General features: G+C 40.3%; 2 protein-coding genes across 2 annotated transcripts in view; one reads left to right on the top strand and one right to left on the bottom strand.

Annotated features, from left to right (window-relative positions):
* srrm2 (serine/arginine repetitive matrix 2) overlaps nucleotides 1–11,472 on the bottom strand; it is a 22,661-nt gene extending 11,189 nt beyond the window's left edge. Inside the window, exons 1-10 of the mRNA XM_079564364.1 lie at nucleotides 11,264–11,472; nucleotides 8,966–9,211; nucleotides 7,278–7,373; nucleotides 7,021–7,206; nucleotides 6,222–6,305; nucleotides 4,339–4,407; nucleotides 4,236–4,259; nucleotides 3,985–4,098; nucleotides 3,724–3,850; nucleotides 1,117–2,698 (exon numbers count right to left, since the gene is read on the bottom strand). Coding sequence (XP_079420490.1) covers nucleotides 1,117–2,698; nucleotides 3,724–3,850; nucleotides 3,985–4,098; nucleotides 4,236–4,259; nucleotides 4,339–4,407; nucleotides 6,222–6,305; nucleotides 7,021–7,206; nucleotides 7,278–7,373; nucleotides 8,966–9,207 — 2,524 coding nt within the window. The 5' untranslated portion in view covers nucleotides 9,208–9,211; nucleotides 11,264–11,472. The remainder of the gene's footprint in view (nucleotides 1–1,116; nucleotides 2,699–3,723; nucleotides 3,851–3,984; nucleotides 4,099–4,235; nucleotides 4,260–4,338; nucleotides 4,408–6,221; nucleotides 6,306–7,020; nucleotides 7,207–7,277; nucleotides 7,374–8,965; nucleotides 9,212–11,263) is intronic.
* A 4,358-nt stretch (nucleotides 11,473–15,830) lies between these two features.
* Nucleotides 15,831–38,011, top strand: arl6ip1 (ARL6 interacting reticulophagy regulator 1). The gene is made up of 6 exons (XM_079564608.1): nucleotides 15,831–15,991; nucleotides 20,756–20,889; nucleotides 23,579–23,698; nucleotides 30,128–30,245; nucleotides 32,694–32,778; nucleotides 37,310–38,011. The coding sequence occupies exons 1-6, from the start codon at nucleotides 15,956–15,958 to the stop codon at nucleotides 37,426–37,428; spliced, it is 612 nt and encodes a 203-aa protein (XP_079420734.1). The 5' UTR covers nucleotides 15,831–15,955; the 3' UTR covers nucleotides 37,429–38,011.
* The last annotated feature ends 34,078 nt before the right edge of the window (nucleotides 38,012–72,089 follow it).

Raw genomic sequence — 72,089 nt, 5'->3', positions numbered from 1 at the left:
AATACAAAAGAGTGCAGTTTTATTGATGAAAATCTATATCGTTTATATCTTGCTTTTTCGATTTTAATATTTTGAATGTTCGTATCTTGATATCGACACGATAACGATATATCTTTCAGCCTGAGTCTGAACTTCTAAAAAAAATATATTTTGCATATATTTAAATGATCAATGGCAAAAGATTTTGCGCCGCGTTCACATGGAGCTCGTTTTCCCGAGATGTGACATCATATCATCTCATAAGCTAAACGGTAATTATCACGTAAATTTACTTTTCGCTAGCACTGATGTCGGCCATTTCACTCGGTCACTCCGAGGATGACGACAGCTCACACTAAACTCACCTCAACAGGGAAAAACGTGGACCACAAGAACGCAGCATTAATGAACTGATCTGACTAATATTTATGTCCATAATAGTTTTTAAGGATCAGGCCACCGTTTTTCCACACTGATATATGTTCTTACCTGAGCTTAGACGAGTTCATTTGTACCTGTCTGGTCTTCACGTGTGCCCTCAGTCACGTAAACACAGCACAGACGGCGTTAGCATTTAGCCTCCTCTCCTATCCAGTATCTTCACTTTACTGCACGGATGTCAACGTACTTCTACAATAGAGTTCCCTTTTTATCCGCTTAGAAAACCCACATTGTTTAACCCCTTAACTCCCACCTGAACAGAGCACATTTTCTCCAGTTTGGCTTTACCCCAGTCCAAAAGCTTCTGGAAAAAAGCTGTGAAAAGAGCAACAAAACTGAGACGAAAAAAAATATGGAAATGTGACAAAAAAGTGACAAAAAATTGGTGGAAGAGCTTGGTAGCTTCTATCTTGACCTGGTTTGGAGCTATAGAGGAGAGGAGGCTAAATGCTAACGCCGTCTGTGCTATGTTTACGTGATTGAGGGCACGCGTGAAGACCAGACACGTACACATGAACTCGTCTAAGCTCAGGTAAGAACATATCTCAGTATGGAAAAACTGTGGCCTGTTCCTTTAAGTTCAGCAAACCTCTCCACATTCTCCATCACAGCAGGTCATGTGACAACTGAAACTTGATCTACATTATAACATAAATGAAGAGTTAAGGGCCTGGACCAAACTGTGAAGACTTTTACCTTCATCTTCAGACGAGGAGCTCGACGACGACGACGACGAGGAAGAAGAGGAGGACGACGAGGAGCTGTCGCTGTCGCTGCTGCTGCTGCTCTCAGGCTTCTTCTCGCTCGGTTTCCTTTTGGGACTCTCTCCTCTTTTGTCCCTCCTCTTCTCCGCCTCCGCCTCCCTCCTCTTCTCCGCGTCCCTCGTCTCTCTGGCCTTTTCGTCCCGCGCCGGTTCTTTCGGATGTCTGTCCGACGGCGCTCGCACGTCTCTGGACCTGGGCGCCTCTCGCTCTTCGTTCCTCTGCGGCTGCGACCTCACCGCCTCCGCCTCTCTCCTCACCGGCTCCGCCTCCCTCCTCCCTGTGTCCCTTTGTTTCTCCGCTGGCGAATCGTGCCTAGCCTTTCTGCCTCCTTCCCTCTCTCCACTTCGCCCGGACCTTTGCCTCGTCGGGGCAGCTGAGGCGACGGCAGGAGGCGGAGGAGGCGGAGGAGGAGACTGAGACGAGCTGGAATCCCGTCTGGCTTTGTTGTGAGCGACTTTCTCGTTTCTCGCTTTCCTGTCCGCGCTCCTGGACCTCCTTTCTTGGGACGGGGAAGGAGACTTCTTGCGGTCCTGCTCTCTGCTCGCTCTCGTCGGGGCTTCTCGCCTGGTTTGGTTCGCGGGAGGAGGAGGAGGAGGAGGAGGGGGAGGGGATGGAGATGAGGAGGACGACGACGACGACGAGGATGATGAATCCCGCCTGGTTTTCTGAGGAGCTTTATCTTTCTGCTTCCCCAAATCTCTCCTATCGCCGCTTCTCGATCTCCTCCCCCTGACCGCTTGAACCTTCGCCGCCTCCGCACCTTTACTCCTCACCCTGTCCTCGCTCCACCTGCTCCGCGGCGGCTCCGGCCTGGCTTGAGGCGCAGGCGAAGGCGAACGCGAGGACGACGACGACGATGAGTCTTGCCGGGATCTTTGGGGAGGAGCGCTTTGCTTGGGCTTCTCCACATCCCTCCTCTCCTGCTCCCGGGGCCTCCTTCCTCGCTCCTCGTCTCTGGCTTTCACCCCCTCCCTGCCCTCCGCCCGTCTCGCCTCCGGTCTGGCCTGAGGAGGAGGGGGCGGAGGTGGGGACGGCGATGACGAGGAGTCGTGCCTGTTCCTTTGCGGGACGTTTTGCTTCGCCTTCTCCCTGCTCCTCGACCTCCTGTTGGCGTCTGCGCCTCGGCCGGCTGCGTTCTTCCCCGCCTCGTGCCGATCCCGCTCCAGGCTTTTGGATCTGGGCCGCTCCCCGCCCCTCGATCCTCCTCGTCGATCCGTCTCTTGCTTGGCTTTGTCTCCGCTCCTGCCCCCCGCCCTCTCGGCGCTCCGGGACCTCCTCCTCTCGTGCTCCCGGCCCCTCGACCCCTCGCGCCTCTGCTCGTCCTGTCTCCGTTTGTCGGCCTCCCGGCTCCGCGACCTCCTGCCGCGCTCCTCCTCGCGCCGCTTCTCGTTCTCGCGGGGCTTGCTCCTCGATCGCCTGCCTCGCTCTCGCTCTTTCTGCGGGGCGGGGGACGGGGAGGAGTCGTCCTGGCGGCGCTGAGGCGGGGCCTTTTCGCGCTCGGCGTTCGCTCGCTTCTGGACAAATGAGAACGTTTGTTAGTAATTTATACCAAAACCAGACTAAAAACAAAGGGAGCTTAACATCTTAAAGGGGGGGTATTATGCAAAATCGACTTTTTCAAGCTTTACATCATGTTATTATGTCACTCCCTCATTAAAAACATGCCTGAAGTGTTGCCTTGGCACATTCACGTATTTTTGAGTAATCTGTAAAAACTCTGATGGCGGCCATTTTAGGGATAGGTTTGCCTGAGTCCTCCTAGGAACGCCCCCACCTCCTGGAGACGCCTCCGAGCTTTCGTCACCAGCCGAGTGACCAACCACTGCTCCTCAGCAGAACCCCCTCCCCACTGATGCCACAGACAGGGTGTGGAGGGGGCGTGTCTGAAAGGGTCAGAGGTTCTTAAAGAGACAGAGGCCTATTTCAAGACATTCACTACAGCCATTTTGAGAGAGCAATTTTATACAAGGCAGTTATTCTAATTTACTGCATTTACAGACCAACAGAAGGTTTGGTCATCATTGTAGTGTGATATAGACTGGTGCTATGTGATTGAAAAAAGCACAATACCCCCTCTTTAAGAAAGAAATGACATAAATCTACTTGAATTAACAGAATAAATCTAAGGTTTGAGTAGATTTGGTCTGGTCTTAGAGAAGATAAAACCTCTAGTAGTAGATATTCTCTTTTTTATTCTTGTTCCACTGGCGTTAGCATTTGTATCTTGGATTAGTTCAAACCGACTCAAATTCAACATAGAAGAACTTTAATTCAAGCAATTTTAAGTCATTTATCTAATTTAAGATGGTCATTTTTCCAGTGTTGTGCTTTGCTTTGGGTTAATAATCAGCGGCTTCGGCCCTCGGTCTATTTACAACAAAGAAAATCGTCCCTCCGCCAAGAACACTTGCCTACCCTTGTTGTGCAGTGTCATGGGGTGTTCTGAAAGTATGGAAAAACGGTGGCCTGTTTCCTTTAAGGGAAATGGAAACGAAAGGGCCGACAGGGTGAGGATGTCAGCGAGCTCTTTGGTAGTTACCTTTTCGGCGAGTTGCAGCGGGGGGCTGCGCTCCTCTCGCTGCCTTCGCTCTGGAGACCGGCCTTTTCTGTCGCTCTCCTTCCTCTTCACTTCCTGAAGTGGGCGGGACTTTGGAGCAGGGGACTCGCTGTTTAAAACAAACGTATTGGTACAAGCTCAGACTCCACAAACAAAACTTACACAAACACAAATCAGTTCTGGCCATGAACAGGATAGTCTGGAGGATTTAAACAAGTGGAAAAAAGGTTAGAGGAGGTTTACCTGCGCTCGGAGCTGGAGGACACGCTTTTCTGCCGCGCCGCCTTAGATTTAGGAGGAGGACTCTCGCTCTTCTTCTTCTTCTTCTTTGACACTTTCTGCTTTTCATCTGAGGAGCTACACAAGAAACACAGGCTTTTCAAAACCACCAGACACAAAGCTCATCCTTCTATTACCAAACCATTACTGTCAATAATGTTTATTTATAATATCAGATCCAGACACTTCCAAGCACAAAGACGGTCTAAACTCACCTGTCGTCTTCTTCAGATGAATCTCTGAAAGAGACAAATCAAAATGGCGGTTAATGCCCGACAGGAGGGAATGAGGAGTTGCTACAAAGAGCTTTATTTTTACCGTTTCTTCTTCTTCTTTTTGGCTTTTTTCTTGTCTTTGCTCTGAGACGGAGAGGACTCGTCTTCTGAACTGTGGGAAACGGTGCAAAGATATTAAATAAACAGACTCTTGTTTTGATGCTGTGACTGAATGAACTGTAAATGATCAAAACTATAAAATGTCTTGTTCTGGACTCTTGTAATTAGTGGCTAAACTGAATATGTAGCTTAACAATAAGGTTATTTCAAAAGTGTGTGTTAAGTTGGGCTGACACTGAGCAATTTTCACCACAATCTTGGTGAAAGGTGAAACAAATATGGTTAAAAAGTGCATTCATTTCTGTTTTTCATCTTAAAGCTGCTCTAAGCGATCTCGTTTTGCCAGGAGCACCGATAAATTACCAATAACCGTCTCTAGATGGGCCACCTCGTGCGCCACACTCGCATACAGGAGAAGACCAGCTCTGCACCTGCACCTCCCTCGCCCGTTTATTATTATAGATCCCTAAATGGAATTATGATGTTCTAAATGCGAAATGTTCTAAATGGGAAATCTTTGTATAACTTAACGCTGCTTTAAACTTCTCCACAGCTTTATCCCTGACCTCTCTGGTGCTCCTTGACCTTCATGATGTTGTTTAGTGACCAACACACTCCGACCACAGCTCTGAGGGCCTAAAAGAACAGCTGTAATTATACTGAGAGTAGATTACACACAGGTGGCCTCTATTTAACCGTTAGGCCAAGGTGTGAACATTCTGGAGTCATGAGGAATTTAATGCACTCAGAAAATGCTGTATGAATACTTTTCACTTTTCAATTTTTTGAAAAATAACAGAATCATGTATCATTTTGCTTTCACTTCACAGTTGTCTGTTACTTGTGTGTGAACGTTCAGTAAAAAAATAAAATCTTTATGTTTAGGGTTGTAAACATGACAAAATGTGCAAAAGTTCAAGGTGTATGAATACTTTCGAGAGGCACTGTGTGTGGATGAATGGGTTTCACGCAAGATTAATGAGATTTCCGTAGTTCATTGAATTCAATCAGAGCAGCGTGTGGTCTGAACAGTTAACCCTGTGGAGGGGAGTGAGGGGCGACGGGGGAGAGCCAGGTGAGGGGAGGGGGGCGGAGCAGAGTTCACTACGGACACCTACTGATGAGAACATTTCAAAAAGACATATCCCTTTAATAGTTTGCTCAACCGTTTGGTAGAGCAAACTTTATTGAATCATGTGTTGTTTCTAATTCTGTCTGTCCCTGCCATTTTCTCAGTGTGTAATACTCAAAATATCCAGTTTAGATGAGGGTTGGACTAGTTTGGACTGGTTTATGCTTCTTTTGACAATTTTTAGACTGGCTTAGACCAGGTATAGACTGGATTATACTGGTTTAGACCAATTTTAGACTGATTTAGATCAGGTTTGGACCGGGAAAAGGTTTGGGGCAGCTTTAAACCATGAAACTAATATATGACAGACCCACTACATGCAAAGTGAGATATGTACAGCCTTTATTTGTTATAATTTTGATGATTATGGCTCAGCTTGTAAAAACCCCAAACTAAAAATCTCAGAAAAGTAGAATATTTTGAAAATAGACAAAGCTATAATCATCAAAATTATAACAAAGGCTTCCAAACAGGAGGAATATCCCGCTGTAGAAAGTTTTAAACACTGAGGCACCAGGCTTTACAGTTGTTTAGATCGTGTCTAAAGTGCAATGCGTTCTAATGGAAAACTAGCTTGTTTTGCCGCCCGTATATGGAGGCACTGCAGCAATGGCGGCCCAGGCTTTGCAGTCATAAAGCCGTGCAGGCAGTGGCCATTGATTCAGACTCAGAGTGAGTTGATGTCATCACAGCGTCAGCCCAGCTTCACTGTAATCATTTGAGCCGTTTATTACCTGTCTTGTTTCTTGTTTTTCTTTTTCTTCTTCCGACTTTTCTTTTTTGGAGGAGCGTCTGAGTCGTCTGAATCTTCAACCAATCTGAAATCAAACACACACAGATCTTTGAGCACAGGAGCTTATCCTGTATATAGAGCTTTAACCCCTTAACTCCCACCTGAACCGAGCACATTTTCTATCCAAAAACTTCTGGGAAAAAAGGTGTGAAAATAGCAACAAAACTGAGACGAAAACAAGGGTGAAAATGTGAAAAAAGTGAGAAAAAATGTACAAAAAATGTTAAAAAACCGACAAAAATGTACAAAAAATTGACAAAAAAGTGATATGAATTTCACACAAAAAAGGGATTAATTTGACGAAAAAGTGACAAAAAAGTGACAAAAAATGGTCAAAAAAATGACAAAAATGTATAAAAAATTGACAAGTGAGAAAAATTTTACGAAAAATTTAGAAAAAGTGACAAAAAAGTGATAAGAATTTGACAAAAAAAAAGCGAATAATTTGACAAAAACTGACAAAAAAGTGACAAAAAAATGGACAAAAAAAACCCCAAAAATTTGACGAAAAAGTGACAAAAAAGTCACGAAAGTTTGACAAAAATGAGATGACTGCCCAACAAAAAAAATTGATGATGTGAGGAAAAAGATCAATTTAGTTTTGTAGATCTTAGCTTTCAAATGAGGTGTTACACTGGCCTACAGGATTTGGGTAAAGCTGAACTGGAGAAAATGCTCTCGGTTCAGGCGGGAGTTAAGAGGTTAAATAATGTCTCTAAAAAGATGAAACTTTTACTCACATGTATTTCTGCTGCTGCTGCTTCTCTCGCTCCAGTTTTTCCTGCTCCCTCTTCTCCTTCTCCTTCTCCTTGCGGTCGGCGTGGAACGAGGACCCGTCCACGTAGTCCTTGGAGATCCCGAAGGCGGCGCGGAGCCGGTCGTTCTTCTGCTGATTGGCGGCCGCCAGAGCGTGGGTCTCGGTCACCCTGGTGAATAAAGCTCAGGTTTAAATCGGCTCCTTCACTCGTCCACTGGAGCTCGACGGTTTCGTACTCACGTTGGTTTCTCGCTGGGTTTCGGGGCCGGCTCTTCCTTTTCCTGGAGCATCATTCGGAAACTGTTCACTTTCTCCTCGATCTCCTCGGCCGAGTACCTGAGATTACAAACATTAACGTGATGTCTCAGGTCAGTAAAGGCGAGACGCTGCAGATCAATAGGGAAAAATAAATACATGGAGAGATATCAGTTTGGAACTTTTGGTGTGGATTACTGACATGAATGTGAAGGAAAATGTTTTGCAAATGTTATATAATTTAACGCTTTCATATAAAAAAAATAATATAATACAATAAAAATATAAAAATAAGGCAATTATGCATACAAATTTACAAAATTGTAGCGCTGGGCGAGATTTATTTGATAACAATCTCGATCTACGATTCAATTTTTTTCCAAATCTGCAAAGGCAAACTTACTCTAACTGAAAAGACGCTGTGCAACAAAACAATAAAACAACAAATCCTGAGGTAACTCTTAGTTGAACATGTAAACAGTAACACCCGTCACCATAAAAAATATTGTAGTATTTAAAACATTCTTTTCAAGGAAATGAGCCTCTCAACAACAGCAGGATTGACGCAAACTCGTGACAGGTGACAATAACCCCCCACACACTAAAGACCCCCCCACACTAAAGACCCCCCCCCCACACACACACTAAAGACCCCCCCACACTAAAGATCCTCTCCGTTGGGGCACTACTTGCTGGAAGGGCCAGGTATTTTCTTTCCAGACAGAGTTTGGTTAAGTTGGGCAGATGCGGCTCCCACCAGTGTCAGGTTCCACAACTGTTTGGGCTGGGACCCCAAAAAAAGACACGTAAACAACTCGGGACCCCCATTGTATAAAGTTATTATGTTGCATGCTACGTAAGGGAAGAAAAAACATTTTAATATCAAGTTTAAACAGTTTGTTTGAAGCATTTGAATGGTTTTCACAAAGTATATGCTGTTATACACTCAAAAATATACTAAAAACAGGAGCAATTTTCTTTTCATTACATCTTGAAATCATCTGGGGACCCCCACCCAAGGCCTCCCGACCCCCACTTTGGGAAGCACTGCTATACTGACAGGTGAGACAGTGATGCAGCTGCTGCTTTCTTAAAGACGACAGATTAAGTTTTCTTCTTAGGTGGGCTCTGCTCTTCTTTGCATATTCGTACAGCAGGACAGAGAGCTCAAAAACAGAAACAAAACAAAAAACGTAAAAGAGCTTCTATCTTTAGATCCAAGTTTTGATTCTTTTGGTCCAGGGACAGCATGAAGGTAAAAAAAAAAAAAGCATGAAGGGAAGTGAAGTGACGAATGACCACCCAATTTCTTCTCATTTTTGCTCCAACATTTTTTCGTGTTCTCAATTCTTCCCCCCAATTCTTGCTCATTGTTTTATTACCAATATTTCTCCCAATTTTCACACATTTCTCGACATTTGAGAAAGATATTTTCTTATCAGTTCAGTTTCGGCTTTGAAAACCAAGTATCGTTAAAGCACCGGTATCTAAAAAATGTAACGTACCCAGCCCTAGACGTGACAGCGGTTTACTGTAGGCCTTAACTTCTTGCGATCAGTGTTATGGGCTTTTATAAACAGTGGTAATCTTTACATTCCTAATAAGGACAGGATAAAACCAAATATCTCAAATAGATCTGATGTTCATTGTAATAAAGTCCAGTGTGGTCTCACCCCTGCTCCTCCATCATGTCCTGAAGCTCGGCACATTTCACCTCCAGCTGCCGCTTGCGCTGGTGTTCCAGGATGTCGGCGTTGGGCTGGCGGTTCAGCTGACTCTCCAGGCGCTCGCGGTCTTTGTCGTCCAGGACGCGATCCTCCCGCGGCCGCTTGGCCCGGAGGGTGGACAGGTTCCTCTGGACGTAGCCATTGGTTCCACTGCCGCGAGGGGTCGTCAGGCCAATCCCATTGTACATCGCTCTGCAGGAAACACAGGAGGATCGGATTAGAGTGGAAGTAGTTTTTATATTCTCAACAAAGAGACACAGATTTAGCTTTCTACAAATTAATTACAGGATTTACTTGTATTTTATTTGACCCCACGGAGATTGATGATATTAATCTCTTAAAGGAACTAGGGCTGCAACTAACGATTATTTTGTAGTCGCTTAATCTATTGACTATTTTTAAGATTAATCGCTTGGCTGTGAATGGTGTAGGAAATTTAAAAAAAAAAAAATTCATCCCATAACGCTACAGTGGCGCCGCTTGTGGACATGTTGATGGAGTAAACTTAAAGGAGCTATCCTTGATTTTTGGAATAAAATTTGTTTTGTCCTTTAGTATATGGTGAAAGCAGACATTTATCCCAAAAACACTGGTTTTAAAGCCTTTAAAACAGTCATAAAACGTCATTTTTTACAGTTAAGTGACAGTTTTCCTCTCTGAAAGTTGTGAAAACCAGTTTAAACTCAGTCCCTGTGACGAATTTCGATGTTGTAAATGCATTAGGAAAGTTTGAGATGAGTTTGGACCAGAAAATAACAATTAGAAATTTGAGCGACCCTGTTTCTTTGTACAATCAGGTATAGCCCCTTTAAAGTGAATGTTTGCTGGAAGCTCTTAGTGCTAATTCTGCTTCTGATTGGATGAGACACAGACAGATATTCATGAAATTTACAATGTACAAAACCCTACAGACCCTACTATTAAAAACAAAGCAGGTTTTCATCATAAACACTACATTTTCATGTAATTTTTTGCTCTATTTGAGTGTGTGTGAACCAGAAAACGATGAATCGATTACTGAAATAGTTGTCGACTATTTCAATAATCGATTAGTCGTTGATTAATCGATTCGTTGTTTCAACCCTAAAAGGAACAGGCCACCGTGTTTCCATACTGAGATATGTTCTTACCTGAGTTTAGACGAGTTGATGTGTACCTGTCTGGTCTTTGCGTGTGCGCTCAGTCACGCACAATGACCAAAGATGTTGTTAGCATTTGGCCTCTCCCAATGTATTCCTATGGCTCCAAACGGGGGCGAAGCGACTAAAGCTCTTCCACAGGCACAAAGACCAGACAGGTACGCATCAACTCGTCTAAGCTCAGGTAAGAACATATCTCAGTATGGAAAAACGGTGGCCTGTTCCTTTAACCGAGTGCATTTTCTCCAGTTCAGCCTTACCCAAATCTAAAACGGTTACAGCCAGTGTGAAACCTCATTTGAAAGCTAAGACCTGCAAAACTCCTCTAAACAAATGTTTTTCTTCGCATTATTGCCACATTGTCACTTTTTTTCATTGCTTTTTTGTTACTCTTTTGTGACTTTTTCATTGATATTTTATTTTTCTTCGCTTTTTTGTTACGTTTTCATTACATCTTCATAGATTTTTCCTCACGTTTGTGTCGCTCAGCCTCGTTTTTGTTGCCATTTTGACACTATTTCGAAGAAGCTTTCAGATTTGGGTAATGCCAAACCATTACACCGTGACAGCACATTGTCAATTCAAGCTCCCAAGACCAGATCAGATCAATTTTAACAGTATTCTTTGCTATTTTGGGAAAGCGTGATATGGAAACTTGGGATGAAGGCGTTGAGCTGAAGAAGCCTCATGCAGCAGATCGTGACTAGTTCGTGAGATAAAAACCAAAATGTGTAATCACAGTTTGAACGAAAGGACTCAAAGGTGATGACGTTTATAAACTACAAATCCCTGAGAGTGTAGAACGAAAAACACGGGCATTCTGAATTCACACACATTTCCTAAGGCTCATGATAGTTTTCAATAAGATTCAATCAAAGCATTAACACGTGTTTTCAATGGAATCGGATGTTTGTAAATCAAAAAACTAAACAGATAAATCTACAAAAACAACATGTACATCGACACCACACAACACCAGTTTCTTCTTTTATCACAGGGATTTATTTTTGGGAGATTGGGCCTCGCCGGGACCAAAATACGCTGAGAACAATCCGCTCACTAGCTAGTTAGCACGTTAGCAGGCAGTCACGTACAGGATACGCACCAGTATTTCCTCCGCGGAGAGAGGAAGACCGGAAGAGACTTCTGGAAAGCGATCCCGGCGGTGACTCTCGCTGTGGATTCACCCAGATGCGGTTTGGTTCAACAAAGCTACTTCTTATTTGATTTATCTAAAGTTAGCGGTTAGCCGTTAGCTCATGGGCTGCTGCTCCAGCACAGGCAGCGGAACGACGCAGCAACGTGAGGACGCAGGTCACGTGACGGGCTGACGCGTTTCCCGGTGCGTTTAGGTGTCAAACGTGCGCTGTAATTTGTAAAATGCCACACACCAAAAAATAATATCATCTTAATATTATAAACAATCTGAAATAAACTGCTGTAAAGAAGAAAAAAAGAAAAATAAATAAAATAAAATCAAAAGGCATGCACTGTAATTTGTAAAATGCCAAAAAAAAAATAAAGAATAAAAAATCTTAATAATTGTCATCTTTATATTATAAACACATCTTTATATTATAAACAATCTGAAATAAACTGCTGTAAAGAATGAAAAAAATAAAAATAAAAAATAAAAAAAATGCACTGTAATTTGTAAAATGCCACCAAAAAATATATATATCATCTTAATATTATAAACAATCTGAAATAAACTGCTGTAAAGAATAAAAAAAATAAAAAAAATAAAATAAAAAAAATGCACTGTAATTTGTAAAATGCCACCAAAAAATATATATATCATCTTAATATTATAAACAATCTGAAATAAACTGCTGTAAAGAAGAAAAAAATAAAAAGAAAATAAAAAACATGCACTGTAATTTGTAAAATGCCAAAAAAATAAAGAATAAAAAATCTTAATAATTATTATCTTTATACTATAAACAATCTGAAATAAACTGCTGTAAGAATAAAAAATAAAATTAAAAAAATGCACTGTAATTTGTAAAAGGCCCCCCCAAAAAAATCTTAATAATTATCATCTTAATATTATAAACAATCTGAAGTAAACTGCTGTAAAGAAGAAAAAAAGAAAGAAAAATAAAATAAAATAAAATAAAAAAACATGCACTGTAATTTGTAAAATGCCAACAAAATAAAGAATTAAAAAATCTTAATAATTATCATCTTTATATTATAAACAATCTGAAATAAACTGCTGTAAAGAATTAAAAAAAAAAAAAAAAAAACATGCACTGTAATTTGTAAAATGCCAAAAAATAAAGATTTCTTTTTTTTAAATAATTATCATCTTTATATTATAAACAATCAATGAACAACAATGAAATAAACAAAGCAAAAACATGGAAAAAAAAAAGCAGACATTTGTATCTGTCTCATTATAAGGCCTTTTTTATTGACAGTGAACCAGCAGGATCGTTATTGTCGTTTTTGTTTTGGTGACAGTTTTAGTTTGCTCCTCGAAATATTCAATAATTTATTCATTTTTTAACCTCTAAACCCCCGCCTTAACCGAGAGCATTTTCTCCAGTTCGGCTTTGAAAGGCCTACAGAACTGATCCTAACTTTTTTTGTTGTGTTGTCGCTCTGTTTGTCGCCTTTTTTGTTACTTTTCCATCACTTTTTTGTGGTCTTTTTCCCCCCAATTTTTGTAACTTTGTTGTCGCTATTTTGACGCTTTTTATGGTCACGTTTTCATCCTCATTTATGTCTCGTTTTTGCCACTTTGGCGCTTTTTTCAGGAAGCTTTTAGATTTGGGTAATGCCTGGATACCTGGATAATAACTGGAGAAAATGTTCTTGTGAAGGTGGAGGTTAAGGCTTATAAATGTGTTGGGATCATACAAGATACTGTTTTGTTTATACTTGAAAAACTGAATTTTTAGTATTGATTTTTTTTATTTAGTCATCTCTTTTAAAGCCACACCGCGTAAAATTTTAGGACTTTATGAATTTTATTTTATGACAGATATTTTCATCATTGAAAAATACCTCATAAATGCACAAACAAACATGTGCCTTTACTGTGAGCGGCTCAGCTCTCCTAAGACATGACAGTAACTTCACCAGGAGTGGGTACGTCTCCAGCTCGTCTCCATGGAGATGTTGACCAAAGTCAGCAGAATTTGAGATTTAAAGGAACAGGCCACCATTTTTACGTACTGAAATGTGTTACCTGAGCTTAGACGAGTTGATGCGTACCTGTCTGGTCTTTGTGCCAGTGGAAGAGTTTGGTCGCTTCTAACTTCACCCCCGTTTGGAGCTATAGGAAGATCCTGGGAGAGGCCACATGCTAACAACATCTTTGGTCATTTTGCGTGACTGAGGGCACGTACAAAGACCAGATAGTTACGTAGCAACTCGTATAAGCTCAGGTAAGAACATATCTCAGTATGGAAAAACGGGCTAGGTCCTCATCCAAATCCACTCTTTGATTACCCACTGCAAAAATAGCATTTTCTGTGTCAAGCTATGAACTATTCAGTAACGATTAGTCACTTTCTGGTTCACACAGACTCAAATAGAGCAAAAATTGCATGAAAATGTAGTATTTTTGTTGAAAACCTACTTTGTTTTTATAGTAAGTGTATGTAGTGTTTTGTACATTGTAAATTTCATGAAGATCTGTCTGTGTCTCATCCAATCAGAAGCAGAATTAGCACCAAGAGCCTCCAACAAACACATACTTTACGTTTACTCCATCAACACGTCCTCAAGCGGAGCCACTTTAGCTTCATGTGAGAAAAAAATAGAAGAAAAAAAATCCTACACCATTCACAGCCAAGCGACTAATCGATTAATCATAAAAATAGTCGATGGATTAATCGATTGCAAAATAATCATTAGTTGCAGCCCCAATGGCAACAGTGTAGTCCAAAATGCTACGCAGTGTATGAGAGGCCGTTTAGGAAAAAACACATTTGTGAAAAAACACAACGAACAGCATAGGTTTACACATTAGATGGCGCACATGTACAGTACATTGGTCGTTTTTTTTACTTTCCAAATTCGCGTCATTGACAATGTAATTTTATTTTATTTAACTTTATTTAACTTGAAAATGCCTGATTTTTTTTAATCATTTCCCCCCCACATTGAAACCAATCAAAATGTGCGTGCAACCGGAAGTTGATTAATGTGACTGGAAGGCAACTGTTGTTTTTTTTAATGTTTAATTTAAAACTTTTTCATTTTGTTTTTGCTGGGGGGAGAAAACATAGGTGAGTTGTTCAACCAATCAATCATCAACCAATCAGCTTTACCCCGCCCTTGCCTCGGTACTACCCGAGGATAGTGGGCTGGTGCCATAGACTGTATAATCTTAATACATCTGTGATTGGATGATGAGTGTCCACTGTGAACCAACTCACCTTCAAAAGGCTTCGTAGGAGGAGATCGAGAAGTAAGTTTCACAGATGACTCAGGACCATTACTATGAATGGGGCTGAATAGGTAATCATCTATCTCTAATTATTATATCTACAGTTGCCATTCATCATCCAATCAGAGATGTATTAAGATTAGGGTTAGTTAAGGTTAGTGCCTGGGGCGTTGACCAACTCACCTACAAATTTGTTTTTTTTCCCAGCAGAAACAGGTACCTTCCGAAAAAAAAAAAAAGAAAAAAAAAAAGGTACCTTCCGGTCAATATCGGTTGCACATTTTGAGTTGAACTGTTTTTGGTATATTTTTGTTTTTTGTTTCAATGTGGGGAAAAAAAGTAAAAAAAATAAAAAATCAATGAAAAAAGTAAGCTACATGTTCAATGTGAAAAAAAAAGAACTCTGACATGAATTTTAAAAGTAAAAAACAAACAAACAGCCTTTATTTTCAATGTGTAAAAGACCAACTTTTCAATGTATACATTTTTTTTTAATTTGAACGGCAGATTGAATGTACATTTGCTCCATTATTGTGTAGGCCGGTGGTTCTCAACCTTTTGGAGCCGCGACCCCCATTATAACAGGTAAAGGGGTTCGTGACCCCCGCCCGGGTCACACCGTGAGAAATAGGCCTACATAATTCTTAAAAAGCAAAGAAAAAAAACAAATGGCTGAAAAAAAATTCATCAAACTACAAACAAATAATGGCACTCGGGTAAAATTGCGAACACATACTACAATAAAACATTAGATTATGAAAATTAAAATATGTATATTTTATCTAAATGATCTGGCGACCCCCCAAATTTGTCTCGCGACCCCCTTAGGGGTCCCGACCCCAAGGTTGAGAATCACTGGTGTAGGCAGTGTATTTGAATGTGTTTCAACCAAGACCAATATACAAGTGCGCCGTCTAATGTGTAAACCTATGGTTTTCATTGTGTTATTTTCACATTTGTAATGTGTTTTTTCCTAGACGGCCTAAGGTATGTCACAATTATAAGATTTTAGATCAGAATAACAATGCACAGACACATGTTATTGATTATTTTAATTATTATAATTATTATTGTTATTATTATTGTTATTATTATTGTTATTATTATTGTTATTATTATTATTATTATTATCTTTAACAACTTAAATTGATTGAACACCTTTTTTTTTCCATTTTCTTTTTTTTTTTAAACAAAGAAAAAAAAAATGCGACGCTGTATTACAGTACGACTCCATTTCCCAAAATGCTTTGCGCGGATTTTTGGGATAAAAACATCCGCCCCGAGCCCGACCGTTAGTGACGCCGAGGCAGCAGCAACGGCCAGCGCAGCTCCGGGCTCCACTTCTGACACAAAAAAATATATAAAAATAAACCGACCGTGTGAGAAACGTTCACCATGACTGAAGTCGACAACAAGAGCGCCAACATTCTGGTGAGTGCGGACCCGCTTTTAATCACCCGAAACGCCGCAGAAGCCTGTGACGGTGTGGGCGTGTGTGCGATCTGCGGACATTACGCTGCTAATAATCGCTTTTATCCGAATCCCGGCGTTGAACCAGTTTGGTGAGACTCGGTTAGCTCGTCCAAAGGCCACGGGGAGACGGTACGATCATGTAATCTCCCCGGCCGCTTCTCCTTATATCCTGCTGAAGTGCTGGGTGGTTAGCACGTCTAGCACGGTGGTGTTAGCTTACATAAAACGACCTTTACAGTCGGTTTTCTGTCGAGTTTGGCCTCTGACCTTGTTAATACGCTGGTATTTTAACACAAAACGCACTGGATCACGTTGTTTTGTGTTTTTATCAATGCGTTCGTTGTTGGGCAGTTGTTATCTGGAGAAGAAGAACATTACCCATCCATAACTTTACCTACAGATCAGGCTTTGTGTCATACAGCTTTGGTATGATATTATTATTACTCATCTGGTCACAGTGACTGGGGTGATGTGTTCAACTAAGACAAAAGTGCACATTACATTTTTTTTTGGTGGGATGAGGCTTGAGGAATGTGTTAATCCTATTTTGTACACCAGTAAAGGGAAAAGGGGGGGATTATACATTTAAGAAGAGGAAAATTCCCCCCTGACTTTATCGTCATGACCCATTGGTAGATTAACCCCTTAACTCCCACCGGAACCGAGCACATTTTCTCCAGTTTGGCTTTGCCCCAGTCCAAAAGCTTCTGGAAAAAAAAAGCTGTGAAAATAGCAACAAAACTGAGACGAAAACAATGATGGAAATGTGACAAAAAAAGTGACGAATAATTGATGAAAAAGTGGCAATAATGTCACAAAAATGTCACAAGAAATTGATGAAAAAATTGACGGAAAAATGGCAAAAATGTGATCAAAAAAATGACAAATGTAGCCACAAAAATGACCAAAATTTGATTAAAAAATTGACGAAAAGAATTTGACAAAAATGTCCAAATATGTGATAAAAAATGGACGAAAAAATGACAAAAAAGTAAAAAAATAAAATAATGAGTTGAATACCCAACAAAAAAATTATGGCAAAAAAATCTGATGACTTGAGGAAAAAGATCCACTCTGTTCAGGCGGGGGATTAATTTCACGTTATGGAAATTCTACCCCTTGTATGTTCTCTTTTTCTTTGCCCAACAATGAATAGAGTTCGGGAGTGTGATGTCATATCGCTAAGCATTATGGGATGAGCAGCAATTGTAAACTAATGGAGATTTTAAATGCTAAAATACTGGAGTTATTGTTCATATTAAAACACTTATTAAAACATGTATTTACCCACAGTAACTCAGCAACAGAGTTGTTCCACGGCTTTTTTCTCCAGTTTTTATACTGTTTTTAGCTAATGTTAGTCAGTGGAAATGTACGCTAACAGCGGCAAAGATGGCGGATCTCCGTGGTAGGTGTTATTTAATTGCTTATCATTATGTTTGAAGCCAAATCTTGAATAAAACTAAAGGAACAGGCCACCGTTTTTCCATACTGAGATATGTTTTTACCTGAGCTTAAACGAGTTGATGTGTACCTGTCTGGTCTTGTGGAAGATCTTGGTCGCTTCTAACATCACTCCGTTTGGAGCCATAGGAATATACTGGGAGGGGCCAAATGCTAGCCACATCTTTGGTCTTTTTGCGTGACTGAGCGCACACACAAAGACCAGACAGGTACACATCAACTCTTCTAAGCTCAGGTAAGAACATATCTCAGTCTGGAAAAACGGTGAACTATTCCTTTAATAAGAACAATTACTCCAGTATTTTAACTTTTAAAATCTCCGTTCGTTTACAGTAGGTGGCGTTCACGATTTAGAATGTGATGATGTCATAATGTCAGACAGAGGGCGGGGCCAATACAACTCTGTGGGACAAATGCCGTTTTTGTAAGAAATCTCAAACGAAAATTGACAAATGTTTTTCCTCTTTAGTATTTGATCGTGATTGGATTCACAAACCTGTGATATTATTTTTTTCTGTCTGAAAGTCAGTTCTATTGGACAACATCACAGTCATGTTTTCGCATATTGTCACCACTTTTTAACGGTTTTCTGAGAAAATAATTGGGCATTAGTTCTTATGTGCTGACAGAGGAGATAATGAACTTTGACAGTTTTTGTTTCATGTGGATTCCTCCAGTAATGACTGAGATGTGAGCCAAAAAACAAAGAGTTACCGTCAGTTGCTCCACCTCAATTTTAAACGATGGGCTCTTTACAATGTTGTGATGTCACGTGAACACAACCAATTGCTGCTAATCCCATAATGCTTAGCGATATGACATCACATTCCCGAAATCTATTGCACATTATGGAAATTCTACCCCTTGTTCTCAACGATCAATAATAACGAACCCCATGTCAAACCAGGGAATCATTTTTGCTTATCATTATGTTTGAAGCCAAATCTGGAATAAAACTATATTAACTTGTTCCTGTGGTTTGGTCTAATCCAGAACAGCCTTTTTTTTTTAAGAGGATTAAGTTGTTCAAGGGCCACCAGTAAAAAAATACCCAAATGGCTTAAAGCGACATGATTTAATTGTCGGGTTTATAACTCATCATGTCACAGAAGCGCAAAACCACTGATGCATCACATGAACAGAAGTGTCTGTATTTGAAGAATCAGCAAGAACATGAACGGTTTTGTTTTGGAAACCCCCCCCCACCGCGAGGGGCACCTGACTCTAACTGTACACTGTGAATCAGAGAGGCAAGTTTTTCTTAACGGAGGGCCACATTTTATTTATTGTAAAGTAACCGAGGGCCGAAGTAAAGCACTGCACTGGAAATATTACCGTCTTAAATGAGATAAAAGACCTAAAATTGCTTGAATAAAGGTTCTTTATGTTGAATTTGAGTCTGTTTGAACTAATCTAAGATAAAGATACAAACGCTAATGCCAATGGAACAAGCATGAAACGCACTTTGAAATCAGACAAAGTAACTTTTACTTTGAATTCAGATTATATTGTATAATTTCAAGTGAAAAACAAATCTACTCAAAGCTTTGATTGAATCTGTCATTTCTTCCTTAAAATTATTATTGTTTTTCCAGTGAACTTTCTACAAAGTCCAAGAGTTTTTCCTCACATTTATTATACATTTTTGTCACATTTTTGTTGAGTTTTTCTCTTTGTTTTTTTTTTCAATTTTTGGTCACTTGGTTGATTGAATTTTTGCCAAATATTTGTTCAGTTTTTGTCACATTTTTGTTGCGTTTTCATCCTCGTTTTTCTTCTCATTTTTTTGTGGCTGTTTTGGTGCTTTTTTTCCCAAGAAGCTTTTTGATTAGGGTAAAGCCAAACTGGAGAAAATGGGATCCGTTCAGGTGGGAGTTAAGAGGTTAAAGTACCGGTATGGGGGAAATGTAACAGTACCCAGTAGGGGGGAGGAGCCCCTGGGTACCTCATGAGTCGATACGACACATACTTTACGATAACGGTAATCGCACGATACGGAAATACTGTGATGATCTATATATTGTACAAAAATAACCTACAATACATCACGTAAAGAAAAAAACATGCTATTTTTAACCTTTTTAACATGTTAACGTGGCTGTGAAAACTGCCTCATTAATATGCATGATGTCATCAAAAGTATTGATATTGGAATAAAATCTGTATCATATCGTCCTGCAAAATATCGCGATATATCAGGAAATCGATATTTTGTCACACTCTTAAAATTAACATTATTGTTCTGTTTTCTGGTTCTGGATAACAAATATTTTAGTTTGGGTCTTGGAAAATAAAGTATCACTCAGGCATCGGAATCGTAAACCAAGTATCGTTAAAGTACTGATCTAGGGAAACAAAATGTAATGGTACCCAGCCCTAGCTAGGTATACACATCCTGCTCAATTTCTGTATATAAATGCTCTGCTTTTGTATGTAAAAGTTGTGTATATTTTTCCCCAGTAAAAACTGAGTGAAACATGAACAAAAAAGTTGGTTTATTAACCTCTTAACTCCCGCCTGAACCGAGAGCATTTTCTCCAGTTCAGCTTTACCCAAATCCTGTAGGCCAGTGTAACACCTCATTTGAAAGCTAAGACCTACAAAGCTAAATTGATCTTTTTCCTCACATCATCAGATTTTTTTCATCACTTTTTTTGTTTGTTGTCATATCATTTTTGTCTTTTTGACTTTTTCGTCATATTTTTCGATTTAAAAAAAAAAAAGTCCATTTTTTTGTCACTTATTCGTCAAATTATTCGCATTTTTTGGTACAATTTTTTGTCACTTTTTTGTCCATTTTTTCCTCAATTTTTCGTCCAATTTTTCTCACTTTTTTGTCAAATTTTGTCATTTTTTGGTACCTTTTCTTGTCACTTTTTCGTAAATTTTTTCTCACTTTTTTCACATTTTCATCCTTGTTTTCGTCTCAGTTTTGTTGCTATTTTCACAAGCTGGAGAAAATGTGCTCGGTTCAGGTGGGAGTTAAGAGGTTAACTAAACCCAAATTACGGCTTGTATAGTTTCTCTCAGATGGTTCTGTATTGTTTCCTAAAATGCAGTAAAGCCATTAATTATCTGTCAGCCCTTGATGGTGATTAATGACTTTTTCCTGACTCCATGCGTTTCCTGAAGTGAACAGCAGAACCGTTTAGAACCGTTTAGCCCTGATCGTGGCCCCCCCTGAGGCCTCGCGTGTTCTGCCTGGACGTCCTCTGGTGGTCGCCTGCCGTGGCGGTGCTGACGTCCTCCTCTTTTCAGGCCCAGGAGACGGCGCAGCTGGAGGAGCAGCTGCAGGGCTGGGGGGAGGTGATCCTGGCCGGAGACCGCGTGCTGCGCTGGGAGAAGCCCTGGTTCCCCGGAGTTGTGGTGGGCGCCACCTCCCTGATCTTTCTGTGAGTCTGTCTCTGCTTCACAACACGCCGACACACGGGTCCTGCTGCCGTCAAGAGGATGCTAATGCTAATGAGAAGAACAAAGATGGATTTAAACGGGTTTCCTAGACGGTTTAAAATAGTTTTGGGACATTTACATTTTGATGGCAAGTTTCTTCTTCTGTATGGGTTTCCAGTGTCCAGTTCAGCTTTACGTTAATCTAAAAGTAGGGATGCACCGATACCAGTATTTGTTATCGGGCCGATACCACATGCTTGTACTCGTATACTCATTAATGAGGTCCCGATACCACTTGATGTGTGGCCGGCGCTTCTACTGAGGAGAGAAAATAACAACAAACTGGAGAATAGTTTAGTGTAAATACAATCTTCCACATAGAGATGACTTTATTACAGACGACACTCCCTAAACCAGAGTCTGTGCTGGATTTAACCAGAGCTAAATGTTGTTAGTGCTGCCGCGTCTGCAGTGTTTACAAGATACAGGCTAATGTTGCTAATGTTGCTAACTAGCCGCTAACAGCTCTGGCGATTCTGACGCAGTTTTAAGCCCAGGGGTTTATTCATCTGAAAAACTAACCTAGCGACTAAAAAGTCCTCAGGAAATCCAAAATAAAAAGATACAACATGTTTATATTGAGCCAAAATGAGCTGCAGCAAAACAATCAAAATGCTGAAGCTACTGGATAAGCTACTATAAACACACGAGAAAATCCACACGGAGCTGAAGTAAAGCCGAAAAGAGACCATTTATCTGCAGTAATAAGCAACATCTCAATCCTATTGTTAAATAAAAATATATAAATGAATAAAGCACAAGCATTGAGGAGCTTTAGGACATGAGCTGTTCTGTCTATGATGGACAGAGCAAAAAATAAGTGGTAGCATCTGTGCGAGCAAAAAAAGAAAGTCTAATAGGCTTTATGAGGAGTGCTGCAAATAACGTTATAAACAGCGTCTCCAGAGCACTCCTCTGAGAACACACACACACTGCACAAACACGCACGCACCACCCAAGCTTCCACTATTATTGAAGAAGTCAGCTGGTAGTTTAGGCTAAACGTTTTGTCCAGGCAAGTGCCCTGCTCTCCCTGTTTGTCCGAGGGACAGGTGAAACACAGACAGCAACAGAAGCCACGTGTCCCAACATGAATTAACCTTCTATTACTTTCTGCCAATGCGCACTTTCCGACAGTTTATTCCCCAAAGAAGTATCTATTTTCACTTTTATGTTCGCCTTTTGGGGCGGTAGCGCTGCAGCTGAGCAGCGAGCTCACGAGCGCAGGTCAGACAGAAGCACGAGCTCGAGAGGAGACAGGAGCGACTGGAGAGGAGGAGACAGGAGCAGAAAGAGCTCAGCGGTTTATGTTCCTACCTGAGCTCGCTCTGATCTCCTCGCGGTCAGAAAAAGCTTGTTTTAGAGCGCAAATGTAAAGCTAACGGAGAGCTAACGTAAAGCTAACGGAGAGCTAACGTAAAGCTAACGGAGAGCTAACAGCTGCTGTTATGACCCGCCCTCCCTCAGCCGCAGCAGATTCAGCTCCTGTATTTTATTTAGGCTTAGGCTAAAACAGGTCCTTTTTGCCTGTGATTAATACGGTCTTAATTGGCAGTAATACATAATTTTATAAGTGAATATCCTGCAAGTGATCTTGCAGATTTGGAAAGAAAGAGACAAGCAATTGTCAAGGAAGATGAATAATAATGGATTGAAAACACAAAATTAAAGCAGAACAATGCAAAAAAATATATAATAAAACTATATAAAATCACTATTATTTTAAAAAGTTTTAACACTATTTTAATCATTGTTAGGATCAATTATAAGTGATTTCGAACATGTTTATAACTGTCCTTGTTTTAATTTATTAAAATGGTGAATTTTGATATTGTGTCTGGAGTCTGTGCGACCAAAATATTGTCTGTGCGACCAAATGAAAAAGTTGGTAGCGCCAGCGCTACTAAAATAAAAGTTAGTCTTGAGCCCTGTATTGAATGAAAAAGAAAAAAACTAAAATGGCATCTGTTCAATTCTGATATAACATCTCTTAAAAGTGTCGCCTACTTTACTCAAGGAAATGTAAATGTGTAAATTAACTAATTACTAAACAATCTGCTGTGAAAAAGTCAGTCTATAAACCGTCAAGAAAATGCCTTGTACTCATATCAGTATCGGCGAGTACTTAAATCAAACTACTCGTCCTGGTTTTAGAAGAAGTGGTGTCGGTGCCTCCTTATCTAAAAGCTTCTGGTCTGGAGCTCACAGCCTTCAGGCCGGTGCCTCGTGTGAAGCTCCGGCCTTGTACTTGTGGTGTAACATCTGTATGCGACTCACATGGGCTTACGGTTAAAGTTTTTATCTTTTTGTGCTTTCCTTTAGTAACGTCTAACCCGGAAGGTTCTTGGAAAGCTTATATCTTAAGTGGCATAACTTAGCATGAGAACCACCGGCTACAGCAACAAGGACTTCTGTATCTGGAGCCAAGAATCTGCACTCCTCTGTTTGCAGTCGCACACGCCCAGATAGAAATCTATTTATATGCTCGACTGTTTTCTGACAATGCATTTTATCACCCAATGATTGATGAGGGAGTTTTATATTAGGAATGCTGTACTTAAACAAGGAACATATTATTTAAAGTTCCATGGCAGCACAGTATTACAATGCTCTTGTCTCTTGTCTGTGCAGCCTGATCTACTACCTGGACCCCTCTGTGCTCACGGGACTGTCCTGCACCGTCATGCTGCTCTGCCTCGCCGACTACCTGGTTCCCACGCTCGCCCCTCGCGTCTTTGGCTCCAACAAGTGGTACGTTTTACAGCGACGTAGGATTTAATGCCACGGCAGCGTCTCATCTCGGCCAGTTTTGTGGTTCACGCTGCAGCTCGTGAAGTTCCGTCGTCCTGTTTGTCGCTGCAGTGAAATGAGCTGCTTAAAGACCCTAACCCTAACCCTAACATTCACCTCAGAGTAAAATTTCTTTGCGTTGTTAATGATGGAAAATACCTCAAAGAAACACATTTTCACTGTGAGCGTCTGTCCTCGAGACATCAGCGGCTCGTCTCCATGGAGATGTCGCTTTGCTGTGAGGAAACGCCGAACATGAGGTTCAAATGGCACCATTTTTTACTTTATCACTTGAGGCAAAATTCTTATGCAAAAAATTATTTTCATCCCCAAACATGTGTTCTCTTCATCATATTTTACGTGTCTGATGTAGTTTTACACAGATTTATTTTTTAATTTTTGATTTGGACATCAGCTTTAAAGGGGCTAGATGCAAGTTGGCCATTTTATACTCACTACTGCCACCTCTGGTCAAACTTGTAACTGCACCTTCTATATTAAAGAGGGGATATTATGCTTTTTTCAATCACATAGCACCAGTCTATAGCACACTACAATGATGACATAAATTAGAATAACTGCCTTGTATAAAATTGCTCTTTCAAAATGGCTGTAGTGAATGTCTTGAAATAGGCCTCTGTCTCTTTAAGAACCTCTGACCCTTTCAGACACGCCCCCTCCACACGCTGTCTGTGGCATCAGTGGGGAGGGGGTTCTGCTGAGGAGCAGTGGTTGGTTACTCGGCTGGTGACGAAAGCTCGGAGGCGTCTCCAGGAGGTGGGGGCGTTCCTAGGAGGACTCAGGCAAACCTATCCCTAAAATGGCCGCCATCAGAGTTTTTACAGATTACTCAAAAATACATGAATGTGCCAAGGCAACACTTCAGGCATGTTTTTAATGAGGGAATGACATAATAACATGATGTAAAGCTTGAAAAAGTCCATTTTGCATAATACCCCCCCTTTAAGCTTGTGCATGACGGCACGTCAGACCCGAAGTAACAACTTTTTGAGTGACAGTGCAGGATTTTAGAGGCAGTTGTGGTGAACAGATCTGAGCTCATTCTACGCCTTATAAGTTATAACTAACTTCTTCCTACTCCCTTTGAGCAGCACTAATACCTCTTATGTTGTGAACAATTCTGTATGTTATATGTATACTACTAGCTGAGACCCGGCCTTCGGCCGGGCCTCGCTAGTCTCCACATTTGATATTCTGAGATTATGAGTGATTACAAAGAAATGTCCAACCCGTCACACAGTTCAGCTGTAGAACAGTGGTTCCCAACCCATTCCAAAAACTATGGCCACGACAAATGTTTAAAATAATGAAGGCAAAAAATAATTTCAAACAAACAGCAATTGGAGAGTTTGATGCACCCGTGCTCCTTTCTTATTAACTACAACGACAATATGCTATGTTATATGCTAAACTCAGGGAATAGAATTCAAGAGACAGTGGAATAATTATGGATAAATATTAGGGGTTCAGCTCTAACGGTTTGGGTCACGGTGCAGGACCCGAGGTTTGGTCCATCACGGTAGTGTACAATAAAAAAAAATAATGAGTAGGTTTAGAACTGAAATAGCCAAATGATCGTTGTTAGACAGTATTTATAACCTTACAATAAAATTGGCAATGCTTTCAAAGCTGCTTTAGAATCAAATGTACCTCTGGGCTCACAATACGTGAAAGCAAAATAGAAAACAAATGGTACAGCAGCAAAGTAAAAAAAAAGAAAAAAACTACGCAGTGCAGGCCATGCGCACGTTAAGTAGTAGTTTCATTTTCGCTTTCACTCACACGGAGGATAAATCAGTCGGAGCAGCGCGTTTGATTAGAGGCTCGTGTTGGAGCAGGTTTTGGGCAGGAGAGACTTAAACAAAGACACGCAGATGTGTTTTGGAGGATGTACCTGTACCTGTGCGGAGCGTCTACAGCTGCAGTTTAGGGTGAGTGACGATGGCACACAGCGGCCTGTTTGGATGCGCGCGCGCACACACATACACGCCTACGCACACACACGCACACACACACGCACGCACGCGCACACAGCCCTGTTTGGATGCACGCGCGCACACATACACGCACGGCCGCTCACACGCGCACACACACAAACGCGCGCGCACACACACAGCGCCCAGGTTGAAGGCGCGCACACGCACGGCAGTCAGATCTCGTGCACTCGCGTATTTGTGACGGTGGGTTGTCCTCGGACAGCAGCACCGCAGCACCGCGGCTTTCTGGTGTTCCCAAACGGTCTCCCATCCCAGTCCTAACCAGGCCCGTCCCTGCTTAGCTTCAAAGTCGGTATGGGAAATAAACATGGCGGCGCCCAGGCGGCGGCCATTGAGATAGCGTTTTCTATAATAGATACCTGTATGCATCTGTTGCTCAAATAAACTAAACTACACATTAGGACATGGCTGGAACATATAGGGGGAGGAAAATACATCATTTTAGCATTTTAAACTCTGTATAGTCCCTTTAATGTCCTGCAATGTGACTGTTGCACTTCCTTTTTGTTAAAAAAAAAACATGAACCAGTTCAAGCTGCTTTTGACATGATTTTCAAAACATTTGTTCTATTGTTACTAACACTTCTGATAACACTCAAGACTCCTATTTAATTTAATCTAATTTACTTTGATTTAATTTCGTAATAAGTTCAGGATGTTTCCTGCTGATGTGCTGGAGTTTGACAAAAAGGGTCAACTTTAAGTCCACATTTGATCAACCAAAAACACTCGGCTTAATTATTCACTCTGATAGCACAATAACTCTCAAATGTCCTGGGGTCTTACATCTTCATTTTAGTTTAGTTTAGTTTAGTTTTTAAACACATTAACCAGTCACAGATGCTCAAAAGGAGTAGACTGAAGCAAGAAGCTTATGAGCGCCTGCCCCACATTCAATATAATAAACGTTTACCATTTACAGAAATACATGAGGACTCTCTCCACAACCAAGAAGAAGTTTGCAAATAAAAAGGAAATGAGATTACATGAGTGGAACGCAGGGACTCCATAGCTTACATTCCTATTGGATACTAAACAAGTTACTATTTGTAAATAAATATTTAAAGGAGCTAGATGGAAGTCGGTCATTTTTGTACTCACTACTGCCACCTCAGGTCTTTGGCGTGACTGCGGGTTCTATACTAAGCTCGTGCATGGCGGAATTAACAACTTTCTGAGTGACAGTGCAGGATTTTAGAGGCAGTTGTGGTGAACAGGTCTGAGCTCGTTCTACACATTAGGACATGGAGGAACATGTAGGGGGAGGAACATACATCATTTTAACATTTTTAAACTCTGTATAGTCCCTTTTAAATGTTCTAATGATTTTATTACATACACACATAAAAAGACGAGGTCAAAGTGGCTAAAATGTCTGCAGTTTACCCGCATTGCGACACAGATCATTGAATTAAACAGTGAATGTCCATTATAACTTCTAAATATCACATTTGATTCTGCGTTGTGTTGTTACTCTTTATAACTCCTTACATTTCCGGCGTCTTGCTGATCATTAGGAGCACGTTTCACGGTCATGTTTTGACTTTTGTGACAGTTTAATGGCTCTCGTGCCACAGCAGCATAAACCCCGGCATGTTCCTCAGTGTGTCTTTAAAGCAGCAGCAGAGCGGGACAGATGTCACACACACAGCACCGTCTTCCACCTGTCACTCGATCCGGCTCCAAACAAACTTGGAGCTGCCAGAGAAACTGAAACTGAGGAGGAGACGCTCGGAACGTGAACTGTGGGTCAAAGGCCAAGAAAAATGTCACCAAGAGCTGGATGATGGAAGCGTTTTGGCTCGGTTTAGTTTGATTTAGGAGCTTTATCAGAGCAGGACCGTCCTCAGTCTGTGGAGCTCATCTGTGCTGTGGGGCTGCAGGAGCTGTGGGGCTGCAGGAGCTGTGGGGCTGCAGGAGCTGTGGAGCTGCTGCAGGAGCTGTGGGGCTGTGGGGCTGAGCTGCAGAGAGTGGGGGGAGGGTGCATTCGTGCTGAGACGTCCTTCTGTCCTAGAACTCTGTCAGGAATCCAGAGGGAACCAGCTGTTAGAAAATGCACCGTCACTGAAGCTGCAGCCAAGGTCTTCAGCACATTTTCACTCCACGCTGCAGCAGAGAGGGGGGGGGGGGGGGGGGTCTCTCGTAGAGGGCGGAGTCTCTCGTAGCTCAGGGCAAGTGTGATTTATGGAGTTTCCTTAGAAATACGTTAACGGTCTGTCAAAGTCAACCACACCCCCTGCTCATTTGTGCAGTGGAAGAGTTCAGCATATCCAGGTAGAGTCCATTAATAAATCTTCTCCTCTAGGTCCCTGAGCCTTGTATTGCTTGGTTAATGTGTGTGTGTTGTGATGCATTCAAAAACAAGCCTGATTTTTCAAGAGTAAAGGTGCCTCGCTATGATGTGTATTCTATTGTCAAGTGCTGCTCTAACAGTTTTTTGCTGATAAGATAAAGCGAGAACAGCCCTGCCCAGGACTGGCGTGTGCTGATCTGTGGTGAGCAGCTTTATCAGGGAATTTGAGGTTAAATGCAGCACATTCTTGAAATCTCTCGGCTGATCTCCGTGTGCCGCACACCACAAGTCACTTTTGCAAGTTCATTCGCTGGATGTTGTCAGAAGTGGGGCTCTGCGTTAGTCTGAAAGTTTGCAAAATGAGGAGACATGGAGTGAAATGAAACCAGAAAGCTCTTCTTAGTTTGGAAAATTCTGTTCCTGCTCTCCTCATTTTGCAAAGTAAACGATCTAGCTCCTCCCCCTCCTCCTGATTGGACCTGACGGGCTGGTTCTCAGGAAAAGCTTGTCTTATTGGTCGATGCGGGAGGATACTAGACTCTGATTGGAGATGTATGTGTAATATGTAATGTAAATATACTTGCTTACTTATACTTGGCATCAAATCAAAATATAAGAGTAGGTGGCCGATTCTGCACATTTTTATAACATTTGTAAAAATTTAGACTCCCAGACTCACTTTAATGTGTGTTATGATACATTCTTTACTCATTATCTTCTCAAGAACTACTCTGTAATGGTATTTGCTGATGAGATAAAGTGAGAACAGCCCTACCCAGGACTGGAGAGTGCTGATCTGTGGTATTTGGAGGAGCTTAATCAGCGAGTTCGAGGCTAAATGCAGCACTTTTTTTTTAAATCTCTCGTGCTGTGTGGCTCATGAAGAGCAGCCAAGTCACGCTTCGTTTTGCATCTTCTTACACTGGATTCTCTCCCTGTTAAATCAGACAGAAATGGTTGATTTTTTTCATTTTGAGTCAACATTTGCAAGCACAAAAAAGAGCTCATACACTGAATATAATATAAACAATAGTAACTTTTAACAGACATTTGGCAATAATAGGTTGAAGTGTTAAAAAGAGCCATGACTTTTGTCTGACTTTCAAAATAATTTAAGTCTCAATCCTCCATTGAGTTTTATGAATTAACCTCTTAACTCCCACCTGAACGGATCCTATTTCCCCAGTTTGACTTTACCCTAATCAAAAAGCTTCTTGGGGAAAAAAGCACCAAAACAGCCACAAAAAATGAGAAGAAAACAAGGATGTAAACGCAACAAAAATGCAACAAAAACTCAACAAAGATGTGACAAAAATTCAACAAAAATGTGACAATAATTCAACAAAAATGTCACAAAAATTCAACAAAAATGTGACAATAATTCAACAAAAATGTGACAATAATTCAACAAAAATGTGACAATAATTCAACAAAAATGTGACAATAATTCAACAAAAATGTGACAAAAATTCAACAAAAATGTGACAATAATTCAACAAAAATGTGACAATAATTCAACAAAAAAAGACAAAAATTCAACAAAAAAGTGACAAAAATTCAACCAAAATGTGACAAAAATTCAACAAAAAAAGACCAAAATTCAACAAAAATGTGACAATAATTCAACAAAAAAGACCAAAAAAAATGACAAAAATACGACAAAAAATTCATCAAAATTGCCACAAAAATTCAACGCAAAAATGACAAAAATGCCACAAAAAATGACATTCAACAAAAAATGACAAAAATTCAACAAAAAAAATGACAAAAAATCAACAAAAATGTGACAAAAATTCGACAAAAATGTGACAAAAATTCAACAAAAATGTGACAAATTCAACAAAAAATGACAAAAATTCTACAAAAAATAACAAAAAATGTGACAAAAATTCAATAAAAATTCAACAGATATGTGACACAACACAGCAACAACGCGAGGAAAAAGATCCGTTTTGTGGGTCTTAGCTTTGGTTCAGGCGGGTGGGAAGAGGTTCCTTCCCTTGAACAGTAGGACTTTATACCTAAAGCGTCTCTGAGCCGGTCTTTGTTGATCACAGTTTTGTTTTTGTGTTTTTTCAGGACCACGGAGCAGCAGCAGCGTTTCCACGAGATCTGCGGTAACTTGGTGAAAACCCAGCGGCGCGTGGTGGGCTGGGGCAAACGCCTGTGCGCCCTGAAGGAGGAGAAGCCCAAAGTGGTAAAGCAAACGCACGGAAAATACTTCAAGATACTGCAGAATCTGTTACTTCAGATGTAGGAATGTATAAACCAGAGGAGTCACCATTTAACCGGGAAAATAAATGTCAAAACGTCAGGTTGATACTAGTGTGTGCAGGCTCCGTTTGGTCCACACTGGTCTATTCTGGGTCGCCCCATTTAACTCACATAAAGTAGGACAAAGCTGAGTTTTTTTTTCGAGCACATCACATGACTGAGGTTCCTGCTCGCGCACAGTCCTTTCACACACATGTCGACCGCAGAAGTGCTACGAGATCACACCCTGGAGCTCACCACGACACGCTGACACAAAAAAACACAAACACAGCTGGACTTGGTTTGGCTTTGCCCAAATCTAAAAGCTTCTTATTAAAGGAATGTGTCAAAATTGAGATGAACACGCACTGTTAAAGCAATAAAGAAAAAGCGACAAAAACAGGACTAAAGACTGATGAAAAAGTGACAAAAAAGTGAGACAAAATAGCAGTGAAAAAGCGACAAAAAAAAACGTCAAAAACACAACAAAAAAGGGACAAAATAGTGACAAAAAAGCGTCAAAAATAGGAATGAAAAAATTGTGAAAAAGACAAAAAAGAAGACAAAGACAAAAAAAACGTAAAAAACAGTAAAAAAAAATGTGACAAAAATGCGGCAAAAAAGTTGAGATCAGTTGTATAGGTCAAACTTAAAGCCACACCGTGTAAGATTTCACCCAATAAACCAAATTGAAATACAAGCATTTATTTTATGATAGATATTTTCACCATTGAAAAATACCTCAAACAAACATGTGCTTTAGCTTTGAGCAGCTCGCCTTGGCTAAAACGTGACTATAGATACAGACGGCATCTCGTCATAGAAGGGGGCGTGGCTTCGGCGAGGGGGAAAATAGAATCTTTTGGGAAACACAATTTTCCCTCTTTTTAGCCATTTTCTGGTGGAATATGAACTTATTTATCACATAAATAAAGTCCAGTGTAAATCGGGCCCATACGGATATTTTCTCACAGCAGATTGTTCAGTAGAAGTGAAAAAACGGCAGTTGTAGCTAGCGCTAGCTAATGGTTAGCATTAGCCTGATGCTAACATGAAGCGTTTTGTTAGCATTCTCCGTTATTTATGTATTTATGGGCTGTTGATCTAGAGATGCCGTCTGTATCTATAACTTTAGTGGGAGTGGGTACGTCTCCAGCTCGTCTCCATGGAGATGTGACTAAAGTGAGTAGAATTGAGAGTTAAACATGCTCGGTCCTCATCCAGATCCATTCTTTGATTATCCACTGCAAAAATAGTATTTTCTGTGTCGAGCTGGTCACTGTTTTGCGTTGATGGAAACAATATAGTCCAAAATGTTACACAGTGTACCTTTTAAGCTCCTGTCGAGAAGCTTTTAGATTTGGGTAAAGCTGAACTGGAGAAAATGCGCTCGGTTAAGAGATTAACCCCCACCTAAACCCAGGGGCGGACTGTCCATATGTCCATTCTGGAAGAGCACAGAAGGGCCACCGGTCCCGCCTTAACCGAGCTTTACCCAAATCGAAAAGCTAAAAAGAAAAGCATCAACAAAGTGACAAAAAAAGAGGACGAAAACAAAACAAAAATGTGCTGGAAAAGCAACAAAGAAAGTGACGAAAAATGTGATGAAAAGTCAACAAAAACACGACAACAAAGCAGCGAAAAGGCCACAAAACATGAGAAAAAATGATAGAAAAAAGTGACAAAAACACAACAAAAAGCCACAAAAAAGGAATGAAAAAACAACAAAAAAATATGATAAAAAATGTGGCGACTTGACAAAACGTTGCAATCACTCTTGTAGGTCTTAGCTTTCAAATGCGCCGCTACATTGTTGCTCTCCAGTCGAGAATCTTTTAGATTTGGGTAAAGCCGAACTGGAGAAAATGCGCTCCGTTAAGGCGGGTGGCAAGTGCACATATACATTAATTTGGGCCAGGCTGGTCAGAGTCCAGGCCTGTTTTTCAGTCCCAGTCCGCCCCTGCCTAAACCGAGCACATTTTCTCCAGTTTGCTTTACCCAAATCCAAAAAGCTTCCAAACAGCGACGAAAACAAGGATGAAAGCGCGACAAAAAAGGGACAAAAACAAGCCAGAAAAAGCAACAATAACGAAATTAAAAAGTGACAAAAACACGATAAAAGCAATGAAAAAAAGTGATGACAAAGCTTGGTTCAGGTGGGGGTCAGTAATCTACAGCAAAAGGTTCAAATGAATATCTCTACATGTTTTCTCTTTTGACCTGCAGCGTCTCGCCTTAACACACTTGAGATAAAATGCACCCCCTGATCGTGGACTTGTGCTCAGTCTGTTACCCCGTGTGTGTCGTGTGTGTGTTTGTGTGTGTCGTCCGCCTTATGTAACGCGCCTCGGTTCTGCAGCTGACTGTAACCCGAGCCTCTCCTCTTCCTCAGTACTTCGCCTCCGTCATCACCTCCCTCCTGGCGCTGGCCTGGATCGGACAGCAAGTTCACAACCTGTTCCTCACGTACCTGATCGGTGAGTCCGACCCGGCAACGGCACTGCTCCACTTTCAGTTTCCTGTTCGAACATGTTCCTCAAACGCCGCTCACTGTGGCTCCGTTTGCTTCATCAGTTCCTCTTGATTCCTGCTTCGTGGAAAGATAGTGATACTAATAATAATACATGTGTTGTATTTGTGACATTAGAAGATTTAGTGAATGAATGAAAGAGTGTCTGACTTCTGTGGATGGGCAGAGGCTGAGCTGAAAGAACTGATCAATTATTTAACCTCTTAACTCCCGCCTGAACCGAGAGGACCTTTTTCCTCATGTCATCAGATTATTTTTTTTTCATCATTTTTTTATTGGGCGTTTGTTCAACTCATTTTGGTCATTTTTTGTCACATTTTTGTCATTTTTTTGTCACATTTTGGTCATTTTTTGTCATTTTTTTGTCCATTTTTTTGTCATTTTTTTGTCACATTTTGGTCATTTTTTGTCCATTTTTTAGTCATTTTTTAGTCATTTTTTAGTCATTTTTTTAATCAAATTTGTGTCATTTTTTGGTCACATTTTTGGCAGTTTTTGGTCAAATTTTTATAAAAATGTTGTCACATTCTTTGTCATTTTTTGTGATTTTTTTTTCGTCAATTTTTTATCACATTTTTGTCATTTTTTGTGTGTGTCATTTTTAGTCAAATTTTTGTCATTTTTTAAATCAAATTTGTGTCATTTTTTGTCATATTTTTGGCATTTTTTTGTCACATTTTTGGCATTTTTTGTAATTTTTTGTCCATTTTTTGTCATTTTTTTGTCATTTTTTTTGTCATTTTTTTAATCAAATTTGTGTCATTTTTTGGTCACATTTTTGACAGTTTTTGGTCAAATTATTATAAAATTTGTCAGATTTTTTTGTCATTTTTTGTGATTTTTTTCATAATTTTTTTATCACATTTTTGTCTTTTTTTGTCACATTTTTGGATTTTTTTTGTCAAATTTTATAAAATTTTTGTCACATTTTTTGTCATATTTTTTGTCATTTTTTGTCAATTTCTTGTGACATTTGTGTGACATTTTTGCCACTTTTTCATCAATTTTTCATCACTTTTTTGTCACATTTCGATAATTTTTTTCGTCAGTTTTGTTGCTATTTTCACAGCTTTTTTCTAGAAGCTTTTGGACTGGGGTAAAGCCAAACCGGAGAAAATGTGCTCGGTTCAGGTGGGAGTTAAGGGGTTAAATAGTATTTCACTAAGTGTGATTTGTCTGTGTTTTTGTCCTTCAGAGGCAGAATGAGCTCCTTTTATTGTTGCCAGATCCTAAAGTTTAAAACAGTTTGGAAATGAACTTCCTCAATCCCAGCTCGTGTCCCAGTCAGAGCCAGTGCAGCCTCCAGTGCAGGTTCTTAGCTTTCAAATGAGGAATGGCCTGTTCACACAAGATTGTTTCTTCAAAGCTGCACTTGATGAAACAAAGTTCAGCTGGAGTGACTTTTACTAAAGCACTAAGAGCCTCCTGCAAACTTGCTCATGCGGCGCCTCTTTAGCTTCATGTGAGCAAACGTTTGTAAATAAAGTGACCCAAATGTTTCCTGCCTCTGAGCTCGTCCTGTGCAGGTGTGAGGTGTTCCCAGTAGAGCTGCTCGTGACTCTTCGCGGTAGCCAGACCCGTGTCTAAAAATAGATGTTTAAGATAAACCAGGTCAGTGCAGCCCCGTTAGATTCGTGTCCAAGATGCCGCTGGGATCCTCTGTGCGCCGGTCCCGGTCCTGGTCCCGGTCCCGGTCTGGGCTCGCCTGCAGGAACTGCAGAGGCCAAAGGGATGATGGGAAATGGAGTGCGCTGACAGATGACTGGGCCTGAATGAGCCGAATGCCCATCTCGACTGTGCATGTGTGGGTCAGTCAGGCTCCTGATTTTGGCCCAAACAAACCACTCACTATTGAAGTGCGTGAGTGAGTCCAGGTGGTGAACCCTGAAGTGCATGAGCCAGAACCGTGAACAGTGAGACTTACAGGCATTGGTTTAAAGACGATAAATCTCAAGTGACATTTCTGGCCACTATTTATGTCGTCACTGTCTTGAATGCGAGAGAAAAGTCAGGACGGCGGCTCCGTAGGCAGGAGCGAACCATAGTGGGCCGTAGTGGACCGTAGTGGGCCGTAGTGGACCATAGCGGACCATAGCAGACAGGGAGACATTGGAACAACAGGACCTGGGATCAGCCTGACAGACTTTTTAAATCATTTAATTTGTCTTGGAATCACAGGAAAAATTTCAAAACGGTGTTGATGTTAGATATTGTGGGTACATTTCCGTCTGTCAAATTAGCGTCGATTAACTCTGTGGTACCATCAGATCACTCATAAAATAATACAAATAAAGTAAATTTAGAGGCACAGCCTATATGTGTAGGTGGATCTCTGGTCACATTTAAAACAAAGATCTCATTTATTGTCCACCTCCTTATTGACAAAAAAAAAAAAAAAGATTTTATGTTTTAATTTCTCTAACAGTCGCTTCAAGGGTCAGAAATGTTTTTCTCATAGTTTTTCCAACTATGTGAACAAGGACTGGACGTCACTTTTGAAGCAGCTCTACAAATGAACGGCTGTTCAGTTCTTTCAGTTTCTTTATCTCCGTTCTCAGCTCTGGATGTGAAAATAGACTTTAAGCTCGTGTTGTAACAAGCTCCACGGAAACGACAAAAACATTTTAAATCATCAACTTTCCAGCGGTTAAAACAGTCCAAATCAGAACTTGCTTTACAGTAACTATCAATATTTTTAGTAACCAAAAGAAATTCCATTACCCACAATGCAACAGGCGACGCGAGATGGGCATTCAGCTTATTCTGTTTGGATCAGAAACGTGGCATAGTCTGATCTGCAGAAACGCTTCATATTTGACAGAAAAGGCCAGAGACGTGTCCGACATTTACAGTTTCGTATTAAAAAGGATCATAAACGACTCATTGAACTGCACGAGGATCATAATGTTCTCTGCTCCGACGTCTGCGCTCTGTGAGAAACAGAACTGTGTTTTATTCACAAACTATGAAACAAACGAGGCTGTGATGGATCTGATTCTGCTCTGGGCCCTGATGGAGTCGATGATTATTTGTATCTTTTCACATGACGCGAGTCGCCCAAAGCGCTTCAGTTTGTTGGGGATTCGTTCTCTCCACACGGCGGTGGTGAAGTTCCTTTGTAACCACAGTTTCCCCTGAAATGAACCAAATATCATTCATCCTGACCTATTGTACATGTTTTTAGTGGTAGGCGCTCTTAAACACTGAGTAAACCCCGTGTTCTTTTTCCCTGTGAGTCGCAGCGTTCAGTCACTTTGCCGGCGGTGAAATACTGTTTTCTGACTCAGCGCTTTGAGAGACGTTTGTCACCACGAGCTCTCAGTAAAACGGCGGTTTGCAGAAAAAATGCGTGAACCCCCCCGCCCCCAGGCCGGAGACGAGCTCCGCAGAACAGATGAAGCAATTTGTGGAAAAGGTTCAGAGATTCGTGAGAAAACGGAGGCGTTGAGCATGTTGGTGCAAAAGTTGTTAATCTTGATGAAGTTCAGCCGCTGGGTCCCCCCTCCCCCCACCCCCCGAGAGCGTTCAGAATGTGGTGCCCGCTCCATGTTGCCTTGAACGGATTTCCTCCACAAGAAGCAGAAAGTGTGTTTGTGTGTGAAGGTTCAAGTGCGAGGAGCCGTGTGATCTGAAAACGCTCCGGGCTCTGACTGTGAGGCGTCAGGTTTTAGATGTTACGTAATAACGGAGCAGCCTTTAGTACAACGCGTTTTTTCCCCTAATACTTTCGTGTTGAATAATATAAAAAGTGTCTCAAGAGTTCATACAGTGGATTATGAGCATCAGAATCTTGTGATTTTGATGAAACGGATCCAAACTGACCTCTGCATTCCAGACGAATTAACTTCCGGTCATCGTGTAAATAAATGATTAGCAGCGAAAAACACAAGTACATGTTCAGGCTCAAACGGAGGATTTAAGTGAGTTTAAATGTTTTACAAACTTGATAGATTGTGTGTAATAATCATGTAAGTATTGAATAGTTGTATATTTTTTTAAAGTCCCGCCTTTGCTGATCTCAGAATCCCCGGTGCGTCACGTCAGGTCCAATAAAGACGTTACTTCACGATGCAGTTATGAGGGGTTTACATCTGCCACACGGCTTCATAAAGGCGAACACACAAGCTAACGCACGCGCTAACGCACGTTTTGATTGACTCAGCGCTCTGGTCCATTGCTGTTACGTTGCGGAACTCGCGTTGGTTATAAAAGTGAATCCACTTTGTCTCTCGATGGATGTTTGGTGAACCTTCGGCAGAATCAGTCACAGAAAAACTATTTTGTGTCCAGAGTAGGTTCGAAAGAGCTCCTTCACAGCTTTCAGTGCAAACATGACATCTGTTCAGACGCTCAGGGGTGCGTTTGTTTTACCTGCAGGGGCAGCGCAGACGCCTCGGGCACTTCCTCCTTTCTTACAACAGAAATAATGAAAAATCTAAGTGCCCTGACCTTTGACCTCTCCTGTTTTCCCGCCGCAGTGAGCTTCCTGCTGCTGCTGCCCGGCCTGAACCAACACGGCGTCATCTCCAAATACATGGGCATGGCCAAGAGGGAGATCAACAAGCTGCTCAAACAGAAGGAGAAGAAGAACGAGTGAACGCGGCGAACAAAGGGAAAACCGAAAGTGTTCCAGCGCCGAAACCCGAAGCATCCGCCTGCTCGGCCGCGAGCCCACGAGCAAGACGCACTTTCTGTTTATCGGATTTTGTTTCGTTTTTTAGATTATTTCTCTCACAAACCCACATTTCAGACCATTTGTTTTTTTTTTCCCCTCACATTTTGATTTGTGACGATTTGGACTCTGGGCGGGCGATATGACGATGAAATTAAACCAGACGCAAAGTGACAAAGTGCCCACGAAGTGTAAAAACCCCAAAGCGCCGAGAGTTTTGCTGCTGTAACTTTATTCCTTTGGCAAAGCGACTACTGAGCAGGGTTTTGTAGCAGAAACGCAGAAACGCCTCACCTTTCGGCGGATCGTTTGTAAACTAGCTTTACCGATTCTTTTCTTTTTTAGCCTCTTTTCTGTTTCTCCTCACGGCGACGAATCGATGTGTAAATACTTGTCCCGATTTCTGTCCGAGCTTTTGTCTTATTTATGTTTCTTCATCCTCGGTCCCGTCACTGTCTCGTTTTGTGTTTCGTAGACGACGTTACGAATAAACTTTAAGTGAACTTTTGCTCTGTTCTTGGTTTTTATTTTGGGGCTCACAAACGAAAACACTCACACAGTATCTGAAAGGAAATGATCATGAAGCTTTTTGATTTGGGTGAAGCCAAACTGGAGGAAATGTGCTCGGTTCAGGTGGGGGTTAAGAGGTTAACCCCTTAACCCCCACCTGAACGGATCCTATTTTCTCCAGTTTGGCTTTACCCAAATCAAAAAGCACCAAAATAGCCACAAAAAATGAGAAGAAAACAAGGATGTAAACGCGACAAAAATGTGACAAAAGAGTGACAAAAATTCAACAAAAATGTGACAAAAGAGTGACAAAAATGTCACATATGTTACAAAAAAATAAAAACCTACAAAAGGTGACACAACACAGCAACAATGCGAGGAAAAAGATCAGTTTTGTGGGTCTTAGCTTTCAAATGAGGTGTTACACAGGCCTATATAATGGCCAAAGAGGACAGAATGCATTTGGTTTAGGCGGGTGGTAAGAGGTTAAAGGAAGAGCTTGGTCGCTTCTAACTAAAAGTTAGACTTGGATTCTATTTTAGAATCAAATCTTGCTAATCTTTTAGGGCCAAAAAACAACTTGTTGCTGGAACTTTCCTCCCAGTCTTGGACATTATTTACAGACCTGCATCTGCAAAATACAGTTCACCATGGAGCGCTTAGATACATTTCCAATCTCAAATCTCTCACCCAACACTGTCTTCTTTACTCCCATAGAGGTTGGCTGTCTCTCTCCTCACCACGCTTTATTCATTGGCACTTGTTAATTTACAAAACATTACTTGGTTTACTTCCCTCTTATTTACAGTCACACGTCACTATCAAACCAAACACCGGTTACAGCCTTCGTTCACAGGATCTAATCCTCCTTTCAGTTCCTAATGTAAGGACTGACATGGGGAAAAAGGCTTTTAAATTTTGTGCTCCTTCTGATTGGAATCAGCTGCAAAATGAGCTGAGTTTTCGAGCGCTGGTCTCTCTAAACTCTTTTAAATCTAAACTGAAAAAAATTGTACAAAGCCGTGATGGTTGCAGTTGTTTTACCTAAGATGTATTTTATATTTTGTATTATATTTGATGTAAACTGTTTTATGATGCCCCTTCTGGAACCGCCACCTTAAAGGAATACACCACCGTTTTTACAGACTGAGATATGTTCTTACCTGAGCTTTGACGAGTTCTTTAGGACCTGTCTGATCTTCCCCCGTGCCCTCAGTCACGTAAACACAGCGCAGACGGCGTTAGCATTTAGCCTCTCCCTCTCTCCTCTATAGCTCCAAAACAGGTCAAGATAGAAGCTACCAAGCTCTTCCACGTTTCCCCTATTTAAATATGGTTACGTGAAGTGTCACACTACAAAGTATAATTACACAAAATTAAACAATGTGGATTTTCTAAGATGATAAAAAGGGGAAGTATATTGTAAGGCGTAATAATACCAGGAGTAGTTCAAAATCCGCGCAGTAATCTTCACTTTACTGTGCGGACGCCAAATTACTCCTGGTATTAACTAAAGATTAAATAAAATTAAAATAACTTCACCCTGTTTGGAGCTATAGGCTTGTTGCACAATGTGGCTACGCTAGTTCCTCTGAGCTGAAGTTGTGGGCGCTAGTACTTCCTGTTTGTATTAATTTCCATTAGATTAGCTTCGACCCGTTCGAATCATCATATTTCCTACAGATTCTGTTGTGGACTGTGAGTTCCTGGTAAATATTTTCGTCGAGGAGACGTCTATGTTTATAAGGATCAGTGAGTTTGTCTTGAAGCTAAAGGCTAACATTCATTTCATGCATTATACAATTTGAAATAGTGCCTTTTATTCAATTTTTTTTTGTAGCATGTTAGCCTTTAGCTTCAGTACGAGCTATCAATCCTTTATGATCACAGGTGTCTCCTCTGAACTTGTTACATCAAGATTTGAACACACAGTAAATGATCATGTACCGGGAACTCACCGCCCACCACGTAATCTTTAGAAAATATGATTATTATTCCAGGAAAAGAATACAGACAGGAAGTACTGGTGCTCACAAGTTCAGGTCAGAGGAACTAGCATAGCCATATAGTGCAACAAGCCCAAATGCTAAGACAGGTACGCATCAACTCGTCTAAGCTCAGGTAAGAACATATCTCAGTATGGAAAATGGTGAACTCTCCTTTAAGCAAAAGGGGAGGATAATTTAACAGGTTTTTCAAGGGGCAGTAAAACACCTCTTTGATAATATTGCCACTGCTTTGCTTTATTTACTTCGTAAGTTCAGTGACAATCCAAAACTCTACGTTTCTTGCTCTAAAGCCGCTCATATTGCTGCGTTTTTCTCCCGCTTGTGTCAGGTCTGTGCAGGGTAAATGTAAATGCGTCTGTAACGTGAACACAGGAATGCGCTGACGCCGAGAGGAACAGACTGTGCCTTAGACTTAGACAAAAACCTGTACATTTTATTATGACCCAGTAAAAGTTAATGGGCCTGACTGGTTTTTCCTGAGCACACCTTTTCTTTTTTTTACCTCTTAACCCCTTAACTCCCGCCTGAACCGAGCACATTTTCTCCAGTTTGGCTTTACCCCAGTCCAAAAGCTTCTGGAGACGAAAACAATGATGGAAATGTGACAAAAAAGTGAGAAAACATTGACAGAAACGTGACGAAAAATTGATGAAAAAGTGGCAAAAATGTCACAAGAAATTGACAAGAAATTAACGAAAAATGACAAAAATGTGACCAAAAATGACAAAAAAATGACAAAATTTGACAAAAAAAATTACAAAAAAATTACAAAAAAATTACAAAAAATGTGATAAAAACTTAACAAAAAAGTGGCAAAAATGTCACAAGAAATGGACAAAAAATTTATGAAAAATGACAAAAATGTGACCAAAAATGACAAAAAATTGACAAAAAATTTATGAAAATTTGACAAAAAAATTACAAAAAATTGATTAAAAAAAATTACGAAAAAAAATGTGACAAAAAAATTACAAAAAATGACCCAAAAAATGACAAGAAAGTTACAAAAATGAGTTGAATACCCAACGAAAAAATTATGGAAAATAAACTGATGACGTGAGGAAAAAGATCCTCTCGGTTCAGGCGGAAGTTAAGAGGTTAAGTGGGGGTTTTCTCCAGTTTGGCTTTACCCAGATCTAAAAGCTTCTCGAAAAGAGCGATCAAAAAAGGAACGAGAAGAGCGACAAAAACACAATAAATACACAGCATGAAAACAAGAAAACACAACTTTTCTCTTTATGACTGTGTTTTAGTCCAGTTTAGTCTTTACTCTTTATTCCTCACAGTCTGAGGCGTCTGATGACTTGGCAGAACCGCGGCTTAAGGAGCAGGTTCTTTTGGGAATGGCTGAAGCTGTTCAGGCATGTTTCAGTGTCTCAGAGGAGTTCATTACGAAACATCACTGACACACACCACTCTTTGTTTCTACTTTTAACCTCTTAACCCCCACCAGCCCAGCACACAATCACAATATGGATCTAAAACAGCTGAAACATAACACCCAGCAGCTTCACTTCCTGGTTATTCAGCATTTTAGGACCTATTTTATTTAGTATTTATATAAATGACGCAAAGTGTGCCAAAATGTCAATGTCCAGCTCTACGCAGACAATGCTGTAATTTTCGTGCAAGCAAAATCTACACAAGAAGTTTCAAAATTGTTAACATCTGCCATGACCGATGTCCAAAAGTGGGTCAAGGAATCATGTTTGCAACTTAACAAAAAGAAAACAGTCTGTATGATGTTCAGTAAAAAAGCAGTCGAGTCGAGCTCAGCCTCGTCACTGAGTTCAAATACCTGGGACTGACATTTAAGAAACATGTTAAACGGTCACTTAAACTGTTCATTTTAACGTAGCAAATTTTAGACAGGTAAGACCCTTTATGTCTCTGTATGCGGCCCGAATGTTTTTACACTCCATGATTCTCTCATGTAGAGTATTGTATAACCACATGGTCACTTGCTGCTGTATAATAGAGTCTCTTTTTAAAAAAGCCATAAAAACTTGGACAAGAAACCGTTCTCCTTTCACCCCTGCACTGTCTTAGAGAAGCATCATTTACTCAGTTTTGATAACTTCATTAATTTTAAATATGGTTGCCTTGTATATAAAGTATTGCATGGACCTGCTCCACCTCCATTGCAGGATTTCATTAAAACAAAGTCTGTTAGTGGGATCACGGGCACCAGGGCATCAGCTGGAGGAGACTGTGAGGTTCCACACAGGAGAACCTCCTCTGGACAGACTGTGCTCTCTGTAAAAGGCACCAAGTACTGGAATAGTCTCCCTTCATCAGTCAGAGAGACTCCAACTCTGGCCACTTTTAAAGCATGTTTTAAACTGTGGCTAAAGGAAAACCAGGCCTGTGAACACTTTTAGTTGTTACTGCATTTATTGTTGTCACATTTTGTTAATTGTAAATTGTGTATGTGTTTCCTGCCTGGGGCTACAGATGGAAACTAGCATCCCCGCTATAATCTGGCATATTTACAGTGCTCATGTGCAACTGTTCATTAATATGCATTGTCCCTATCAAATAAAGAAATAAATATTCGAGTGAACTAGCTCTAAGCTCCGCCCACCCCTTTAATCGTGCCCCTGTCCACCTTTGAGAAAGAGAAAATCAAAGGTTGTTCAGTAGAGTCTGAAGGCGCAGGGGTCGGAGTCTCTGCGTCGTGAAGGCCACAGATGTTTGTCTCGGGTTCTTCTGCAGCTCTTCCCCGGGTTCTCCTCCAGCTTCTCTCCTGAACAAACAGAAAAAAAAACTAATACAGCCGTCAGTTTCAGGTGTTTTTGTCCTGACTCATAAATCTGTCCATGGGGCAACTTTTATTTTACTCTTAAAGGTAACTTTTTATCAGAGGTGGGTTGAGGAGCCCAAATATTTACTTCATGTTTCAGTAGTGACATAAAGTGTTAGAAACAAAACATGAAATGACAATGACAAAAAGAGACCATTATGAAGAATTACAAAACACATCTATTTTACTTCAAAATGAAGGTTTGTTATTTAACCTCTTAACTCCCACCTGAGCCGAGCACATTTTCTCCAGTTTGACTTTACCCCAATCCAAAAACTTCTGGGGAAAAAAGGTGGGAAAATAGCGACAGAACTGAGACGAAAACAATGATGAAGATGTGACAAAAAAGTGAGAAAACTTTGACAAAAAAGTGATGGAAAAAATGACAAAAATGTGACAAAAAATAACAAAAAAATGACCAAAAATTGACCAAAAAATTGACCAAAAAATGAAAAAAAATGAGACAAATAAATTGACAAAAAAAATTACCAAAAAATGACAAAAAAAGACCAAAAAAATGACAAAACATTTGACAAAAAAATGACAAAAAATTAAAAAAAGACAAAAAAGAAAACAAAAAATGAAGAAAAAAAAAGACAAAAAATGATTTTAAAAAATTATTAAAAAATGACAAAAAAGGGAGAAAAAAAAGGGGAAAAAAAGGGGAAAAAAATGATTTAAAAAATGATTAAAAAAATGAAGGGTATAGAGCTGGTCCAGTGTGCTTGAGGGTTCGTGGGAGTTCGCCCAACCAGTCCACATGTGTTTTGTGGATCTGGAGAAGGCGTTCGACCGCGTCCCTCGTGGTGCCCTGTGGGGGGTGCTCCGGGAGTATGGGGTCCGGGGCCCTCTGCTAAGGGCTGTCCGTTCCCTGTATGAGCAGCAGGAGCTTGGTTCGCATTGCCGGCAGTAAGTCAGACCTGTTCCCGGTGCGTGTTGGTCTCCGCCAGGGCTGCCCTTTGTCACCGGTTCTGTTCATTACTTTTATGGACAGAATTTCTAGGCGCAGCCAGGGGCCGGAGGGTGTCCGGTTTGGGAGCCTCAGAGTCTCATCTCTGCTGTTTGCGGACGATGTTGTTCTGATGGCTCCAACGAACCAGGACCTTCAGCTGCTCTGGGGCGGTTTGCAGCCGAGTGTGTAGCGGCCGGGATGGGGATCAGCACCTCCAAATCCGAGGCCATGGTTCTCCACCGGAAAAAGGTGGTTTCCCCTCTCCAGGTCGGTGGGGAGTCCTTGCCTCAAGTGGAGGAGTTCAAGTTTCTCGGGGTCTTGTTCACGAGTGGGGGACGGATGGAGCGTGAGATCGATAGACGGATCGGTGCGGCGTCAGCAGTGATGCGGTCGCTGTATCGGTCTGTCGTGGTGAAGAGGGAGCTGAGTCGGGGCAAAGCTCTCGATTTACCGATCGATCTACGTTCCCACCCTCACCTATGGTCATGAGATTTGGGTCATGACCGAAAGGACAAGATCGCGAATACAAGCGGCTGAAATGAGTTTCCTTCGCAGGGTGGCTGGGCGCACCCTCCGAGATCGGGTGAGGAGCTCAGCTACCCGGGAGGAGCTCGGAGTAGAGTCGCTGCTCCTCCACGTCGAAAGGAGCAGCTGAGGTGGCTCGGGCATCTGTTTCGGATGCCTCCTGGTCGCCTCCCGCGGGAGGTGTTCCAGGCATGTCCTAGTGGGACAAGGCCTCGTGGAAGACCCAGGACACGGTGGTGGGACTATGTCTCCGAGCTGGCCTGGTGTCGCCTCGGGGTCAGAACAGCTGGAGGAGGTGTGTGTGGATCGGGAAGTTTGGGCATCTCTGCTGAGACTGCTGCCCCCGCGACCCGGCCCCGGATAAAGCGGAAGAAAATGGATGGATGGATGGATGGATTAAAAAAATGACCAAAAAATGACAAAAAAAAGCTACAAAATGAGTTGAAAACCCCCCAAAAAAGATGGAAAAAAGTCTGATGACGTTGGGAAAAAGATCCATTTAGATGAGTTTTGTAGATCTTAGCTTTCAAATGAGGCGTTACACTGGCCTACAGGATTTGGGTAAAGCTGAACTGGAGAAAAGGCTCTCAGTTCAGGCGGGAGTTACGAGGTTGACGTCACAGTGTCACCAGATACTATTTTTGTTTTCCAAGAAACAGATACTTCATTTTAATATTACTCAAGTAGAAGTATTAGTAATAATAAAGCAGTTAGCCCTCGTGCATCACAGCAAGAAGGTCCCAGGTTCGATTCCCACCTGGACGGGGCCTTTCTGTGTGGAGCATGTTCTCCCTGTGTCTGCGTAGGTTTCCCCTGCCACTAAAAACATGTACAATAGGCCAGGATGAGTGAGAGTGTGTTTGAGAGTGCACATGGGGGACGACAGATGGATTATTATGAATAAGCCCAAAGTTACAATCCGGCGTGGCTTGTTCCTTAACACTGTCCCAAACTAAGTAAAAAGTACTGTATGAAAAAACTACTTGCAAAAGTACAGCTACTTAAAGAGGGGGTATTATGCTTTTTTCAGCCACATAGCACCAGTCTATATCACACTACAATGATGACCAAACCTTCTGTTGGTCTGTAAATGCAGTAAATTAGAATAACTGCCTTGTATAAAATTGCTCTCTCAAAATGGCTGTAGTGAATGTCTTGAAATAGGCCTCTGTCTCTTTAAGAACCTCTGACCCTTTCCGACACGCCCCCTCCACACGCTGTCTGTGGCATCAGTGGGGAGGGGGCTCTGCTGAGGAGCAGTGGTTGGTTACTCGGCTGGTGACGAAAGCTCGGAGGCGTCTCCAGGAGGTGGGGGCGTTCCTAGGAGGACTCAGGCAAACCTATCCCTAAAATGGCCGCCATCAGAGTTTTTACAGATTACTCAGAAATACGTGAATGTGCCAAGGCGACACTTCAGGCATGTTTTTAATTAGGGAATGACATAATAACATGATGGAAGGCTTGAAAAAGTCGATTTTGCATAATACCCCCCCTTTAAGATGTACATGTATGTTATGTTTTCAATAAAACATACAAAATAGTGCGGGTTCAGCTTAGCCTTTTATTCAACGTGGCTGCTGCATTCAAGTAACATCAACTAACGTCCTGACGCTGCTTCTACTGTGAGAGCAGGTTTAGAGTAGTTTTAGCTCAGACCGCCCCCTAGTGGTGTAGCTGTATATAAAATAACTACTATCAGCACAATGTGTATATTTGTGTGTACAGTATTTGACCTTGTAGTGACCCTTGTAGTGGTCAGCAGGAATCCTTTACTTTCCATCACAGTGGTCTCTAAGATGCTCCAGGATCAATTGTTTGGAAGGTTTTCACTGCAGACGGAGCCTCTCACCAGAAAACCTGCAAAAGCATTGATCCTGGGGCATTTTAGAGACCACTGTGATGGAAAGTAAAGGATTCCTGCTGACCACTACAAGGGTCACTACAAGGTCAAAAATACACACATATATCAAGGTTTTTTTTCCACATAAAAAGACAATGCTATTTTAAGTAAATTTAGAATGTGTTTGGCCTAATATTGTGTATGATGACATATTCATAATTTAAATTTGACAAAACTTGCCTCATGGACAGAGTTACTCAAGTCAATGACAGATGCACTTGTTGCCGTACAGAAGGGGAGCCATTGTCATGTTTTTCCCTTTAGTAATGACACTATTGTACCGGTGATGATGTGGTGCTGATGCCAGTGCGTCGGTCGTCCCCCGCGCTGCTCGGGGACGTCTCTCTCCGGGCGCTCCCCGTCGCTCCGCCCCGCCACACCCTCGGCTCCGGTGTGAGGGTGGGACAGCAGCTCTCTGGCGCCCCCTCCGCTCATGTGCCAGGCCCAGAGAGCGCGGCTCCGCTCAGGCCTCTGTGAATGCGACACAGAGGTGAGTCACAGAAGAGCAGGTCGTCTGTGGCGTCGTGTCCTCACCGCGGCGGCGTGTTCGGGCGCGTCTCGGCCGTGCGACTGCGGAGGCGCTGACGTCCCGTCCGTCAGCGACAGGTCACTCCGGTGCTGGGACGGGAAACTGGGGTCTCGGAGTCTGAAGAGCAGCCGCTGCCCAGACACCGACACGCCTCCGAAACTCTGCACAGGACATTCACCTCTCAAACAGCAGCCTGGACTCACAAACTCACTTCTTTCTCTTTATTTGGAATATATTCAAAACTAAGTGGGTCAAACATCCCGCCCTTCGCTACCATTACCTCCTGCAACGTTTCCAGACTCATCTCCAGTTCAGAATAATCAGAGAATAGTATGGCTGCCCAGGCTGCTCTTTGGGGGGGGGGGTATTCAACTCATTTTTGTAGCATTTTTGGTCATTTTTTTGTTATTTTTTTTGTTATTTTTTTTGTCACATTTTTTTTCACTTTTTTGTTAATTTTTTTGTGTATTTTTTTGGTCTTTTTTGTTGTTGTATTTTGTCACATTTTTTTTCTTTGGGGGGGTAATCAACTCATTTGTGTAGTTTTTTTTGTCAATTTATTTGTCATATTTTTGTAGTTTTTTGTCACATTTTTGGTCATTTTTGTTTATTTTTTTGGTCATTTTTTGTCACATTTTTTTTTCATTTTTTGTCACATTATTGTCATTTTTTCATTTTTTTCTTTGGGGGGTATTCAACTCATTTGTGTAGCTTTTTTGTCATTTTTTAGTCATTTTTTTGTCATTTTTTGTCACATTTTTGTCAAATGTTTTGTCATTTTTTGTCAATTTTTTGTCTTTTTTTTTTGGTCTTTTTTTCATCTTTTGTCACATTTTTTTATTTGGGGGGTATTCAACTTATTTTTGTAGCTTTTTTGTCAATTTTTTGGTCATTTGTTTGTAATTTTTTTGTCACATTTTTGTCAAATGTTTTGTAATTTTTTGTCAGTTTTTGGTCATTTTTTGGGGCTTTTTTTGGTCATTTTTTGTCACATTTTTTTCATTTTTTTTCTTTGGGGGGTATTCAACTCATTTTTATAGCTTTGTTTGTAAATTGTTTTGTCATTTTTTCTCACATTTTTTGTCATTTTTTGTCATTTGTCACATTTTTGTCAAATGTTTTGTCATTTTTTTTTGTCAATGTTTGGTCATTTTTTTGTCTTTTTTTTGTCATTTTTTTGTCACATTTTTGTCAAAGTTTTCTCACTTTTTGTCAAAAAAAGATGACCCCCGTCCAACACACAGGTGCAATATCGCGATTACCATATTACTGCAATACTTTACTAAACTATTTATGACATATCGTAAGGAATTTGTTTTTATCAAATTGTGTCAAAACAAGACACAGTGGGTTGCATAAGTGTCCGTACCCCTTTCCTTTTAGTGAAACCAGTTTCCTTCAGAGGTTTCCTGATGATTTCTGAATGATCACATGTCGACCCAATGACTAAGCAGAGTCGACCTGTGTGTTTCTAATGTCAGTTCAAATACAGCTGCTCTGTGATGGTCTCAGAGGTCTGTTAACCTCTTAACTCCCACCTGAACCGAGCACATTTTCTCCAGTTTGGCTTTACCCAAATCTAAAAGCTTCTGGGAAAAAAAGTTGTGAAAATAGCGACAGAACTGAGACGAAAACAATGATGAAGATGTGACAAAAAAGTGAGAAAACTGACAAAAAAGTGACGAAAAAAATGTCAAAAAATGACAAAAAAGCTACAAAAATGAGTTGAATACCCCCCCAATAAAAAAAATAAAAATAAATAAATGACACAAATGTGACAAAAAAGTGACAAAAATGTGACAAAAAATTACAAAAAATTACAAAAAAAATTACAAAAACAATTACAAAAATGAGTTGAATACACCCCCAAAGAAAAAAAATGAAAAAAATGACAAAAATCTGACAAAAAATGACAAAAAAGACAAAAAAAATGACAAAGAAAATGACAAAAAATGCACACAAAAAATGACACAGAAATTATTTAAAAAAATTACAATATATGTGACAAAAATGTGACAAAAATGTGACAAAAAATTACAAAAAAGCTACAAAATGAGTTGAACCCCCCCAAAGGAAAGATGGAAAACAAAAATCTGATGATGTGAGGAAAAAGATCCATTTAGATGAGTTTTGTAGATCTTAGCTTTCAAATGAGGTGTCACACTGGCCTACAGGATTTGGGTAAAGCTGAACTGGAGAAAATGCTCTCGGTTCAGGCGGGAGTTAAGAGGTTAAGAGACTATTGTGGAGCAGGAGCATCATGAAGTCCAAGAACACACCAGACAGGTCCGGGATAAAGTTATTGAGAAGTATAAAGCCGGGTTAGGTTATAAAAACATCTCTACAGTTAAAACACCATCCAGGAATGGAGAGAGTCTGGCATCACTGCAAACCCACCAAGACCCGGCCGTCCTCCTAAACTCACTGACCGAACAAGGACAGCCCTGACCACAGCTGTTACCAAGAAGCCTATGATGACCCTGGATGAACTGCAGAGAGACACAGCTCAGGTGGGGGAAACTGTCCACAGAACAACTATAAGCACAAATCTGTGTGTACCTCGTACCCGCCTGTTTGTGGTGCTGTAGACGCAGTGAGCGTCTGCACTCGGCCTCAGCTCCAGACTCTCCTCGTGCAGACGTCGGACTCTGGGCGCTCTCCTGCTCCTCTCACACCGAGGGCACAGACCGGGCCCCGCGGGACAGTTCAGCACCAGGTCCATGACCCCCTGGAGACGACCGCGAGGCTCAAGTGAGTTCACCTATAGCCCCATTTATCACATATTTGATATTTGCTACATCAGACTTCAGTTTGTCAGTGCTGTCCCAGTCAAATACCAACATTGTTAACATTTTCACAAAATTCAAGATTTTAAAGTAACAAAAACTATTGTTACTGATTCCCAAAGTCATGTCCCGGACTTTGGGAATCAGTAACAATAGTTTTTGTTACTTTAAAATCTTGGCAGCCTCTTATGGATCTGAAATCTCCCAATGATTTACTCAAGACACTTAATCACAAATAAGTGTATTTTCCTTTCAATATCAATTTCCTGCATGTGCTGCTAGTGTTAGTGCTTAGTGGCTATGATTTGATGGTTTTAGACGCAGCCACAGTCAATTCTTTCAAAATTTCAAAACAGACTGGTAGTGTAACTCAGCTTTTTGAAACAGTAATATATAATACAAACATATTACACTGTTAAAGCTGTGATCACTAATATAGATTATATTCAATTTTTTAAGTAACCTGCCCAACACTGTAGAGAAATGTGGGGAAAATGGGGAATAATTTGGGAGAAAATGGGGGGAAATTGGGAAAATATTAGTAATACAAAATTGGTTAAAAAAATAATCAAGTCTGTTCTTTTTTTTCCGTACCTGCTTTAGACACCAGTAACTTATAGACTCGTTGGTATCGGGGAAACGTCAACGCTGGTATTTGTGGAAAATGGTGTTTTACTTTGGGCTGAAATTGGCAGGTCCGTCCCTTGGTCCTACCCCTGTCCTACACTATCCTGTACTTTTACTCCACGACATTTGAAGGATAAATATAATACTTTCTACTGCACTACATTTCTATAAAGGCATTTGTCAGCAGGTGGCGCTGTGCAGACGTACTTTCTAATGACATTAACAACACAAATCTCCACATAAGTTTAAACTCTCCAGCCTCGAACCACGCTTTAATGTAAGTTTAATAATGTGGCGACGATAAAGAGACGTTTATGGGTTTCTTGTTCTCACCTGCCGACGGTCCCGGGGCTCTGTCGTCACAGAAACGCAAAACACAAAACAAACTTCAAACGAGGTTCACGTGACGTTTTGTCCCTGAACTCAACACCACAGACCATTTGCTGAACGTCTCTCCCGGACAGATTAACCTCTTGACTCCCGCCTGAACCGAGAGGATCTTTTTCCTCACGTCGACAGATTTTTTTTTCCATCATTTTTTTGTTGGGTATTCAACTCATTTTTGTAACTTTTTTGTAATTTTTTTGTAATTTTTTGTCACATTTTGATCATTTTTTCGTCAAGTTTTTATCACATTTTTGTCACATTTTTTTGTATTTTTTTTGTATTTTTTTTTTGTTATTTTTTTGTCATTTTTTGTCCATTTTTTATCACATTTTTGTCATTTTTTGTCATTTTTTTGTCAAATTCTTTTCACTTTATCGTCAATTTTTTATCAATTTTTTTTGTAATTTTTTGTCATTTTTTGTCAATTTTTGTAATTGTTTTGTCCATTTTTTATCACATTTTTGTCATTTTTTTGTCCATTTTTTGTCAAATTTTTTTCACTTTTTGTCAATTTTTTTTCCACTTTTTCGTCAATTTTTTATCACATTTTTGGTAATTTTTTGTCTTTTTTTGTCAATTTTTTGTCAATTTTTTGTCACATTTTTTTGGTCAAATTATCATCATATTTTTGTCATTTTTTCTTAAATTTTTTTGTCACTTTTTCGTCAATGTTTTCTCCCTTTTTTGTCACATTTCCATCATTTTTTTCGTCTCAGTTTTGTTGCTATTTTCACAGCTTTTTTCCAGAAGCTTTTGGATTGGGGTAAAGCCAAACTGGAGAAAATGTGCTCGGTTCAGGCGGGAGTTAAGGGGTTAAAGCTGAGGTACCTGACTTTTTGTTTGTTGTTTTTTTATGTTTTTACCACCACAGTGTATCTTCTTCACTTTGCCACCGCTCAAAAACTGTACACAGGCTTGAAACAGACTTATAAACAAGCTGCTTGACATGCATGAAACGAGTTTGACAAAGTTTGTGCAGGAAAAATGTTGTTATTTGGAAGGTTTTTTTTAGAGAAAGAAAAAATATGTAAATCTGCAGATGGTGCCAATGAAAAGAAAAATATAGATTATGATTTTGAAATAGCTAATGGGAAAATCCAAAATGTAAAAGTAAGATTTTATGATATTGTTTAGTGTGAATTTCAGCTTTAAATCCAGAAGCTCCTGGGGTGAAATGAGCCTTGAGACCAACATCTTTAAAACCATATTTTCCAGAGGATTTTTTGAAGATGAGCAGCGTGGAGTCCTGGTTTCCTCCACCAGGGGTCACTGCAGCCTGACGTCTGTTTAAAGGTTAGTTCCTCTTTCAAAGCTACAACCAGGGGCGGACTGGCCATGCTGGAAGAGCACAGAAGGGCCACTGGCTCGAGGGCCACCGGTCCTGCCTCAACCGAGCTTTACCCAAATCTAAAAGCTAAAAAGAAAAGCATCAAAATAGCAAGAAAAAGAGGATGAAAACATGAGAAAAACACGGACAAAAAAACACAACGAAAAATGATCGAAAAAATTTAATTAAAAATGCAACAAAAATGCAAAAAAATGCAACAAAAATACGACAAAAACTCAACAAAAATGTTGCAAAAATGTGACAAAAATGCAAAAAAAATGTGACAAAAATTCAACAAAAAAATTACAAAAATTCAACAAAAAGTGACAAAAATGTGACAAAAATGTGACAAAAATGTGACAAAAATTCAACAAAAATGCAACAATAATGTGACAAAAACTCAACAAAAATGCAACAAAAATGTGACAAAAATGTGACAAAAACTGAACAAAAATTCAACAAAAATGTGACAAAAATGTGACAAAAATTCAACAAAAATGTGACAAAAATGTGACAAAAATGTGACAAAAACTCAACAAAAATGCAACAATAATGTGACAAAAACTCAACAATAATGTGACAAAAATGTGACAAAAACTCAACAAAAATGTGACAAAAATGTGACAAAAATGTGACAAAAATTCAACAAAAATTCAACAAAAATGTGACAGAAATTCAACAAAAATGCAACAATAATGTGACAAAAATGTGACAAAAATGTGACAAAAATGTGACAAAAATGTGACAAAAACTCAACAAAAATATGACAAAAACTGAACAAAAATTCTACAAAAATGTGACAAAAATGTGACAAAAATGTGACAAAAATGTGACAAAAATGTGACAAAAATGCAACAATAATGTGACAAAAACTCAACAAAAATGTGACAAAAATGTGACAAAAACTCAACAAAAATGTGACAAAAACTGAACAAAAATTCAACAAAAATTCAACAAAAATGTGACAAAAATGTGACAAAAACTCAACAAAAACTGAACAAAAATGCAACAAAAATGTGACAAAAATGTGACAAAAACTGAACAAAAATGTGACAAAAATGTGACAAAAATGTGACAAAAATGTGACAAAAATGTGACAAAAACTCAACAAAAATTCAACAATAATGTGACAAAAACTCAACAAAAATGTGACAAAAATGTGACAAAAACTCAACAAAAATGTGACAAAAATGTGACAAAAATGTGACAAAAATGTGACAAAAATTCAACAAAAATGTGACAGAAATTCAACAAAAATGCAACAATAATGTGACAAAAATGTGACAAAAATGTGACAAAAATGTGACAAAAATGTGACAAAAACTCAACAAAAATGTGACAAAAACTGAACAAAAATTCAACAAAAATGTGACAAAAATGTGACAAAAATGTGACAAAAATGTGACAAAAATGCAACAATAATGTGACAAAAACTCAACAAAAATGTGACAAAAATGTGACAAAAACTCAACAAAAATGTGACAAAAACTGAACAAAAATTCAACAAAAATGTGACAAAAATGTGACAAAAACTGAACAAAAATTCAACAAAAATGTGACAAAAACTCAACAAAAATGTGACAAAAACTGAACAAAAATGCAACAATAATGTGACAAAAATGTTACAAAAACTGAACAAAAATTCAACAAAAATGTGACAAAAATGTGACAAAAACTCAACAAAAATGTGACAAAAACTGAACAAAAATTCAACAAAAATGTGACAAAAATGTGACAAAAACTCAACAAAAATGTGACAAAAATGTGACAAAAATGTGACAAAAATGTGACAAAAATTCAACAAAAATGTGACAGAAATTCAACAAAAATGCAACAAAAATGTGACAAAAATGTGACAAAAACTCAACAAAAATGTGACAAAAATGTGACAAAAACTCAACAAAAATGTGACAAAAACTGAACAAAAATTTAACAAAAATTCAACAAAAATTCAACAAAAATGTGACAAAAATGTGACAAAAATGTGACAAAAACTCAACAAAAATGTGACAAAAACTGAACAAAAATTCAACAAAAATGTGACAAAAATGTGACAAAAACTCAACAAAAATGTGACAAAAATGTGACAAAAATGTGACAAAAATGTGACAAAAATGTGACAAAAATGTGACAAAAATTCAACAAAAATGTGACAGAAATTCAACAAAAATGCAACAAAAATGTGACAAAAATGTGACAAAAACTCAACAAAAATGTGACAAAAATGTGACAAAAACTCAACAAAAATGTGACAAAAACTGAACAAAAATTTAACAAAAATTCAACAAAAATGTGACAAAAATGTGACAAAAATGTGACAAAAATGTGACAAAAACTCAACAAAAATGTGACAAAAACTGAACAAAAATTCAACAAAAATGTGACAAAAATGTGACAAAAATGTGACAAAAATGTGACAAAAATGTGACAAAAATTCAACAAAAATGTGACAGAAATTCAACAAAAATGTGACAAAAACTCAACAAAAATGTGACAAAAATGTGACAAAAATGTGACAAAAATGTAACAAAAATTCAACAAAAATGTGACAAAAATGTGACAGAAATGTGACAAAAATTCAACAAAATGTGACAAAAATGAGCCAAAAGAGGACAGAATGCATTTGGTTTAGGCGGGTGGTAAGAGGTTAAAATATGTATTTGTGGAAGTGACACAATTACGCTAATTTGGGCCAGGCTGGTCAGAGTCCAGGGCTGTTTTTCAGTCCCAGTCCAGCCCCTGCCTACAACAGTTTGTTTGATGAATTCATCAGTTATATTTAGCAAAAATGTATGGATCTGTTTCTTCACTTCTCTTGACGGGGCAGCAGAATATAACATGGGTGCTGTCGCTTCCTTGCCAAGTGTTTTAGTCAATTAAAGCTTCATTTTGAATAATAATGAATAATTCTGACCAAAATTATGTCAAATGTTTTTTTTTAAGTCGTCAAAATAACAAACAAACAAACAAACAAACAAACAAACAAACAAACAAACAAACAAACAAACAAACAAACAAACAAACAAACAAACAAACAAACAAACAAACAAACAGAAAAAGGTAAAAAACATGTCATGGATTTCTACAGAATATCCTGACATCATGAGAAGAGCCTCTAATTTAAAATGGAGTTTGTGCAGCTGTGATTCCTGTTGTGGTAACTATGGTAACAGTCAAAATGTTGAAGCTTGGACTTGTTTCATGTTTAATATCTCTGCCTCTTTGCATTTTGGAGCGTGTTTGATTGTTTGATTTGAAACTGGATGGACGACACAGTAGAGTCGTCCCAAGTGTGGGGCCCGTATGACATTTTCTGGTCTCTTAAAGTAACTCGTTTACCTTAATAAATCCTTTCCGTCGTCCCTGTGGGGGTAATACTAGTGTTAATGGGATGATTGGAGGGTCTTTCATCTCCCCCTGGTGTCTCTGTACAGAAAACTACAATTGCAACTTCCCTGCCTCCAGATCGGAGCCACTAATAGACCCTAATAGGATCACGAAGAAGAAGCTAACATGCTAACGGGCAAAGCTAACTGCGGGCTAGCACCACTTAACCTCTTACCACCCGCCTAAACCGAATGCCTTCTGTCCTCTTTGGCTATGTAACCTGTGTAGCACCTCATTTGAAAGCTAAGACCCGCAAAACTGATCTTTTTCCTTGCATTGTTGCTGTGTTGTGTCACCTTTTTATGTTTTTTTTTTTTTTATTTTTGTCACATTTTTGTTCCGTTTTTGTCACATTTTTGTCACATTTTTGTCACATTTTTGTCACATTTTTGTCACATTTTTGTTCCATTTTTGTCATATTTTTGTAGAATTTTTGTTGAATTTTTGTTGAATTTTTGTTGAATTTTTGTCACATTTTTGTTCAGTTTTTGTTACATTTTTGTCAAATTTTTGTCACTTCTTGGTTGAGTTTTTGTCACGTTTTTGTTGAATTTTTGTCAAATTTTTGTTCTGTTTTTGTCACATTTTTGTTCAGTTTTTGTCACATTTTTGTCAAATTTTTGTCAAATTTTTGTTCTGTTTTTGTCACATTTTTGTTGAACTTTTCTCACTTTTTTGTTCAGTTTTTGTCATTTTTTTGTTGCGTTTACATCCTTGTTTTTTTCTTCTCATTTCTTTGTGGCTGTTTTTTCCCCAAGAAGCTTTTTGATTAGGGTAATGCCAAACTGGAGAAAATGTGATCCGTTCAGGTGGGAGTTAAGAGGTTAAACCGTATTTACAGCCAAGTTTGAGTGAAAAAAATGATCTCCATTGTGTAACTGGATAAACAATATCCGTCTCTCCCTTTGTCGTTTCTGTCAGCCTAGTATTTACTCTCACGGACAATTAATGAGTAAAAAAACGCATCATGCTACGACACCTGCAGTGGCGCTTATGGCCTCTAGGGGCACGAGTTACTTAGTTCTGCTTTAAATACACCCAGTTGGATCCGTGGCCCTCCTTGTGTCAATATACGGCTCTCAGTGAGGAGTGTTTGGACGCCATAGACTCTTTAGGAAGTTATGTCATGACGCATGTGAGCGTGTGCAGAAATATGTGCAGTATTGTTTGGAGAACGTGTGTCTAAATATGTACTGTATGTGCGTCAATAACTCCATGGAAATATGTTTGTGCGTACGTGAAGAGTCTGACAAATGAAAGACTCATTTCCTGTCGGTCTACATGACATTTTTCAACTGGATTTGTTGTAATTGTTTGTTTTGTTTCCTCCTCCCGTAATCCTCACCTGCCCCGAGCACATTTTCGCCAGTTTGGCTCAAATCTAAAAGCTTCTTGAAAAAAAAAGGCTCAAAATAGTGTCAAAAATGAGACGAAAACTTTTGCCTGTTTCTCCAGTTTGGCTTTACCCAAATCAGAAAGCTTCTTGGGGAAAAAATCACCAAAACAGCCACAAAAAATGAGAAGAAAACAAGGATGTAAACGCAACAAAAATGTGACAACAATTCAACAAAAATGTGACAAAAACTCAACAAAAAAATGGCAAAAACTCAACAAAAAATGACAAAAATTCAACTAAAATGTTGCAAAAATTAAAAAAACAAAAACTAAAAAATGACAAAAATTCAACAAAAATGTGACAAAAATTCAATAAAAACTGAACAAAAAAATGACAAAAACTCAACAAAAATGTGACAAAAACTGAACAAAAAAATGACAATTCAACCAAAAATGACAAAAAATTCAACCAAAAAGTGACAAAAATTCAACCAAAAAGTGACAAAAATTCAACATAAATGTTGCAAAAATTCAACAAAAAAATGACAAAAAATCAACAAAAATGTGACAAAAACTGAACAAAAAAATGACAAAAACTCAAAAAAAATGACAACAATTCAACCAAAAAGTGACAAAAATTCAACTAAAATGTTGCAAAAATTCAACAAAACCTCAAGCAAAAAAATGACAAAAAATCAACAAAAATGTGACAAAAATTCAACAAAAACTCACAAAAAAAATGACAAAAACTCAACAAAAAAATGACAGAAATCCAACAAAAATGTGACAAAAACTCAACAAAAAATGACAACAATTCAACAAAAAATTCAACAAAAACTGACAAAAATTCAACTAAAAGTGAAAAAAACTCAACCAAAAAGTGAAGAAAAAGAAAAAAAAAAACATGAAAAAGGTGACACAACAAAGCAACAACACAAGGAGAGAAAGAAAAAAAGCCTCAAAATAGTGTCAAAAATGAGAAGAAAAACTTTTGCCTGAGCTCAGGTTTAAATCAAAGCTCTGTCTTGTCCACATTCATGCCTCATAACAGGAAAATCAATCAACACGTGACCAGGTTAATACAAAGACTCGGATCACAAATCATTAGTGTCAAAGGAAGTGGGCGTCGCCGAAAAGACAATAAATCACCACATGGGAAATACTTTGAGCCACTTCAGAATGACACGACGATGGTGATGAACTCATAAATAAAATAAACTTGGCTCTGGAACTGGTCCGGTCACTTCTGCAGGTTTTCCAGCAAACAGAGGGAGAGGAACATGCGGGAAACGGGACGGTGTTTACAGGAAACTCTGCATCTTGGTTCATCACATAACATTAAACGTTTGATTCAGCCGAATATCGCAGTGCGGGATATTTGTTTATGCCAATGTTTGTGGAGATCCAACTAAAATAACACCATAGAACAGGGGTGGGCAAGTTTTCCTAACGGAGGGGGCAATTTTCTTCATTGTAAAAAGACCGAGGGCCAAAGTAAAGCACTACACTGGAGAAAATACCATCTTAACCCCTTAACTCCCACCTGAACCAAGCACATTTTCTCCAGTTTGGCTTTACCCCAGTGCAAAAGCTTCTGGAAAAAAGCTGTGAAAATAGCAACAAAACTGAGACGAAAACAATGATGGAAATGTGACAAAAAAGTGCCGAAAAATGTATGAAAAAGTGGCAGAAATGTCACAAGAAATTGATGAAAAAATTAAGAAAATGTGACAAAAAATGACAAAAATGTGATAAAAAATGTGACAAAAAATGGATTAAAAAAATCCATCCATCCATCCATTTTCTTCCGCTTTATCCGGGGCCGGGTCGCAGGGGCAGCAGTCTCAGCAGAGATGCCCAAACTTCCCGATCCACACACACCTCCTCCAGCTGTTCTGACCCCGAGGCGACACCAGGCCAGCTCGGAGACATAGTCCCACCACCGTGTCCTGGGTCTTCCACGAGGCCTTGTCCCACTAGGACATGCCTGGAACACCTCCCGCGGGAGGCGGCCAGGAGGTATCCGGTACAGATGCCCGAGCCACCTCAGCTGCTCCTTTCGATGTGAAGGAGCAGCGACTCTACTCCGAGCTCCTCCCGGGTGACTGAGCTCCCCACCCGATCTCGGAGGGTGCGCCCAGCCACCCTGCGAAGGAAACTCATTTCGGCCGCTTGTATTCGCGATCTTGTCCTTTCGGTCATGACCCAAATCTCATGACCACAGGTGAGGGTGGGAACGTAGATCGATCGGTAAATCGAGAGCTTTGCCCCGACTCAGCTCCCTCTTCACCACGACAGACCGATACAGCGACCGCATCACTGCTGACGCCGCACCGATCCGTCTGTCGATCTCACGCTCCATCCGTCCCTCACTGAGAACAAGACCCCGAGATACTTGAACTCCTCCACTTGAGGTAAAACTCCCCACCGACCTGAAGAGGGGAAACACCTTTTTCCGGTGCTGCTGCGATCTAAGCTCAAAGCTTAGATCGAATCTCTTGAATCTTGAATTCAAGTAGGTTTCTGTCATTTCTTCTATAATCTTTTATTAATTTTTGTCCAGTTCACTTTCTCCAAATACCAGAGTTGTCCATGATATGACCTGATTGGGTGTATTGACAGTTTTCCTCCCATTTAACCCTAAAAATGTTAAAGTACTTTCTGATTTGTGTCATAATGTTTCTGAAAATGCATGAAAGCATTTTGGCCAATGTTCAATTACAGTTTAGGTGGTTTATTATTAACTCTGCGCGTGAGACGCCCGGATTAAAGGATTAAGGAGAGTTTATTTTGACAGCAGGTTCTTTCCGCACAGAGATGAGCCAACTCTGCACCAGCTCGACCAGTTTGACTGTGAGCATTCAAGAGATCACAATATGTGATCAACAATATCATCAACAGTTTATTGGATTATAGCCCCCAAAGTCTGTAACACGGTTTCATTTCATATCATGGGTTAAAGTGCATATGACACATTTTTCTGAGACACAGTTCATACAATATAAGATTTTGCATTCTTCAGTTGGACATGTTTTGTGGGGAACGTGGCGTCCTGTGCTGAGGACGGTCTGTTCCCTGGTTTATTGTCAGCAGTAAGTCAGACCTGTTCCAGTGCGTGCTGGTTTCCACAGGGCTGCGCTTTGTCACCGGTTCTGTTCAGATAAACCAGGACCTTCAGCTGCTCTGGGCCGGTTTGCAGCCGAGTGAGGAGCAGCCGAGATGAGGAACAGCAAATCCGAGGCCATGGTTCTCCACCGGATAGAGGTGCTTCCCCTCTCCAGGTCGATGGGGAGTCCGTGCCTCAAGTGGAGGATAAAGCTCTCGATCTACGTTCCCACCCTCACCTATGGTCATGAGATCTGGGTAATGACCGAAAGGACAAGATCATGCCCCTCACATTGTGAATATAAGAGGAAATAGTTTATTGTATCTCCCTCCAGGACCCACAGAACCTCAGACCTCTATTTTTTATACATTTTAGACAAATGTTTGCAAAGAAGTGCATGCTGGGAGTTGTCAGGTGACTCCGTCTTGCCCCTCGTCGTCAGTGCGGTTTGTAAATCTTCTAGTTTCCATTGAAAGGATTTACAATGTTTGGCCTTTTTGGGATTTCTGTTCTCACTCCACACCTCTTTAACTCTGCGGTGAGTTTTACCGTTTCATCTTAAACCTACAGTGGGATCATTTGGTTGGTTTTGAGAAGTTTATTTGTGTTGCAGTCGCGAGAGGAACTTCATTAATGGAACGCACATTTTAAGATTGTTACGTCATTTTACAAAAGTTCCTTCAAGTTATAAATGAAAAGATTAAAGTGTTGAGTCTCTGAGGCGTTAGCTTGAATTCTGCAGAAACAAAATGCAACTATTGTCCTCGATTTGTAGCTTATACTGTTTTAGTTCAAGCCAAGGGTTTATTGTTTTGCTCATCACCTCGACTATAGCATTGAATATGACTGTTTTTTTTTTTTTTAGAGGGCCGGTCTTGACCCAAAAGTCCCGGGCCGATTTTTTCTGCCAGTCCAGCCCTGGCTGGTGGTGAGGAGCTCAGTTACCCGGGAGGAGCTCGGAGTAGAGTCGCTGCTACTTCACGTCGAAAGGAGCAGCTGAGGTGGCTCGGGCATCTATTTTGGAGCCTGGTCCCGCGGGAGGTGTTCCAGGCATGTCCTAGTGGGACAAGGCCTTGTGGAAGACCCAGGACACGCTGGTGGGACTATGTCTCCGAGCTGGCCTGGTGTCGCCTCAGGGTCCCCCCAGAACAGCTGGAGGAGGTGTGTGTGGATCGGGAAGTTTGGGCATCTCTGCTGAGACTGCTGCCCCCGCGACCCGGCCCCGGATAAAGCGGAAGAAAATGGATGGATTTTGGATGTTTATAGTTTCACTTCCTCGTTGGACACTGACAGGAAGTGACATAGATAAGGGAAAACTTTTTTTTCCTTCACATTTTCAGGTTTTGGGCCAAATTAATCTTCTCTTGGAGCCGCCACCTTAACGTGCTGGAGGGGTTTGATCCTGGGAGCTCTGTTATCGGGGGCTTCATGCCCCTGGTCGGGCCTCTCAGGGCAGAGAGCGGCTCAGAAGTCCCTCACAAGAGACCAACAGGACCTCTGTGGACCCACCACCTGCAGGAGGAGCAGCTCCAACGTCCCCCACGTGGAAGAGGATGGATGGGCCAAATAGTCTCTTATCATGTGAACTTTCAGCTGGAAACAAAATAATCCCTAATCTCCCCAATGACGTTATTCACTGCTTCAATGTTTCTCCATAGATTTATTTGGGGCATTTTTCTCACATTGGTGCAACGACATCTCCACTTCAGTCGCTCCAAGCGTTCCAGCCTTGGACAATATGTTTTCAGAGGGATTGTTTCATATCTAATTCCTCGCCTGATTTATGGAGTTTGGAATTTCAAAAAAACAAGGTGAAATTTCAGTTTTTACAGATTGAAGATTACAGACAATTTAACCTCTTCACTCCCGCCTGAACCGAGAGGATCTTTTTCCTCACGTCATCACATTTTTTCCCCATCATCTTTTGTTGGGTATTCATTTCATTCACTCATTTTTGCAACTTTTTTGTCTTTTTTTTGGTCATTTTCTGACACATTTTTGTAATTTTTTCATCAATTTTTTATCAAATTTTTGTCAAATTTTTTGTCATTTTCTCACATTTTTGTCACATTTTTAAAAAATTGTCATCAATTTTTTGTCAATTTCTTGTGACATTTTTGTCACATTTTTACCACTTTTTCATCAATTTTTCGTCACTTTTTTGTCACATTTTTTGTCATTTTTTTGTCATTTTTTTGTCATTTTTTTGTCTCATTTTATCAAATTTTTGTAATTTTTTTGTGACATTTTTGTCACGTTTCTGTCATTGTTTTCGTCTCAGTTTTGTTGCTATTTTCACAGCTTTTATCCAGAAGCTTTTGGACTGGGGTGAAGCCAAACTGGAGAAAATGTGCTCGGTTCAGGTGGGCGTTAAGGGGTTAAACCATGGGTTGTTTAACATGAAGGCCTTATTCTTATATGAAAACGTACAAAAAATGTTTCCCTCATATTTCTGTCAGTCATCTACAGCAGGAATGGATTAGATATAAAGTTCTTAACCTCGTTTCGTAGATCATTACATCAGAAAGTTTGAAAGATTGAAGATTACAGACAGACAATTTTACCAAGATACAAAATCCATCTGAAAAGGCTTTTGTAACTAACATGTCACAAAATAAAACCACATATTTAACCTCTTAACTCCCGCCTGAACCGAGAGGATCTTTTTCCTCACGTCATCAGATTTTTTTCCCATCATTTTTTTGTTGGGTATTCAACTCATTTTTGTAACTTTTTTTTAATCACATTTTGTCCTTTTTTTCGTCAATTTTTTATCACATTATTGTCACATTTTTTGTCAATTTTTTTGTCATTTTTTGTCACATTTTTGCCACTTTTTCATCAATTTTTCGTCACTTTTTTGTCAATGTTTTCTCACTTTTTTGTCACTTTTCCATCATTGTTTTCGTCTCAGTTTTGTTGCTATTTTCACAGCTTTTTTCCAGAAGCTTTTGGACTGGGGTAAAGCCAAACTGGAGAAAATGTGCTCGGTTCAGGTGGGAGTTAAGGGGTTTTTAACCAAGATCCAAAATCCATCTGAAAAGGTTTTTGTAACTAATATGTCACAAAATAAACCCACATATTTAAACCATGGGCCTCATTTTTATATGAAAACGTACAAAAGATGTTCCCCTCATATTTCTGTCAGTCATCTACAGCATGAATGGATTAGATATAAACTTCTTAATCTCGTTTCGTAGATCATTACATCAGAAAGTTTCCATTAACTAAACTGTGATTTCAGATGCAGAGTTCTTCCTGGAGCCGGTGCCGTCACACTTTTGGAAAAACCTGCAGAGTCACGGAAAAACCGGTTTGTTCGTTCTGAGTCACTCCTTTATCAGAAAAATCTCCCGGCGCAGAGCGGGTTTTTTTCTCATGAAACACTTTTGCCTCTTTTGTTACGTAAACCACGGGTCACAGCGGCGAAAGTTCAAACCCTAAAGTCAACTCGTTTCATCCAACACAGAGTCAGGTTTACAGAGGCTGTGATGAAGTACATTTACTACAGTCGTGGTGTTTGTGTTACTTATTACTTTTACTCCATGTGATGATTATTGTGATTGTGACGTCATATGAAAACGAGGAGAGTTAGAATATGGTTCAAAAGTTCATTTGTCTGTAATTCAACTTAAAGCAGTACTGAGTAACTCATGCCCCTAGAGGCCATAAATGGCACTGCAGGTGTCGTAGCAAGTTGTTTTTTTTACTCATTAATTGTCCGTGAGAGTAAATACTGCACTGTCAGAAAAGACAAAGGGACAGAGGGATGTTCTTCATCCAATTACACCATTTTTTTCACTCAAACTTGGCTGTAAATACTGTTTAAGTGACGCTAGCACGCAGTTAGCTTTGCCGTTAGCCTGTTAGCTTCTTCTCCGTGATTCTATTAGTGTGTATTGGTGACTCCGACCCGGTGACAGGAAAATTGCAATCGTGGTTTTCTGACCAGAGACACCAGGGGGAGATGAAAGACCCCCCTGATCATCCCTTTAACACTTGTATTACCCCCAGAGGGACGACGGAGAGGATTTATTAAGGTAAACAAGTTACTTAGCGCTGCTTTAAAATGTGAACCTAATGTATGATATAGACCAGTGGTTCCCAACCTTTTCTTGAAAATAATTTCTAATAAGTATTTATGTCAAACAGATAAACTGACATTGGAGTGTTTCATGCACCTGTAATCCTTACTCAGTCATATTGATGATTTTAGACCATTTATTTTGCTCAAATGATATAATTTTTGACCTGACCCTCTGACCAGGCCCACCCCCTGGTTTGGAAACACTGATATAGACTCATGACGTGCAAAGTGACATAACGTTGTTGTGGATTTTCTTGCTTAATAAAGCTTAAGAGATGTTCGTCTAGTCAAGATGTGAAGTTTATTACACAATGCATTGCGGAGAGGGTTACGCATGACGCGAGTTCATGGTCAGCTCTGCTCTAGTTAGCTTTAGCATCACCTTTTATAGGTGAGCACACCAAAGACACCAAAGGCACCAAAGGCACCAAAGGCACCCCACAAGGGAAGCACAGAAACACGCATGCAGGCCACCAAACGGCGCTTTGCATGGTGATGCATCAGGAGACAGAAGGAGATCTTTGTCATGTTGAGGAGACGGGCCATTTGGGCCCTATTGTCTAGAGGTGTGAGGGTCTCGTCTGGAGCACAGGAAGAAGCCGGTCTTTCTACCTGGTTTAGTCAGACCCAGCGACAGGACGCCATGTGTGGTTTACCAGCTTAACTGGCTAAACTTGTCACAACACTGGCATGCCTTTATTTGCTATAATTGTGGTGATTATGGCTTACTGACCATTTTCAAAATATTCTAGTTTCATCCATCCATTTTCTTCCACCCGTTTCCGGGTCGTTGGAGCTGTTGGAGCTGCCCAAATCACACTGCACCGGCCCCTTACGGCTCCTCTTGCAGGTGGTGGGTCCACGGGAGGACGGCCTCACGATTAACCGGGCCTGTCCGTCTCTGTCTGACCCGTCAGGACCTGTTTGCCTTGGGAGACCCTACAGGGGCACGAAGCCCCGACAACAGAGCTCCAGGATCATTCAGCCGCTCAAACCCTATAATATTCTAATTTCATGAGATAAGTAAATAGACAGTAAATATGCAAGTTGAATGGCTATGATTAAGTCTTATTTTGTTGAATTTGTGTGCGAGTGTGTGTGTGTATGGGTGCTGTATGAGAGTGAAAGGTATGTGTGTCTATTGTTAGAGATTGTTAGTATTGCGGATGATAATAATAAAATAAAAAAAATAGAAAAAAATAAACAAATACACCAATAATAATAATAATAATAATAATAATAATAATAATAATAATAATAATAATAATAATAATAATAATAATAATAATAATAATAATAATAATAAAAATAATAATAATAATAATAAATCTCTTTTCATTATTTTTCTTTTTAGTTTCACAGTTTAAGTTTAAGGCCATCCCGCCTTTGCTCTGCCTGATCCCGTCAGAGGCTCAGCAGGGAGGGCCTGGTCGGGACGAGAGACTGTCTGAGAAACACCAGGAACGGAGGGGCCTCAGTTCTGCCAGTGCTTTACCACCAACAAGGAGTGAATGAATAATGCAGAGTAAAGTGTCTGTGAGTGTCCAGAAAAGCGCTATATTAAAGTGATGCATACGCTCATTCAGCCGCGGGGTCAGTGGAAGGTCAAACACGCACTAACATCAACTCTTTTCCTTCCCATTAAAAGTTGTTTAACCCCTTAACTCCCACCTGAACCGAGCACGTTTTCTCGAAAAAATGACCAAAATGTAACAAAAAAATGACAAAAAATTTATAAAAAATGTACGAAAAAATAAAAAAAATGTGACAAAAAATGACAAAAATGTGACAAAAAAATGACAAAAAATTGACAAAAAATGACAAAAATGTGACAAACAATTTAAAAAAAATGACAAAAAAAACGACCAAAAAAATGACAAAAATGTGACAAAAAATGACCAAAAATTGACAAACAATTACAAAAAAATGACAAAAAATGTGACAAAAAAAAGACAAAAAAAACGACCAAAAAAATGACTAAAATGTGACAAAAAATGACCAAAAAAATGACAAACGTGATAAAAAAGTTACAAAAATGAGTTTAATACCCAACAAAAAAATGATGGAAAAAAAATCTGATGACGTGAGGAAAAAGATCCTCTCGGTTCAGGCGGGAGTGAAGAGGTTAATGTACCTTTAAATATCTTGTATCACTATGTGTTATCAAATGTGTGTTTTTGAAGCAGCAAAGTTATTTCTCCCATTGCTGATTTAAATGGATTCCAGAACTTTTTTCCTCGAAAACTTAATCCTCTGCGGTGTTTATGGTTTGTTTCAGATAAAAGCTCCCGTCACCTGAAACCTGTCATTTACCGCCTTTGTTTGAGGGACGTTTGTTCACCTGTTGTTGTGTTTCTCCTGGCACAGTGTGTTCCTCTTTCTTTGTCACTTTGTAAAGTCTGACGTTCCGGTTTGGTCTCAGGCCGTGACAGGTCGTGTGATTGTTTTATGAACAGTATTGTGAGTGTTGTGATAAATTACCTTAAAGAATCTGGAGCAAGAGTTTTAAACCAAATAACTGATAAGTGCATTAACAAAATGTAGGTTTACAGTAATAATGTATTAAAGGAGGGGTATTATGCAAAATTGACTTTTTCAAGCATGTTATTATGTCCTTCCCTCATTAAAAACATGCCTGAAGTGTTGCCTTGGCACATTCACGTATTTTTGAGTAATCTGTAAAAACTCTGATGGCGGCCATTTTAGGGATAGGTTTGCCTGAGTCCTCCTAGGAACGCCCCCACCTCCTGGAGACGCCTCCGAGCTTTCGTCACCAGCCGAGTAACCAACCACTGCTCCTCAGCAGAACCCCCTCCCCACTGATGCCACAGACAGCGTGTGGAGGGGGCGTGTCTAAAGGCTCAGAGGTTCTTAAAGAGACAGAGGCCTATTTCAAGACATTCACTACAGCCATTTTGAGAGAGACATTTTATACAAGGCAGTTATTCTAATTTACTGCATTTACAGACCAACAGAAGGTTTGGTCATCATTGTAGTGTGATATAGACTGGTGCTATGTGATTGAAAAAAGCATAATACCCCCTCTTTAAATTCAGCCTTGCAGATTTTGTGACATCCATTGTGTGTGATGCAGCCTTTTATCATTTACTCTGAAGTGACTTCAAATCATAACAACACCGTCCAAGAAGTGACTTCCTGTTTCGATCCAGCTCGCCAAAATAAAAGCACACAGCTCGTCTCATTGAGTAGTTCAGCAGGTACTTGTAACATTACAAGAATACAATTAAATTCACATATTTTAAGTGTTTTCTCTGTTAGTAGTTGGGCAAAAAGAAAGTTGAACTAATACGAGCGATCGCGATGTCGTCACATCCGTTGGCCGTGGTCGGCATTTTACATTTTCATATTTGATAAACATTTTATTAAAATCCTATAATCAGCTAAAACAATGTCCATAAACAGGGCATTGCTTCTCTTGCGCTGTAACAGATCTATCATTTTATAAAAGTTAGAGGCCTGTATGTATCAGCTGCCTACCAAACATCCACTGAAAAATGCGGAAGTAAACAACAACAACAATCGCTCGTATTAATAAGTTGGTGCTTTTATTTTGGCGTGCTGGATCGAAACAGGAAGTCACTTCTTGGGCGGTGTTGTTATGATTTGGAGTCAATTCTGTTTTTGGCAAAAGTATGAACAGACAAATTGATGCAGAAACGTGGGTTATAATCTGAAAACACTTTTATTGATAATAATCAGTTTTTTCTATGGTTAAGGTGAACTTTAGGGATTTCTGTTTTCTGGAGCTGATCCATCCTCCAGTCAAGAAGACATTGAGTTACTTTTCTGTAACACAGAACAACACAGTGATGAAAACAATACAAAAAACAATGTAATAATAATGACAACGGCAAATTGAGCCTCAGCATCAAAGCCATTGTGAGTTTAACATAAAACATGCATAGAAACGTGTGTCAAAGCAAAATAAACTGTCCGTAAGTGCCATAAAAAATGAATGATACAAACCTGTGATAAGGAAATGTGCTCCTGGTGAAATCCTGTAGATAAACTCGAAGCTGTCGGTCTTGATGATGATGAAGATGCTTCGTCTCACACTAGAGGCTCTCCCACAGTGGTTCAGTGAAGCCTCTGAGACCCCAAGATCACAACTAACTCCACACATGTGGATCTGACGTGGATATACTTTAAGTATATACGAGAGATCTGTGTGAAGTTTGGATACAAGAAGGAATCCAGGAAACGGAGTCACTTTGCCGAGGATCTTACAGCCTCTGTGTGAGACGAGAAAGCTGGAAGAAAAATACAAAGGAGAGTTCAAATATACAAATATATAAAATATATAATGCGAAAAATAAATCAATGACAAATGAAAATATACATCAGATATGGATTGAGAAGACATGAGATTACTTTTCTGTATGAATGTACCATAAAATGATGATGATGATGAATATGAACACACACACACACACACACACACACACACACACACACACACACACACACACACACACACACACACACACACACACACACTAGAAATGCAGCACAGGTATCAAAGCCATTGGAAATAAACACATATAACATAAAAACATGCAAAAAACACATAAAGGTGGAAAAAACAAGATAAGGAATAATAAACTGGCCGTCAGTGCAATAAGAAAACGTGCTCCTGGTGAAATCCTGTAGATAAACTTGAAGCTGTCGGTCTTGATGATGATGAAGATGCTTCGTCTCACACTAGAGGCTCTCCCACAGTGGTTCAGTGAAGCCTCTGAGACCCCAAGATCACAACTAACTCCACACATGTGGATCTGACGTGGATATACTTTAGGTATAAACGAGAGATCTGTGTGAAGTTTGGATACAAGAAGGAATCCAGAAAACAGCATCACTTTGCCGAGGATCTTACAGCCTCTGTGTGAGACGATAAAGGTGGAAGAAAAATACAAAGGAGAGTTTAATACAACGACATAATGGTAAATGGTCTCAACTTATATAGCGCTTTTCCACCTACATTAGGCACTCAAAGCGCTTTACAGCAAGGATCCACTCACCCATTCATACTCTCATTCATACTCTCATTCATACTCTCATTCAAGCACCAATGTACGCAGACACTGGGGGCAATGTGGGTGAAGTGTCTTGCCCAAGGACACAACGACAGTGTGCACTTTCAGGAGGTGGGATTCGAACCCCCGACCTTCCGATCACGAGACGACCCACTGTACCATCTGCGCCACTGTCACCCCATAATGCACAAAAAGATATAATATGTCATAAAAATACATTTAAAATTTAAATAAGCATCAGATATGGATTGATGGTCACAGTTGAGAAGACATGAGATTATTTTTGCATGGACATAACATGATGATGATGACGATGATGGCGATGATACAAAAATAAAAAGGAAAAAGTGCCATAAGAAATGAATGATACAAACCTGTAATAAGGAAACGTGCTCCTGGTGAAATCCTGTAGATGAACTTGAAGCTGTCGGTCTTGATGATGATGATGAAGATGCTTCGTCTCACACTAGAGGCTCTCCCACAGTGGTTCAGTGAAGCCTCTGAGACCCCAAGATCACAACTAACTCCACACATGTGGATCTGACGTGGATATACTTTAGGTATATACGAGAGATCTGTGTGAAGTTTGGATACAAGAAGGAATCCAGGAAACGGAGTCACTTTGCCGAGGATCTTACAGCCTCTGTGTGAGACGAGAAAGCTGGAAGAAAAATACAAAGGAGAGTTAAAATACAACGACATAATACACAAACAGATATACAATGCGAAAAATAAATCAATGACAAATGAAAATATACATCAGATATGGATTGAAAAGACATGAGATTACTTTTCTGTATAAATGTACCATAAAATGATGATGATGATGAATATGATAACACACACGCGCACACACACACACACACACACACACACACACACACACACACACACACACACACACACACACACACACACACACACACTAGAAATGCAGCACAGGCATCAAAGCCATTGGAAATAAACACATATAACATAAAAACATGCAAAGAAAGAAACACATAAAGGTGGAAAAAACAAGATATGGAATAATAAACTGGCCGTCAGTGCAATAAGAAAAGTTGCTCCTGGTGAAATCCTGTAGATAAACTTGAAGCTGTCGGTCTTGATGATGAAGATGCTTCGTCTCACACTAGAGGCTCTCCCACAGTGGTTCAGTGAAGCCTCTGAGACCCCAAGATCACAACTAACTCCACACATGTGGATCTGACGTGGATATACTTTAGGTATATACGAGAGATCTGTGTGAAGTAGGAATCCAGAAAACAGCGTCACTTTGCCGAGGATCTTACAGCCTCTGTGTGAGACGATAAAGCTGGAAGAAAAATACAAAGGAGAGTTAAAATACAATGACATAATGCACACACAGATATACAATGTAAGAAATACATGTAAAATTGAAATAAACATCAGATATGGATTGATGGTCACAGTTGAGAAGACATGACATTATTTTTGTATGAACATAACATGATGGTGAATAGTTACAATAATGAAATAAAGGTAAAACATAAAGAAACAAAGACAGAAAAAGCGGTGGCCACGTCTGACTGAAGAGGCTCTCCCACAGGGGTTCAGTGAAACCTTCTGACCCAAAGACGATCTGATCCTGACTCCTCTCTCAGCTCTGAGACACATTTCTTTCTTCACATTAGGACGTGCTTTGATGAGGACCAGGATGAAGATGGAGGATGGATTCTGGTCCTCAGTTCACGAAGACCATCGACCCTTCACTCAGACCTCTGTGCACTGGGCTGAAGTGAGAGACCTCGGGGAGAGACGCTGGGACTCCCAGGACTCTACAAACAAACCTCGCCCCAAACAGTCTCTACACTGAGGAGCACGACCCAGGCCTCCTCTAAGATCTCCATCTGCCTCCTCCCACATGTCACAGCCCGGGCTGGGGGGGCTGCAGTGCAGAGCTGTGACGACCGCCCTGGCTCCCCGTTGTAGTGAAGGCTGTACGACAATCCTCCAGATCCTCAAAGGGCTCAGAGCGCTGAGTGGACCTACATCCCTCCACCACGGCCTGAGAAAGACTCACAATCAAGAGGCTTTGAAGAGACATCGATGGGAAGTCGTGGAGCTGCTTGTGTGAGCTCCAGGCTCTGCCACAGCAAGACCAGACTCCACATATACTATACCGGTCGTGTGGTTGTGGCTGGTCCTGGGTGTGGTGGGGGGTGTTTGCTGGTGTGTCGTTGCTCGTGTGTCGTCGCTCGTGTTCGTCGCTCGTGTTCGTCGCTCGTGTGTCGTTGTGTCATTCATGTAAATGCACAGAGCCTGGAGCTCACACAAGCAGCTCCACGACTTCCCATCGATGTCTCTTCAAAGCCTCTTGATTGTGAGTCTTTCTCAGGCCGTGGTGGAGGGATGTAGGTCCACTCAGCGCTCTGAGCCCTTTGAGGATCTGGAGGATTGTCGTACAGCCTTCACTACAACGGGGAGCCAGGGCGGTCGCCACAGCTCTGCACTGCAGCCCCCCCAGCCCGGGCTGTGACATGTGGGAGGAGGCAGATGGAGATCTTAGAGGAGGCCTGGGTCGTGCTCCTCAGTGTAGAGACTGTTTGGGGCGAGGTTTGTTTGTAGAGTCCTGGGAGTCCCAGCGTCTCTCCCCGAGGTCTCTCACTTCAGCCCAGTGCACAGAGGTCTGAGTGAAGGGTCGATGGTCTTCGTGAACTGAGGACCAGAATCCATCCTCCATCTTCATCCTGGTCCTCATCAAAGCAAGTCCTAATGTGAAGAAAGAAATATGTCCCAGATCTGAGCGAGGAGTCGGTCACAAACCTTCTCAGGATCCAGAAAACGGCGTCACTTTGCCAGGGGAACTTTCCAGCCTTCAACATCAGACATGGCTTGGAGTAAAAGAGTAGAAACACGCTGTAGTTCATCGCAGTCGGTATCTGTGAAAGATTATCAAGAAAAAACAGGAATAAAAACGTATTAAGCAAGAAATGTACAAGAGAAAATGTGGTCTGTGGCTCAGAGCGAAACCTCTGACCCAAATGAGCTGTGGGTCTCACAGACTTCCAAAGGTGACCCAGGGAATATATGATGTCATTCTAAATACCACGGCAACAGAACTGATGATGTCACTGCAACCGGCCAATCAGAGGTCAGTATCCTGTTTGGGATGGAATGTTCTGAAGTGAGCGTTACCATAGAAACCCGCCATGTTAGGAAGAACTAGCAAATCAACATAACATGAGGTAAAAGCAGTATAGAAGGTATACAAGTGATCACGGCTTTGTCCAGATGCTTC

Source organism: Gobius niger (assembly GCF_951799975.1).
Source record: "Gobius niger genome assembly, chromosome: 10".
In the NCBI taxonomy this organism is placed as follows: Eukaryota; Metazoa; Chordata; class Actinopteri; order Gobiiformes; family Gobiidae; genus Gobius; species Gobius niger.
The sequence above is the reverse complement of the archived record's forward strand: the minus strand, read 5'-3'. Positions and strand labels throughout refer to the sequence as shown.

Coding starts and splice junctions, on each gene's coding strand:
- arl6ip1 (XM_079564608.1), top strand. CDS start 15,956: ATGACTGAAGTCGACAACAAGAGCGCCAACATTCTG. Junction 30,246..32,693: donor AGGAGGAGAAGCCCAAAGTG/GTAAAGCAAACG, acceptor CCTCTTCCTCAG/TACTTCGCCTCCGTCATCAC. Junction 32,779..37,309: donor GTTCCTCACGTACCTGATCG/GTGAGTCCGACC, acceptor TTCCCGCCGCAG/TGAGCTTCCTGCTGCTGCTG.